The 72,089-nt window shown below is 41.0% G+C and overlaps 2 protein-coding genes across 2 annotated transcripts in view; both read right to left on the bottom strand.

The window, feature by feature from the left end:
- Positions 1–9,251: 9,251 nt before the first annotated feature.
- Positions 9,252–47,732, bottom strand: CPZ (carboxypeptidase Z). Its single transcript, XM_065837737.2, has 11 exons — positions 47,389–47,732; positions 35,380–35,403; positions 32,773–33,147; positions 31,770–31,982; positions 29,458–29,654; positions 28,555–28,716; positions 22,574–22,732; positions 18,134–18,269; positions 16,943–17,082; positions 13,649–13,748; positions 9,252–11,892 (listed from the first exon to the last, which is right to left on the bottom strand). Exons 1-11 carry the CDS (start codon positions 47,474–47,476, stop codon positions 11,537–11,539), a joined length of 1,950 nt encoding a protein of 649 aa, XP_065693809.1. The 5' UTR covers positions 47,477–47,732; the 3' UTR covers positions 9,252–11,536.
- Positions 47,733–64,873: 17,141 nt separating this feature from the next.
- GPR78 (G protein-coupled receptor 78) overlaps positions 64,874–72,089 on the bottom strand; it is an 8,075-nt gene continuing 859 nt past the window's right edge. Inside the window, exons 1-3 of the mRNA XM_065837678.2 lie at positions 71,597–72,089; positions 70,987–71,100; positions 64,874–67,065 (exon numbers count right to left, since the gene is read on the bottom strand). The exon at positions 71,597–72,089 is cut by the window's right edge and continues 859 nt beyond it. Coding sequence (XP_065693750.1) covers positions 66,828–67,065; positions 70,987–71,100; positions 71,597–72,089 — 845 coding nt within the window. The 3' untranslated portion in view covers positions 64,874–66,827. The remainder of the gene's footprint in view (positions 67,066–70,986; positions 71,101–71,596) is intronic.

A 72,089-nucleotide genomic window follows, 5' to 3' on the forward strand; every position in this document is an offset into this window, starting at 1 on the left:
GGAGGTAGTCAAGGAAAATCCAATTTGTGAGTCCCGGCAGAGACTGAAATAGGAGCTGTACCCCTGAGCATGCCAAGACTGATGTTTTTGAGCAAGCTGACAAGCAGACATTGAAGTGAGCATTATTAACATCAGAAGCAAAGTAACCTGCATATTATACTTTTGGTACACAAATTGGAGTAGCTAAGCAAGGGTTCTGAGATTTTTAAATTTGGACTTGTCCAATTCCTACGCCTAAACTGAATTGGTCTTCTGGTCAGAAATGGTTTTTCACATGTCCTCTACACAAATAGGACAAATGTTTTCTTAGTGATACCAAATGACTGCAATGATTTATTCGCTAGATAAAAGTTATTCTGCATTCAGTTTTATAAGTAAGTTTCTCATTTTTCCAGTTCTTTCTGAACAGTAGTGAAAAAATAGAAATTTTGTCAAAAACATACCTCTGATTTCCCAGTTTCTTACTGAAGGGCAGAAGTGTTGCCTTGACCATGACATTAGCCACACAACATCGTCATTTTAGCTTCCATGTCTCTCTGCTTTCTGGTAACACTAACCCTTGCTGCTTTAAACTGCTCAGATCTCATCTTTGATTTAATTAGTAATTCTGTTACTGAAGGCCTGCATCTTGTGAACTGCCTAAGTTTGGTATTTTAGATTAACAAAACCAGCAAAAATAACTGAATCACTCTTAGAGTACTAATTTTTAGCAGAAGAATAACGTCTTCATATTTTGGCCACATTGATGTTTCTCTATTTAGCTGATAAGAAATGAATGAAGAAAAATACTTTAGGTGTTGTGACCCACTGGCCTTTATTATTTGACTTGAAACAAGGTGTATTTATCAAGTCTTCAAAAATCAGAACCAATTTAAATAAAGGCAATATGACTTTTTGATTCCTAATTGTTCAAATATCTTTTTGATAGTGATACAAAATAATAAGTAGCATATTATGTAGTTCATAAGTCATTATTGTTTGTATATACATTATATAAAAATATGCCTCTCTGTACATGTGAGTGCACATGTATGCATGCATGTATGAATGAGTGTATGCATATAATTTGAGAGGTCTTCCAAATGAGCATTCTAATTTTTTGAGTTCTGGATTGTGTCATTTTTGATTTAATAGTTGTAAAACCCCTTTTCCAGTCTAGGATTGTCCATGTGGGTAAGGAGCAAAACATGTTGCGGGTTAATTAAGGGTGGTGGCATTTCTTAAAGCCTAAAGAGGATTTATAACATGGGCAACAGGACATGGTGCCATTCCAGAGCTAAACCCTGGCAAGAGGCTGCTTTATTTATTCAGTTGGGCACAGACACAACCATCTTGTTTTATTCTCTTCTCCCCAAAATGTTTGTAACATGCCAGCCCAAATCGAGCATTTTTGCCTGGGGAATGTGGCTGAGGCTGTGTTCAGAAGCACTTTACAGTGCTGGAACTGTGAACCAAATGCAGCCACATCACACAACCTTTTTCTGCCTAACTCTGCTTAAAGTTGCTAACATCCAGAAGAAAACTCCTTTAAAGGCAGAGACTTTCTGGCCGTGACTGGTCCCACCTGTCTGGGGAGGATTAACTGCCAGGCTCAGGGACCACCACATGGAGGTGACCACTGGCCTGATCCAGATCACTGTTTCCTGTGTTCCTCTCTACTGATCTGACTGTCTTAGTGGTGGGTATGTCTGCCAGTTAGCCCACCAAGAGCCTTCCTGTGTCATATCACCACAGAAGTGTATTTTTTCTTCCTTCCCCCAAGGAAATCGCTCTGCTAGCCTTTGGGCTGACTCCTTAATTTCCTCATTCCTGCTAGTTTGGACTAGTTCCCCTTGTGTGACAGCTGTGCCAGCCGAAGTCCTTACCACCCTCTACCTTGTTCACATCACCCTGCCGCCCAAAAGATCACCATGCGCCTGGTCTACTCATCACCTGCCCCAGCTTCTTATGGGCAAAAATAGCCAGTCTGGATAACAAGTCTGTGCCAACTTGGTTCTTGTAAGAAAGGCTGATCAGAAGGGATGATAAAACCAGCCCTATCCATGTCTGATAATCCTTACAATTAGATAAGTTTACTTCATACTAACTCCTGTGCAGTCCAGTTTCTCAATTTCTCCTTGAAGTTCATAGTATATTTATGATTAGACTATCACTTTCTCTGGACAGGAGCTAAAGCATTCTCCAAGGCTGAGTAGCAGTCATGCCATCCAGTCCTCCAATAGACAAGATATTGTTTTTAAAAGCCATCTTCTCCCTGGCTTACATTCATGTATGAAAATGTGTTGCCTGTATTCCTTTCTTTGTATATATATGCAATCTATCTCCCAGAGATGTACTCCTTCTGTGGGGTAAAGGCAGTTTCATTTTTTAGTAGTTTTATGGACTATTTTCTAACTACATTTGTGACTGACAATAAGGTCAACTGAGACATCCAAGGAATGACCTAATGATGTTCATTTGGATACTAGGTTATATCGCTGAAATATATACCTAGCTGAAATATTATTGCAGACATAAAATGCTACTTAACGTCAGCATAGGAGCTATGCTGTCTTATTTTTGTTTTAGTTAGTGGTACATTGCTTTCTACAATATATTGCTGCATATTGTCTGTGATTTTTATCTATGAAACTTTATTTTCTGATGACAAATGTTATCTTTATTCCTGTTAAAGATGAGTAAAGCAGTGAATTCTGAAGTCATTTCTTATTAATCTAACTTACATGAGTTTCTCCAGCCTGCTCATCATTAATCATCTATTATTGCTATCATCTGCATTATTTGCTACATGTGTACCTTTAACAGAAATTCTCATTTTAAAATGGATCACTGCTATTGCACTGAAACTAACACCACTGTGCAGCTGAGGAGTGCGGGCTATAGTAAGCCATGGATGTACCTGCACAAAGAATAAGCACAGGGCTGTTTCAGCCAGCCTGCCAGTCACTGGCAGTCAAGCAAAGGTTAATGGAAATACATGCTAGAAGAACTACCATTGGTTTCCATGTGGCTGAAGAAGCCAAGAAGCCATAAAACCCAATTCTCACACTATCATCACCTCCATGCATAGTCTTAAACAATCCCTTAGCTTCTCCAACAGCTGGTTTGCTGAAAGGACCTCCAGCAACTTGTTAGGAGACACGTCAGGTCTGCTTACGCAGATTCGCAAGCAAGCTTTATGCTCATCATTACAACGTCTTTTTACTTAAGGCCTTGATGCTTAAGGGAATTCAAAACCCATGTTAAATACTTGCTCACAACACACAGGACATGTAACCCAGTAAAAAATTCAGTGGGACATGCAGACACTACGCAGTAGGCTAACCCTGGCTGGCTGCCAAATGCCCACCATGCCGCTCTCTCACTCCCCCTCTTCAGCAGAGCAGGGAAAGAAAAAAGGAGTTTGTGGGTTGAGATAAGGACACCAATTACTGTCACAGGCAAAATAGACTTGACTTGGGGAAGATTAATTTCATTTATTGCTGATTAAAAATATGGTAGGATAGTCAGAAAGCAAAAAAAAAAACTAAACCCACCTTCCCTCCACCCTCCTTGTTCCCAGGCTCAGCTTCACTCCTGACTTTTCTACTTTCTTCCCCTGAGCAGCAGAGGAGGATGGGGAATGGAGGTTGTGGTCTGTCCATAGCTCTTCATCTCTGGTGCTCCTTCTCCTCACACTCTTCCCTTGCTCCAGCATGGAGTCCCTGCCATAGGATACAGTTCTTCAGGAACTGCTCCAGTATAGGTCATTCCCATGGGTACAGTCCATCAGGAACAGACTGCTCCAGTGAGGCTCCCCCATGTGGCTACTGGTCCTACCAGGAGCTGCTCCTCCACAGGCTCTCCACAGGATTACAGCTTTCTTCAGGACATATCTACCTGCTCTGTCATGGGGTCCTCCCTGGGCTGCAGGCAGATATCTCCTCCACCATGGATCTCCATGGGCTGCAGAGGGATAGCAATTCTCACCATGGTCTGCAGGGGAATCTCTGCTCCAGCACCTGGAATACCTTCTACCCCTCCCTCTTCACTGACCTTGGTGTCTCCAGAGTTGTTTTTCTCACATATTCTCACTCATCTCTCTCACAACTGCTATACCTTGCAAGTAATCTGGAATAGCATTAAAATTAGGGAAGAGAGTTGCAGGTGAGAAGCAGTGCTACACTCCTTACCCTCCCACAGAGCTGAACTAACCTTCTTCTAAGATGAGTGTGGCAGTTGCACATCCTCCCTTCCCTTTCCTTCGATGTGGAAGGTGCATGCACATCCCCCTCGTCCCCAACACATTCCCCCCCTCCTTCAGTGGGACAATTAATACCTACTTTTGTTTGCTGTTAGCCGGGAGAGGGGAGAGGCACTGAGAAGCTGGGAAGTTTCTGGCGCCCATAGCCAGAGCCAGGGGAGTGCAGAGAAGCCCAGAAGTTTCGGGGCACCCATAGTCAGAGTTGGGGGGTGCAGAGAAGCTGAGGAGTTTCTGGAATGCCCACAGCCAGATCTGACAAGACTATAATAACAGGGTTCCCACCAAGAATCCCCTTTGTGTGGTCCTCTCAGATCTGTGAGTCTGCTGCAGCCGATGAACCCTCCCCTTAGACTGGGACGCCATCTAAGGTAACCTCCCAGGACCAGGCCTGCCTCACCTCCGCATGTGCGCAAGTGATAACTTGCTAGATATTTTCCTTGCTGCATAAGTGAGTGTAGGTCCTTGCTGGAGAGACGCAAGTGTATTTCCTCATCAGATAAGCGAGTGTATTAAATAATTCCTTGCTAAGATAAGCGAGTGTATTTTCCTGGAGTCAGGGACGGCTCTAGCGTTGTTTTTTGTGAGTATGCACACTGTTGATCATCATTACTCTTATTTGCTGTACCCCAATAATTTTCTCAACTGATATCCAAACCTGTATTTTATGTTACCAGAGTGCTAACTGATTGTATAAACCCTGTTTCTAATTGGTTGTTTTCCTGGGCTTTCCTGGACAGAATAAAAGTCTGTTTTGGACCTCATTGTTCACCTAAACCTAATTTTGGGGTGTCTCCAAGATAATGAGGTAAAGGAGACCCCTGAACCTGGGGCAGTCACTGCTCTGTGTGAATAATGTGGCAGAGACCCTGTTTTTTCTCTTTTCAACAGCAGAAGGAGTAACAGGTAAAACTATAATAATTTTGGATGTTCACATGATGTTATGTTAAAGGATTGTGACGGTTGCCCTGCTACAGAGCAGGCAGTGCTGTATGTGCGAAGCAGCAGCACTTGAATAGCTACTGGTTGTAGATTAGGCAGAGATTTCTGGGCCTCTACTTATTGAACTTCTGAGCCAAAATTTACAAATATGTTCTTGAAGTTTCTTGTAAATTTACTCCTTAAACTGTTCAAGGTTTAATTTCTAATTATCGCAACATTGCTGTTAGTTTTATTCATGTAACTGTAGGATAAATGGTGGTACCCAGCACATGTTGCATAGCATGTATTACTTTGCATAGTCTGAGTCTGCTCAATGAGTTTTTAATGAGAAATTAACAGATTTTGCATGATGGCAGGAAAAAAACCCACTTTCCTTAAATCAGTGAAACAAATAAAATGTTATGATTTAAGACTTTTATCCAATTTTTCAAAATAAAAATTACTAATGAGGTAGAAAATAAGAACAAATCTGTTTTCCACACACTGAATCACAATTCCTAAAAGAGAAGGAACAGAAATCAGAACGATCTTCCTCAAAAAGTAACTTTGAATGAAGTTTCAATCCTACAGGAAACTGATATTCAGAATTGTGCTTCTGTGTGACTCATGAAAAGCTAAATATCCTGCCTTAATCAGAAAGGGGTTTTCCACTGCCTCTTTCTTGTCCATTTCATTGAATTATTATTTTTAAGCTAAAAAAAATCCTAAAAGTCCTAAATCAGACCCAGTGTAAAACAATGCTAGCACTAATTGCCTGAAAATAAAGAATGTGTATCCTGTGGCAGAAAGAGAAAACTGAAAAGGTTGCATGTGCATTACATTACTGAGTGCACAAAAATATTTAAATTCCATTTTGAAAGAAGAAAATTTAAAATAATATCAGCATTCACTACCACTATTCTTTTAACTTGATTGTTAGGTGATACAACCCCTAAGAAAAATCTTTAACTTCTAAGTCCCTTCTGCCATCATTGAAAATAATCCCTGATAGCAAAGATCAGTTACAGATGTATCCTGATGATTTTGTTGTTGTTTTCCAGCCTCCTTTTAATGTTAGGACCTATATTTTGAAATTATGCATGTATTTCAAAGATATATATGTAAATTTATAAAAATATTTTTAGAATGCTGCATCCTTTTCCGCAATCCAGTTCCACACAGACATGGAAGTGGCAAGCACCTGCCAAAAATTTCTATATTTATAAATTATTTTTGCCTGTTCAGTGATATGACCACATATTGCCAACTGGCCTTACGTGCTATTAACATCTCCAAATGGGATGGAAAGGTGGTGTTATGATTCCAAGCTCTGCCAATAAAGGAAGTCTGGGTCAGTCCTTCTATTACAACGAGATGCCTTCTGACAGTGGGCTGCAGAAGCACTCAGTCTCTTCCCTTATACCACCATGGCCACACTGACACTAGTGCTGCTGTACCAGTGTGACACTGATGGCAAGAGGGAGCCAGGAGGAGGTGCCAAACTGGGGAAAAATAAACCCCATTCATCACACACTCTTTTAAGCAGACCTGGAGCCAGAAACCACATGACCACCAAAAAACCCCTACAGAGAAGTCCTCCTGGTGTCCCCCTGCATGTGATGGGTGGCTGGAAGCAGCACACCTCCTCACAAAGGTCTGGCTGCCCCATCAAGGAAGCCCATGTGAAGCCTTTTGGCAGCACAATGTGAGACTACATGACATCAGAAAAGATGAATGTCAAATGGGATATCTCCTCCAACATTCTCTGAAGACAAAGACAGCAGGGGAAATACACTACCACCTCCCCATCCACTCCTTTTACATTGTGGTAGCTTCAAAAGACAGACCTCGGACAGCAAAGGAAGACAGCGTCAGAGTACCTCTGACAGGAGCTTTGTAAAAAGGTGGATCAGCTTCGGCTCACATTTCCATTCAAGCCACCTGAACGGCTCTGTTCCCGGTTGTTCCTTGTCTCCTGAAGGCTGAATCGTCAGTGCTTCGCTGCTGTGAGGGGGAAGCCCACCCTTCACAGAGATCTCCCAATCTGTCTGCAGGCATCACCACAGAGACGCACAGGCTCGTCTCTCTTTGATGGCTGCTTTCGTAACCGCTCAAGACATCTCTGGCTTGTTTTTGAATTGCAGTGCAATACTAGAGCGACGGACGCAAAGAAATGGCACTGGCTTGGCAAACTCTGCTCGACAGCTGGTTTGCAGGACTTCAAAATAAACTGCAATATTGTTTTGGAGTGCTTCTTTTAGCTGCTAAACTGAGGCATGAAAAGGAGAACTGTATAAACATTGTGAAAAACAATAGCAGGAAGAGCTTCCATTAGTCAGTGATTTTGACACTTAAATTCTTGTTTTCAGGCAGTTAGTTTAAGACACCTTTCTCTTCTTTTCTACCTTTTAGAAAGAAAGATGGTCTTTCCTAGATGTGGGTGGCCCAAGACTGAAACAACCATTTTCTTACGGGAGATGAAGATGTCAACAGATGCAAACTTTTCTGCCTTTGTTTAATTCTTTTATTTTTGATCTAAAAGGTTTTTATGAATGGAACAAACAGACCCAAGTCTTCTTTGGCATAATTCATGCATACAGCTTGTGATCTATCTCTTGATATCTTTTGTATGTGTTCGTGACCTTTTTCTGCTTTATAAATGAGAAATTGCATGTATGACCTAAACAGACCTTTATCTTTGCTCTTTATACTTGTAATGTTGTTTGTTAGATTTGCATGTTTTAGCTTGTTGGGAAGATTCATTGCTGGCAGGGCAATGAGGTCTGGACAGTTGACAGGTCAGAACGTTTATTGATGTGATTGTTTTGTGCAGAAAAAGTTTGGCTCCATGGTAGAGAAGATCCTCTCTGAAATGAATGTGGAGACTAGGAAATTAATTATTAAGGAGGATCTTACAAAAACATACATCAATACTGTTCAATATGTGGTTGGAAGGTAATTGAAAAAAATTATGTAGACTCTGACTTTAAAGGAGAGGGAGTCTCATGAACACACTCTATAATTCCTGACAGCACCGTCTGTCTGCTGAACCTGTCGTGCTCCAAAGTAGCTCTGGTAAAAGGCCAAGCCCAGTCTGTAAGGCATGGTTTAAGCGTGATGGAGACTGCCAGGGAACTTGGTTGGTTTTTACTTCTTTCCTATGTTACTTGTACTTCAGCCGTAGGAGGGCATGTTTCACTGAAGCATTTCAATCCTTCTTCTTGTTCAGAAAGTATTCAATACGCTTCTAACTTTATGTTCCATTAAATTCCACATGTGTCTTCCACAGAGGTGCGTGCATGAGCTGAACACTGTATTCCTTTTCATGTATTAATTGCAGAGCTGCCTACAGCTGCTTAAATTTCACCACCACTTAACAATCTCTTTAGTGGTATTATAGTTGTTTGGTGGGTTGTTTTGGGTTTGTTTGTTTGTTTTTTAAAACAAAACTCTCTGATATTTAGCACACATTTGTTGATTGAAATAATATTGCAAAAGATTTATGTAATCCAATCCAGGATGCAAATTCAAGCCAATACATTCTCTCCCATTTAAATGTAGAACTGAATCTATATTTATCTCAAATTAAGATGGAAAGGTGATTGCCTTGTTATTTGACTGGTTTTGACCATTTTTTTCCCTTTTATATCTGAGAGCCACCAAGGAAATTATTCTGGCAGTCTTTTCCACTTCCAAGGAATTGAAAACTGTAGATTTTCTCTTATAAAGGAATGAAGTAGTTCCAGAAGACTAAGGTGTGTTTTACCAAGAGCCTCATAGTCTCTTCAATGTGCTTTAGTATATCCCATCCATACAGGTTGTTCTGTGTGAACTAGCAGAAATCTCAACTTTATTTCTTTTGGCCACCTCTTTCTGTGGACGATGTAGAGAGACACAAGAAGGCTACTTTTGCTTTATCATACTGATTTCACATCAGTAGTATAGAAGTATAGAATACTAGTTTTTCAAACTCTTGAAAACAAAACAGATCTTTACAATCTCCCCAGAAAACCATCCTTCTCAAGTCTTGACTGTCATCTGCTGTTTCAGCTCTTGACTCCAGAAAAGAAGAGGATTTTCTGCACAGTCATTCTGGTTTACATTTCAGTGGGCTTAGGTTTATTGTGATTACTTGAAAAAATTTTAAATAGCCCTATGAGAATCTAGGAAATAATTACAGAAAACATCTTTTTAAGTGTGCAAGACATTATGTGCATAAAAAGCAGCTAATAGCGAGCAATTTGGCATATTGTTCTGATTTTGCTAGCTTTACCACTGTTTTCACAGCTTTGAAAAAAATGACCAGAGAAGACAGTAGTAATACCTATTACTGGAAATAAAGCCTGGAGGTGTATCTCTTGCTTGCTTGCTTATCTTTGGCATATTTAATAGTCAGACTTTCTTGAACTTGGCAAACCTGGGCAAGGAACAATTATCCATGTGTATGCAGTACGTTCACTCCCATATAATTACTTTTTGTAAATGCTATGAAATTGTTTTCTTTCATTTTTACATACTTTCCAGACCTGCAGACATTCAAGCATATGAATAACAGACTCCTAACTTCAATCAGATTACAACTGGGAATAAGGTACTTAGGCATGTGCAGCATCTGGTCGCAGAATTAAGATCATTCATCTCTTGGGCTTTCTTGGGTAATTGTAGTCTGAGGTATGTGCGCATAGACTATAGGATTTATACAGTGTAGGCTTCTTTACTTAAGATGAGCAAAACAGTTTTTAGAAATCAAAGGGCAATCCAGACAGCCAATCCGGCAACTGCTGCAATAAGTACAACTCCAAACAATCACCCTATTCACACACTCCAGCAGTTAGATGAGGAAATACTGTGAGTATATAGAGATCATTAACCAGTTCAAGTCAAAGGGAAGTGTGGTCTTATATGTCACATCAAAATTAAGGATATTTTTTTGAATCATCCTAAGAAAACACTACATCTGATGTCTGAGAGAGGACAATATCTTGCAAGACTTCAATTCACCTGGCTTTACTCTACTATCTTGAAAAGAAGTTTGTGATTTCTTTGGTGTCTGCAAGTTTCATTAACAAATACATTGACTCAAAACCATGCATGACGTTAACAACCTTAGCGTAATATGTTGCATTTTAACCTAAATTCCTTACAAACTATCTCACGTATTTTGACGTGTCTCAAGCATGGGGTCAGGCTCTTCTCGGTGACAACCAATGATAGGACAAGGGGCAATGGGTACAAACTGGAACGCAGGAGGTTCCACTTAAATTTGAGAAGAAACTTCTTCTCAGTGATGGTGACAGAACACTGGACCAGGCTGCCCAGGGAGGTTGTGGAGTCTCCTTCTCTGGAGACATTCAAACCCACCTGGACACCTTCCTGTGTAACCTCATCTGGGTGTTCCTGCTCCGGCAGGGGGATTGGACTGGATGAGCTTTTGAGGTCCCTTCCAATTCCTAACATTCTGTGATTCTATGATTCCATGTGTCATAGGATGTATTTCCAGCAGTAAAAGTATTTTTCAGTATTTTGCTGAAATAGACTAAAAAATCTATTTAACAGATTTAAAACTGTTTGAATTATATTAACAATTAAACAGCACAAAGACTGGATATTCAGATACCTTGGAACAGAATTTGCTTTCCAAACATTTTTCTTGATTTGATGGGCCTACTCACGGTGCAAGAGATTTCAAAGGAGGAAGGCTGTAAAGATTTAACACTTTTAATATATATGTCTTCAAAGGATAATTTCTGAAAAAGTGCTTGGGAAAACATGTTATTATTAATACTGACCTTCCTATGAGCAGCCCGTCCTATTGAACATGTTACTTACTCAGACGCAGATTTATTTTCAAATTCCTAGTGTTTTTCTACCTGAAATCAATGCTGATATCACATAATGAATTTTAAGGAAATGATTGTGAGCTGTATTAGAAGAGCTAATGAACTGAACTTAATAAGTCAAAATAACATAAAAATAAGAAAGAAAAGATGTTCCTGAAAGTGTTTTTAGTATATAGTCATTAATGTGTTAAGACATATATAAAAATGCATTAAAGGATGAAGAATATTTTTCTGCAGATACTTTGAACTTAATGAATGTGACAATTAACTACATGGGCAGAAGTACAGAGCATTACAAAGAAAAAAACTGCATAAAACCTGGCCTTTGAATGGGTGTGCACCATTGGTTTTAATATATAAAAACCACTTGAACATACTCAGTGGTGTGTGAAGAGAAAACAAAAGAAGTAAGAGCGCTTTGTTTATCATTTTGTATTCAAATGAAACAAATTTAAATATTACCAAGAGCAGTGGGGGTGTTTGGAGTTGGATGGAAGGGCAGCAGAGCAAGGTAAGCAGAGCACTGTGACGCCCTTCAGCGCTGCTTGAGCAGCCATAGAGGTTTGTGTAGGCCTAGAGAGCTGAAGTAGGACCACCACCAGGGCTTCTCCCTGCCCGGCGGTGACCCACCTCGAGCCTCAGCCTGCCTGTGTTGGGCGTGAGGGTCAAAAAGTTCCAGTGGGTCGTACGGGTCATACACGTCTTCCATTGAGCGGCGGAGGAGTTTGTTGGGCCAAGCCTCAGCAGGTCGCAACACAAAGTCGACTCGCCCAGCCTGTTTCATCTTGGCAGGAATGGTGACCCTCTTTATCACCCTGCTGTATCCCGCTGCTTGAGCACTGATTATATATGTCCCAGGAGGCAGGAGTCGCCAGTAGTCTCCGTCAGCAGCTTAGGAAAGGTAAAAGCACAATGAAACTGAGCTTAGTTTTCACTCTTACGTCCTTTATAGTTACATACTCGCATGTGCAGACAGCACGAGCATTTAGGGAGCAGGTTTTGAAAATATCTCAGATTTTTATTCAGATTTTGAAAAAAGTTCAGATGCAAAGTCTTGAATGATCAAAAAAAGAAGACTCCACCTGTGAAAATCTGACCTTTAGGAGCTAATGAAATAAAATATCACATACAAAATGTCAATAACTGCTGTGTCTGTATCACAGGGAAGGGAAGCTTTCCTTCGTGCTTCTTTCCCCATCGTACAAGGAGTAACTCCAAAGAAACCAAATTAATTTAAAACTATGTGAAACTTAAGAAAGTGAAAGCAGAATCCAGGCTGCAATATATATATATAAATAGCAGGCCTAAGGAGCTAAGAAATCCCTTTTATTATATTACATTCAATTACTTTGTAGACATTATAACACATAAGACTATGGAGTCAGAGCTGCAGCTGGTATAAATTGCCATTAGTGTAAAATGGGTGTAAATTTCCTCCAGCTGAAGGTTAGAGCCTGCAGGCAAAAGCAGGGAGTTTTAAAACAGAATATTTATTCTTCATTTTACATTTATTTTATTTTGAATGGTAAGTTTCTTAGCTTAGTTAAGGTTGCATTAATGTTACTTTCTCATGGAATTTCTCATTCTCTTTCAACACTGAAATTACAAGACCTTTTAATCATATGACATTCTTAACCCAACCTAACTAAAGAACAAATACTCCTTTTTCCTTCAATGTAAACACATTTTTAATTTAATTCTTAGTTCTTTAAAGGTCCACTGCCAATGGAAAGCCATTGTCTGGGAAAAAGTTTGAAAAAGACCCTAATTCATGCCAGAGTCTCCCACCAGCCTCAAGAATCTGCATCATCTCCACTATTGTATCCCCTCTAATGTTAGTTTTTTTCAAAGCTGGAAAGCATCCACTACATTATAAACCATTCTGGCTTTCTGAATTGATTCAACAACTATCATTAGACCAAAATGTTACCATTCATGTCTTCTATTTTGCACTCCTATGGCCTACTGTGTTCACACTGAAATCAATAATAAAATGAGAGCATTGATTTCAGTGAGAGCCTAAAAGCTCAGAACTTTATGATTGTGAAAATTAACAGTTGCATATGCCTCAATACATGTTTACCAGCTGGCGACAGATATAAAGTGAACATAATTCAGTGTTCTGCTTTTTTGCATTTGATATAACTGTTGTCCAAAAATTGCATATATTTATGCTTTTCCACATGAATAAAAAAGGTTGTGGGCCCTTCAATCACTGCACATATTCCACTTGTTAAATTCAGTGTGGAATCTATTCTAATGTCTACACCTCATGTTCACAATATTTCAACTCACTTATTCTATCAGGACCTTCACATGCTGAGTTACAGCCCCTGAGCAGGGTTATTGCCATATTGCCCCAAACACGAAACTTAAAAGTGGATTTCTGAATCTCACTGAAGACACATTGGCTTTGATGGACAGCAGACAGTTCCAGGTGGAAGTTTTAATGGCAAGGACTATGTTATCCCACAGACACAACAGACTCAACAGCCAATTTGACACATCTTCTCTATTGTCATTCTAGAAACAGACTCACAGCTGAGCCTTCAGTTCTCAATTAAGGTGCCATCTCTATCAAATATGACCAGACTTTTGCAAGTACTTTCACCCTGCCCCAGATAAAAGCTCAAAGTAAAAATATTACCTGTGGTGACATCATGCTGGATGCCCCTGACTGAAATACGAGCATTTTTTATTGGGTTGCCAAACTTATCAGACACAATTCCTTTTATCCCCCGATGAACCTGGCAAAGCAAAACAAAGTAAGATAGCAGGTATTTACTACAGTATCAGCTCCTCATCTTCTACAAGGAAACACCTGTAAAGAGTAAACAACTTTCAAGGAGTTCAACCCATTATAGACTCTCTCAGGCACTAATGCTCCTTCAGATCACATCCTTTATTTTGGGAGCTCCAAGAGGGCTGAGGGAGACCAAAAAGGAACTTTTTTGAGGTAGGTATGTGGCCCTGCATTGAGCAACACTCCTCCACATACATCACTGGCACCTCATGATCTGACCACAGTATTTAAAGACTGTTTTTGAATGTCTGCCCTAGATCCAGAACCACAAAGAAATGAAAAGTTAAGGCTTTAAAAAACAATCTGATGCTCTATACACAATGAAAAGGCATCACTGGTGCTATAAGTGAACTCAGCATGAAGCAGCACTAAAAGATGTGCGAAATGAATCAGACTCAAGCAGAATTGTTAGCTTTCAGACAGTACCACTTATCAAACAACACACTGCTACCCTGGCAGTAGAATCAATTAATGTGGGTTGTATAAGAAAACCAGGTCTTCAGTATTGAAATATATAGTTTTCATTTGCTTTCACCACATGTAAAAGGATCTCAAACTGCTTAGAGATAAAAAACTAAAACTCAACAATTGTCCTGTGATAGACACACTGCTACCAATGTAAAGTGCAAGCATAAGAATAAAATAAGATGGATATTTCTATATTAATACTGCTTAATGTACAATCTTTAACACAATGTGTTAGTAGTTTTCAAATACATATATGCATATTAATCAATATATAATATTTAATAATTTCTTAAAATTTGTTAATATTCTTATTTAATATCAGTGAATAGGAATAGGTGAGGAAATTCTTTAGCTACTTGGGACTCATCATCAGTCTGTTGCTTACACTTCACTGTGATTCAGAATGTCATGATAGGAGTGTGTACAATATCCTTTTTTCCTTCTCTGCAAGCACAGATTATGGCTGCTTGAGCTGATGAGAAATGTGCTTGGTGACAAACTAAAGAGCAATGTGAATTCTGTCATACAATGAGGTGTACAAACAGCTTACTATATTTGAAGTTCAAAAAAACCAAAACAAAACAGGAAAAAATTCAAGTATTGAAACATTAAACCTCTTAAGGTTCTTTTTGAGCAACCTCCTGAAATGAAAATATTTTGTATTGTAAATTCTATATGAACTTTTTAAATGAAAAGTAATGCCATTTTGATTTTTCCCCTGAGCTTCTATGATCAGCCTGAGCTGTTCTTTACTTCATTTCCTCCCACCCTTCTTTCTCTTCCTCTCATTTTTCCCTCTCCATTATCCTTGTTCACAAGACAATAGAAATAAAGAACAAAGCATCAAAACAATGGAAAATTATATTTGCCTTTCTGTTGGAATATAGAGATGTTTAAAAATAAACATTACAATATTCAACTTTACAGTAATTCTTAATATGAAGCTGCAAAAGAAAAAAAAGGTTTAGTCTAGTGACAGCAGTTTTTTATTTGAGGTGGAGCTGTGTTGTCGCTGCTCTTGTTAAATAGTTGTTTCATACTAAGCAGAGCTATTCACTGGAGGATTTAGGAACAATTCAGTATAAGGTCTTGAAAACTGTCCCTTAAGAACTATTATGATGAAGCACTGCAATTTGCTTTTCAGCATGAACTTGAGGATTTATCATATGGATAGTGGGTAAATCTGGTCAGAAGAGCCATCTCAGACCCAAATTTAATTTACAGTGTAGACATACTCAAAGTAGTATGACCTCATCCAACTTCGATAATAATTTTGCAATTAGAACACGGTGGGATAAAAATAACAAAATTGAAATTTCTTCAACAACGTTGACTTGTTTTGCTTTAGTAAATACACTCTTTTTTGTTTTGCCTCAACTCTATGTCACATAAGATTGGGTGAGTGTTTTGATACCACTTGTGATGTGGAGAAGAGACCAATGCTTATGAAAATGAATTCTACTGCGTGTTAAGCCAAGTAGATTTGTACACACACTAAACAGCCTGGTATATTTCAGAATAAGAAAAGTTTGAATTGGTTTTGGCAGACTTAATACTTATCGGGAGTAATTCAGTCATCCTTATCTACAAAGTTGTTTTTCTTACTGTCCTGCATTTACTCAAAAAGCTTTTCCAGCATAGACTTCTACAGTATCTCACACTATAAAAATCTTTACATCTTGAAGACTTCAACTGCAATATATATGGATTTAACCCAGCTCCATTTGGATTCACTAAAACTCATTTTCATCAGACAGCTGTAAAATGAAATGAGTTTGGTGGTCTGCACTGTAGACTTTATTGAATGATAATACTTACCACAAGTAGCAAGAGGTTGTTTAGAAAGGCCATAAAAACACTCCTAACAATTTTAAATTACTGGGTACTCTATCAAAGTAAGGCATGACAAAAAGCTAATCTTCTAATGGCTGAAAGATGAGCAACTTCTGTTTCTGTGTTCACTTACTTATTGTCAGTGAGGTATTTGTTTTTGCTGAGCTTAAACTTATTATTAAAAATGACTTTTAAATGACATGTTTAAATGCTCACGGGCATACGGTTGTTACTTTAGAAGATCAGACTTCTGGTCTTTTTAAATTACTTTAATAAAGAAATCAAACTGAAAAGTGTGGAAACGGATTTTCTAGCAAGATACTTAGAACCTCCCCATTTCAGCTGAATCTAAATTATCTGTTGCTGTGCAGTAGGGCTGGGGTCACAAACATGGAATATGGAAAGGAAAAAGTTCCAAGAAGCTCTCTGGAAAGCAGATCTTGGTTTAACCTTCAAGAGAACGGGCAATCTTAAAGGTCTTTTCCAACCTAAATGATTCTCTGTTTCTGTAATTCATATTTTTCTGAATATATGGATGTTCTCTAGCATAAAATTTTGTATAGCTGATTTATCATGTTGCACAAAGCATTTACAGACAATTCCCTTATCCACTGTTTTTAAGACCTTTACAGTCCTCAGTCTCCATCCTTACTGCAATACAGGAAAATATTATCTGTCTGTCCTGCTGGACAAGTTGAGGCACCGAGGCCTCTGGTGTAGTGTGGTGATTGATTCGGTGCTATCTCAAAAACCGGAGAAAGAGTAAAGAAACAAGTATTGACAAAGAATGAAGAAGAAAAACTGTAAACACAAAGGTCTGTAAAAGTGGAGCTGTACCATTTCCATGTAATTCAGAAGGGCATCTCTGTTTTCATGCCAGATTGTAAACAGTTCTTCCTCCAAAGGAAACTTTTCACATCCTACCTCCACAGTAACTTCAAAGCAATTTGTGTGAAGGTAATTGAAGTCTGCCATGCCTATAGGTTTAAAAAGAAAAAGGAGACATCATGAACAAGCCATGTAACCCTTAACTGGAGCTTTGTTGTTACAGTCAGCTGAATACAAACCCTGTGGGTATAGATTAATATATTGTAAAGAGAGTGCATGGCCAATTTATAAAAAGTGTTCAACAAATTCAGAATTCTAAAACTCGTTTCAACTGTGAATTAACTAATGATAATGGCACTTCTTTCAGGTGAAAAAGCTTTATTTTAAATTATTATTCACCTGACCAAGAAGTAGTGATAGAGAGAGAAGGATTGTTTAATCATGGTAATTGGATAATCGGCTGTATCAGAGGTGATTCCCATGGGTCACCAGCAAAGAGATGACCTTTTGCCATTAGTATGTTCAAAACTATTTCTGTACAAAAGACATTGGATATAATTTTCAGAAGAATGTAAGCCAAAGATATTTAAACCTAATTCTCACTTATCTCCCAAAGCTCTCTAAATGCCTTGTTTCAACATAATTATTTGAGATTCAGCTGAATCCTATCTGAAAACACAACTGAAGAACTGCTGAAAATTTTGTGGACACTGATATTTCATCCATGCCAGTATTTCAGAAATCTGGAAGAAAACTAAATACTATTATTGGGGAAATCAAATTAGCAACCTCAGCACAGATGAATGGGATGTTTTTTGTAGTTTTTCCTGGAAAAAAAAAAAAAAAAGAATTTATTTAAACTACGCTTGCATAGTCTGCAGGATGGATTCAAATTCATACTTCTGAGGAAGGAGAGCACAGCATCAAGCATTTGTTTCTACACTTCCTATTTTGAAACTAGAATGACATTACATACAATAACAAATCTGACCTTTTTATAACTTGTTAACTGCTGAGGTCATATCAGAGCTGAATGCACCCCATTGGCATCTGAATATAAATGTTACCAACATATGTTTTGCTACTTAAATCCCTTACAAGTTACTGAAATGAATAAAATTATTTCTTTCAAACCCTTGTGTCTCATAAAGGTCATATAGAGGTTTTACCTCACTTGATATGACGGTAAAGTGGTTTTACCTCCAGTGAAGCTGTACCACTCAGCACCATTTATAATACCTCCGCGTTTTACAAAATTTCCACCGCAACGATGTTCGGATCGGTCTGAGATGACTGGATGTGCATCTGCGTAGGCTTTAGCCAGCATTTTAAACATCTGTAACAGAAAGGTTTGAAATACATTTGCTTTTACAAACTGTAGACATGGTCATTGCTGCTAGTAACTATGACTGTTATGAGCCCAGACAATGAGCCACCCAGAGCCCTTGAGGCCAATGGAGTGGGTGGAGCTCCATGCAAGGATATTCTGCTAGGAAGTTTTCACTTGTCCTCTTCTCCAAGGTCCTTCTTTGCAATCCAATATATTTAACCAGAGATAACACTAAATACCAGTGATTTTTGTGATACTTGGCTTCAACCTATCACCTCGGGCAGGAGTAGAGGCCTTGTTTGGTTGTACTTCAAGTCCCAGATTTTAAATCTGAAATTAGCTCTACTCATTATGTTTTAGCTCTCTCTGTTTTCACCCTTTCAAAAATACCCACAGCAGCTTCAGCCCAGTCAGATCTTCACATTGGCTGCTGCAGTTTAAAATAGACAGTGTCAATTTGCTTTGCACTTATCACTCACACAGGACAACCTGCCAGTTTGATCTCAATGACAGTTGCTTCTTTGTGGGGCAGAAACCATTCCTAAAAAGCAGAGGATAGGATGTGGTGATTGAGGATGTCACCGCTGATTTCCTAAGAGTGTTGATACTGATGAAGAGCAGAGAAGTCACCACCCAGAAAGGAGAAGTGACAGGTACATGTAGTGAAGACAGAAGAAACAGCAGTGATCTGCAGAAGTCATTTATTTGAGTCTGGTTCCTGACATTTTTCTCCAATGTTTATTCCAAATTTGTACAGAAATCCCCCTCTCATTTTTGTTTATCTGAACTTCATCTACAAAAGCTATAATTTCAGATTTCAACATTGAAATGACAGCAACTACCGGATACTACTAGAAGCATCATGAGTTCCATGCTGTATTGCTTAATACAACATGTGCAAGAAGTTGGATGGCTAAAATCCTATTTTTAGAAGTGATCAAGGATAAAGACCAAAATGACCAAGCACACAATTTTCATCTAATATTTACAGACGTTTCTAATAATCACAAAGGTGAGCCAGTTATAGGATCAGGTAGGTGACCAAGAAAAGGTGGAATGAGAGTGATATGTAAAGACATTTTACCAAAATATTTCTGATGATCAAACACTAAAAATCCTGACTTGTTACAAAATTTTTTTGCATCTCCCTTGAGTTTCTGTATGCCTAAGTATTGCTCAGTCCAGTTAATTACATCTCCTTCAAACTTCTGCTAAAAAGAAATGTATGTTAATTAAATACGTTAAGAAGAGATTTTACTGCCAATAGTTTGGGCTAAGCCAAATATATTTAATTTCTATAGGAATTTGGGTTCTATTACTGAACCTTCTGTAGAAGATAGATATATGTTAGAAGTTTGCAAGGTGCCTGTGTCACTTAGGCTATGTTCCCCACCTTTCCTAAAGGAATCTACAGATGTTTTGTTTCTAAATATGAAGCCTTTCTTCTCGTTTCATGCCAAGAGGCATAAGGCTTTTGCCTGACCACATGTGCAAGTGAACGAAGATGTGTAGCAGTGAGAAGACAAAGTGAGAAATCCAAAATCACATTAACTTCATTAAAAAACAAACAAACAAACAAACAAACAAACCTTTAAAAAAATGCTTGGATAGCTCTAATAGTTATATATTTCTTATCGCTTAGCAGTTAAGGTATGACTGGTCATGGACGTCAAAAATTGTAGACATTTCGGTATCATAAAGTGGAACAAAAAAGGAAGAAATGCAGAGGAATCCATGTTACTTTTGAAGCATGATGCTTTATTTTGTGAGACGGGATCAGTGCTGTTACCTTGGCCAGTGCTTTTAACCCACTGACTGTCACCAACTGGGTTTTTTTGGGCGAGGGAAGGGAGCATTTCCTTTCTACAAAGGGAGTAAATTTGATTTGGTGAATGTCTTTCTGCTCTGGAGAACAGAGGCATCGATGTAGCCTCTCATGTAACATGAAGCACCAAAGGCATGCTAAAAAAATCCATCTCCACAAAAGCCAGAAAATGGGAAAGTTCTGGATTAGGTGAGCTGAACCAGGTGGAAGAATATGAGCATAAGGACAAGGTCCAGCTGTGAGACTCCTCAGGTACGAGCCCAAGCTGCAGTGCAGACAGAAGAGGCTTGAAATATCCAGTGTCTTGGGTCCTTGCAATACTATACATACACCATGAGGGACACAGGGAGGTGGCAGCACCCAGATGCATTTTCAAACAGGGTAATCTGGTTTGAATGTTCTTTATTAAATGCAGAATTTGAGCTTTTAAAATTCTGGCCATTGTCTACACTGCAGCATTTCACCCTGGCCTGCAGCCAAGGCTGTAAACTTGCCTCTTTTCCCCTTGCACTGCAAATTCGACAGGTCAGTGGTCAAAACAAGGGTTATGGCTAATGTATGGCAGCTAAAACAAGTTGCTATATTTTGAGATGCATGTTCGCCAGCAGTAGCAGCTGCAGATGACATTGCTTAAATGCAGGTCAGTTCACAGGTACAGGTTTTATAACTTTCTGGGCAAAATTTAAAATGATCCTGGTAGTGTTGCTGAGGTTCCTGTGTCAACTCATTTGAAAAATCTAGTTTAATTGAGGACATCCCAAGCTCTACTCTGTATGTTTTAAACTTCCAACTCTGTAGTTATCTTCCCAGGCTTTACAATCACTGACTCTGCAGCAGCCTCAGGTGTGAGGTGCTGCATCTTGCACTGTTGCAAAGCACTGATGCAATTAGGGCTTGCCCAGCTAGGCACTACATTGAGATGGAGTACTTTGCACATGTGATCACATTCTTTCACTCAAAATTCACATGTGGTCTCTAACTGGAGATGATGGAGGGACCACTGTCCTTCCATCCCACTGGTGAACTGCTTGATAAGACACACATGACTATATTCCTCTGCTATCTACATGTAAATTAGGATACTCATTGCCCAGGAGATGCGATATAAATGCACAGGTTTATGATTTCCCCACGTGCTCACGAAGAGCTTCTGTAGCTTTCATTGCCACCTGCCAGGCATTTCTCACACGTGCTTTTTACAGTGCAGTGCCTAGTCTATTTTACTGCTAAATCATTGTCACACATGCAGAGTCAGTAAGTATGGTACAGCTCAGAAAAATGTGGATTGGTATAAAAATGTGTAACAGTCATAGATATTTAAAAATTTAATAGGTGCTGTTGAGAACTGTCACTTTAGAAGAAGTCAGCCTAGAGATATGCTCAAAGAGAATAAAGTTAAAGATCAACTTCCAATTACCTTCAAATGCAGTTCATTATATAAAGAAACACTTTCTCTTAAGAGACCAGGGACATTTTTAACACACACTAGAAGGCTGAAAAACTAGATGTTCTCCTAGTGGGCATGTCGGCAATGAATACTAGATTGAGGAAACCAAAGGGAAATAGGAAAGATGGCAAAAAATTTCACAGAAGATTTACAGTGAGTCCCAAATGGGCAGCTTTCCAGGGACAGAGGAAAAAAACATTCCCATTCATCTGACCTGGAATAAATGTTACAAGGCTGCCACCATATGGCAGACAGCTTTTTTGTTTGTTTGTTTGTTTTTTGGTTGGTTGGTTGGGTTTTTTCTTCCTTTCCTTACCAATTTCAACAGAAAATAACACTGTTGGTCAGGCTTGTTCCTTTTCTTCTGGAAAGCAGTGGTAAAAAAAACATAGCCTTCACCCTTTAAATAGTAAAAGCCTGGCTTTTCCTAGCCTGTGCTTTGTCAAATCATGTTTGGCCTCACAAAAATGGGTAAATCTTTACAGATCCAACTGATAGTGTGTAAATGATCCTATATTTTAATGCATACATACACACAGTATCACACAGTATGTTTGGGATTGGAAGGGACCTCAAAAGATCATCTAGTCCAATCCCCCTGCTGGAGCAGGAACGCCTAGGTGAGGTCACACAGGAATGTGTCCAAGTGGGTTTTGAATGTCTCCAGAGTAGGAGACTCCACAACCTCCCTGTGCAGCCTGTTCCAGTGTCTGTCACCCTCACTGAGAAGAAGTTTTTTCTCAAATTTAAGTGGAACGTCTTGTGTTTCAGCTTGATCCCATTACCCCTTGTCCTATCATTGTTTGCCACCAAGAAGAGCCTTATATGAGTGTATAAATCATATATTACATATGTACATATACATGCATTATATATAAAAACACGATTGATTGAATATTTAATGCATGCATTCATACATATACAGACATGTATACTATCTAACTAAACAGAAGTTTGACACTTGTTAAAAGAGAAAGATTCGGTAGTTCCAGACATGGAAACCATACTGATATGCTCATCCTGCAAAACCAATATTACCTTCTCATCAGGTGTGGGTGAGAACATTTTTTCTTCCATAGGATGCCTTGAGTAGTCATAAGGGTAGGTCACAACTAGCTCACCCCCATGGAGGCTGGCAGAGAGCACAAACGGGATAGACCTCAACCACTTCATGACTGCTTTTGTCTCAGGGGCCACCTGAAATCCAGGACAAAAAAAAAACTGTGAGTATCCATGGAGCTCCAAAGCGATTTGGTCCTGGGCAGGATGATACCCAGCAGAGAAGGGAATGTGTCAGACAGGACAACCATGAGACTCTTTGGCTCTTCCATCTCAAAGTGTCAGTTTGGTCCAGGGAACAGATGAGACGCACTGTTCACTGTGGAAAGAAACAGGGAAAAACTTTTTCTTACGGTGACATTTTCAGTGGTTCAAAGTGATGACGGCAACATTTTAGACTTGAAAAATTTTGGCTTTGTGCCACTACTTGCAAACCAAGGTCCTTACCTAATTTCGTTTTTGACTCAGCAGGATTGACTTTGGATGGACAAACTGAAATACAGGGATCAATTTGTAATTGTCAGCACTTATTTGAAATAACATTGTCTCGTTTGCTATCCTTTGGTCCAGGTGCATCTGCAAATAGATGAAAACTAGTGCATAGGAAGCCCAGCAATGACTACAGTTTACCTGAAGTGAACTGCTCCAGATAAATAGCAAAATTTGTCTTTCTGACAGTCCATGCCCAGAAACAGCAGCCAAGGGAGTGAGCACCGGACGGGCTCCCAGAGATGCTCAGGCACCCATCTGCCCCTGGCATACAGGAGGCTCCTTCATTCCCTTTCCTGAGTGGGGATTTCAGGGACCTGCTCCGCTGATAGTCAATTCTTAGGGGTAACAGTGTCATCTGGTGGCCGGTCCCTGCAAGCCCAGACACAGGCCCGTGCCCCGGGAGGAATGAGGCTCCTTTCCCTGCAGCTTGTGGAGTTACCAGAGGAAAAGTGGGTGAAGGCAGAGGCTGCTAATCCGGACTGTGCTTTGTAGGTTTTTAAAAAAATGACCAAGATCTGTTATGACAGACATCTATGCATCGATGTAGGGCTGCTAACATTGTATATCACACTTTGCTTTGATTCCATTAGCAGTTAGAAAATCATCCAGCCAGGATTCCAGAGTGGCTAATGACTAGTAACAGTGAATCAAATCAGCAAAGTGCAGGGAAAAAACCCAAAACCAAAACCAAATGAACAAACAAACCACAAAACAAACAATCAAACAACAAAGCAACCAATCAAAAGCCCTAAACACCTATACATTAGAGTTGCAATAATAGTAATTGCTTTTTTCTTTTGTATCAGTCCCTATCCTGCTATTGGTAAATCATGGCTCTGGGGATGCAGTGGGTAGAACAAACTTAGTGTTGAGCAGGGAAAAACACTGTAAAGCAAACGTGCACTATGGATGTATTACAGCTCCAACAAATAGGTAGAAAGCAAAAGGTCTCAGGAAAAACCATGTCTAAATACAGTTTAACCCGGAGTTATTTAAGAAGATATCACTCTGTCCATTCCTGAACTAAACAGGAGGCTACCTTCCTTCAGATGCCGTAATTATCAACTGAGTACTCCTAGTTTCCTTAAAACACCATTCTGCAGTCATTGGGCTGAACTAGTGCCTCCAGCCACAGCTGCTGTGCTATTTGAAAATCCTGTGCCTTGTACTTGTGAAGAAATGGAAACCTAAGGGTTCTCACTGCTGTAAAGTGGATCACTGAATCCATAGTTTGTGGTTAGTATATGGATCCAAGTCCGATCATGCCGTTTGTCCTCAAGGAGAAACAAGCCATGTCCATTTTATCTGTCAGCCTAGTGGTAGCCTGAATCTCTGTGTCACAGACTTTTCAATCTTGGTACTGTAAAGAGGCAACTTAAATGTGAGATGAGACATAGCAGGTAAAGTCTGACCAACTCAGGAACGCACAGAATGCACTTTGCACACTAGAAACGCAGACAGGGTTTTTTGTATAATGTGAAGATTAGAAACAGAGTTTCCAGGAAGGTCATGGCCTAAAAAACATGTTTTTGAAAGACAAATAAAGGGCACTCCGAAAGGAAAAGACAAATTCTCTGCACCTTTTGCAGTCCCACACACTCACTCACACAAGGCAAATGTAGGAGAAGAAAACAGCCAACCAGGCTTCATGACAAGGAACCTGGACAGTGTCCAAAGTATGCTACCTGCAACAGTTAAAGTATTTGCTTTTCTGGTCTTTGTACAGTGCATCTGGGATCATCTGATAACAATTAATCCCAAAGGAATTTGGGACTGAACAAGCCACTCTCGGCTGTGCCCTGAAAGCATTTTGTTCATCCTTTGAGCTCATCTCTTCTGAAGAGCAGAAGGCCTCAGGTGACTTGTGAGGAGCTGCAAGTGGCATTGCCTGTCCCATGGATCCCTGTTTGGGGTTCATGGGGTGGCTGAGGAGCTGGCAACAAGCCTGCATCCCCCAAGCCCCACAGCACCAGCCCTCCCCAGGAGGACGCTGCCCCCAGCTCCCAGCAGCTCCCTGCCTTGCCCTGCCCTGCCAGCAGCTGCCCCAGCTCCCGCTGCCCAGCCAGAGAGGGCACGTCTGATGCCAGAATCAGCCCTGCTTTCCAACAGCAGTATTGGGCCTCAATAAGAAGACTTTAAAGTTGCTGTTGCATTTCAGTGAGCAAGGGCGAAATTCACAGTTTTACTCAGAGAGTTCCTAAATTCAGTCCCTCCCCCTGATTAGCCAACTTGCTCACTAGGTACCTGCACAACCCACGAGACACTGCTGTGTCAGAGAGACAACGTCTTATTGAAGCGAATGTTGTGGAAAATCAGGAGTTTCAATGTCACTATTTTTATCTTAATAACATTTCAGTGACATCATGTATGGTGATTAAGGCTTTGAAATGTGCACATCCTGGTTAAGCTCCACCGGATGATATCAGATGCTATCTATGTCACTCTGGCCTTTGACTACTCATAGACTTTTCCTTTAATGTGGGTTCTGTAGGTTTTGATTTTTTTTTTCACCAGGGCTCTTGCTTTTTAGTCAGACAAGATCATTTTCAAAGTATCCATCTCACAAGAACAATTCGGTGCAAAATTAGAAAAGAGCTAAATTATTCCTGCATAAGTATATTGAATGGCCACTACCCTTTTGAGACCTGAATCTAATTTCTGTCAATTATACTGCAATTAGTCACTGTCTCCATGGCTTTCAAAGATCTTTTTTTTTTTCTTTTTAGAAGCAATCAGACTCATTTTGCTGAAGACTATGCCAGCCTCCACTGGCACAGACCTCCAAATTCTGTTTTAATCATGCCAATTTAACTGACTTCATTTCAGATGAAGCCTAAAATCTCTCAATCTGAGCCCTCAGACCACTTATTACAATTCTTCATAATAGCGGGGAACAAAACGCGCTGTACAGCAAGGGTTACGGGGATGCAGGAGGTCTCCTGAGTTTATGGGATTGTCTGGGAGCTTGCTTTCCATTTTCTCATCTTTATACAATGCCCTGCAATACTCAGATAATTACTTTAATAAGGCAGGTAATAAACACTATTAAATAAATGAAAACTTAGAGGCTGGTGTTGAAATATCCAATCTAATGCTTTTGCATGCACAAAGCCAACTACTGTGAAAGCCATGGTTCATCTGTCTGACAAAATTGAAGCTCATTATGGGAGACCCAATTTTTCTGTCCTGTGATACCACCGGTGGAGGAGGGGGACTCGAGTCTGTGAGACTTCTTATTGCTAGGTTTCTGAACCATGTGAAATTGCAGTTGTCAAGGAAATTTTATGGTGACATCCAGGTCATGGACAAATTGCTTCCCTCATTTGTTCTGCAAAGCACATATATTTGGAGATGCTTTGGGTGTTGTTTAGGTCAGGACCCACTTTGGGGTCAAGAGAGCATCTAGAGGTTCTCTGAGGTTTGGTGCTGTGAGGAATAAATCATTGGACCATCATCTTATTTTAGTTTCTTCTTCAGTAACAATAAAAGGTTTGGAGGACAAGAAGTGTGTTTATATCCCAGAGTCTGCATCCAGTGAGGCAGAGCTCAGACAGAGGGTGGTTGTGTGTCATGTCTTCCTGGTCCCTTGCCTGCGGCGACAGACACCCCGGTGTGACTGGCATCCTGTATATGGGACACAGCTTGCCATGGCAATGGGATAACTGTGGGAGAAATGCTGGGTTGTCTCCATCCAGCCCTCTATAAAATGCTTTGATGCTCCACAGCATCTAAGAAAGCTGAATATATGGTTGTAAAAATGACTTCTGCAAGTAGCTGCCTAACACTGATCATCCCAAAGATCACCAAAAGGACCAGGGCAGAAGCAGGACTTGGAGGAGGGAGCAAGCAAGTTAGAGCCAGAAAATCCAGAGAGTTATGGGGACTCTGTGCTGCACAGTGTGGGACAAGCTCACAGCTTGCACCAGCTACTGACACAAAGAGCAGCCAAAGCCATGTTTGTCCTTCCTCAGTTGTACTTGGGCCTTCAATCATGTACCTCTGGACTCAGAGAGAGTGCATATACAGCTGGAGGTAGATCTTCATCCCTTCCTTCATACCTCGAAGTCTGCTACACAGCCATAATGTCCAGACTGAAAGAGCAAAAGTAGCTTTCCTGGATACCTCCAATGGAAAACTAAAGGCATTTTCAATGACTTTTTTTCCAAAAGGAAAACCAATAACTTCCCCTTTCAGAATTCCTGAGCATCTTTCTTGTCTGAGGCTCAGCACTCTACTCACATTTACCAGCTCACTGTTATCTCTCATTATTCAGTCAAAAGTTGGAAACTGTGAAGTTTGTGACCTTATACTTATTTAGAAATCTAATGACATGAGCTGGGATCTGTATGATTACATTCATAAAATAGAATAAAGTTCTTCCACTTAGTTATGTCAAAAATAAGTGGTCTACTACAACGTGCATTACAGAGATTTTCACAGCTGTTCATCTTCAATATGCACATTATCCTGAGAAAGTGAGATGCTTTTATTCAGTTTCACTACTGTGAAATGGAGTACCAAGACACTGGGCTAGCATCAGAGATGCCCTTGGGATTTAGACCTGGCCTCATATGAGATCACCTGCAGCAGAGAAGAAAACCAAAATATGGTCTCTCAAATCTTCTGCTGGAACGATCCTGTTCCCCACCTATCTGAGGCTGTGTATGAGCAAAAAAAAAAAAAAAAATTGAATTACAGTAAAATGAGTTTAAAAGCAGAAGAAAAGCCAAGCTTCCAATATCAGAACTAGTGAGTTAGCTTCTTGTGTTTCTTGTTTTGAAATGGACTAGGTTCCTATCTGAATTGCTAGTGTTGTGGGCTGCTGGACTGCCAGTGGCACAGGTAGGATGGAGCTTTGCATTCCTGGACACCATGTAGCACAAAGGTTAGTGATGATGAGTGTGAGGCCCCGCAGAGCTGCCTCCATGCTGCTCCCCAGGACTGGAGGCAGCAGCCACTCTCCCTTCCAGCAGCACTGCAGCCTGACAGGCAGTTTCCGTTGCTCCATCTGGCTACTGTGATTTATAAACATCCTTTCCATGGAAAGCTGATGCCACGCAACTTCACATGAAGCCTTTGTATGTTTTCCAAGGCAGAAACCACTATTGCATCAAACCTGTGCAGAGCTTAGTGCAATGATGGTCAAGTTCATAGTCTTTTATCATACTACTGCAGTTTAAATCACTAATGATGAATCGTTACACACTTGTGACCCCTCCTAAAAGTAATTATTCTTAATATAAAATAGAAAAATCTAAATTATTCACAAATTTTCCCAGTGATTTGTGACATCTGCCTCTTTGGCCAGAGCTACACCAGGATTTTTCATGCCAATTCTGAGTCCATCCAGTTTATTCCTACTTAAAAAACCTGATTACTAGACAATAAATTCAGACTAAGCAAACTCAGGTTCTTAATTTCTGAGTTTCTCTGCAGCATACATGATTTATAAAATCTGTAATTCATACCTTACCCCACCAGTAGGATTGTGGAATGGGGATGTGGTCAAGGCGGGCCCCACGAATCTCAGCTCTTCTGTAAGCTTCAGACGTCAGATCAGGGAAATTTCTGTTCAGGTCCAAGTTCTGAGCTGTCTGTCTTCCAATGACCCATCCATTGTAACCAGCTCCCTAATTTGTAACATAGAAGCTAACCTCAGAATAACTTCATCTCAAAATATCACTTTGTGGAAATTATTTAAAATGCCATTTTAATCAAGTGGAAGTTTTAAAAGAAATAAGGTGAAAATGTCTATACTATTAAAAAAAACCACACTTCTTAATCATTTTTTATCCCCATGATCACTAACGCACTAGCTAGTGTGCAGGAAGCGTTTCACTCACCAGTGATGTGACTCACGAGAAGAACACAGCAGTTTCGTACTCAGCACAGAGCACCATGCAGAGTGGGTTAGAGAAGGAGAAAAAGAAAACAGAGCTGATGCTCCAAGAAAAGAAGGCAAAAACCTCAGACTCATACAACAGACAGAGCTCACCACACAAGCAACGCAGAAAGACAAAGATCCTATTTTTGTGCTAATGGTGCTAGCAATAAAAGTGAGGTGAAAAGTGAGTCAGTGGCCATTTTGTTCTGGAACTGATAGCGGCGAGTGCTAAATGTGTGAAAAAGTAACAGTCATTCCCACGTCATCGCATGCAAGCATCCAAAATGACAGGCATGGCTCTGATTTCCTCTTAGCTCTGTTCACATCATCTTTGGAAAGCAACCTACCACCAAACCGACCTGGGATTCTGGCTGCTGATTAACACTCCCTCCCATACGTGACGCTCCCCTCCCAGTTTGTCCTTTCCCATGGGGAATTTTAGAAACATGAAGCACTGAACATTTCCTTATAAAAATAAGTCTTTTACCTCTTCTGCAGCCAATTCATACCCATCAGGGTTGAGAGAAGGTAGGAGATGAATTCTGGTGTTATTAATCAAGGCCTGGACGCGAGTGTTCCCGAGAAGATACTCCGAACACAGATACTGTGCAAGGTATATTAGCAGCTCTTTCCCCACAACTTCATTTCCATGCATATTGCCAATGTACTTAAATTCTGGCTTGACTGTGGAATATGAAACAATAAGATGTTTTAATTTGATTGTACTTGGATGGTTTCTGAAAGCAGAGTAACCCAAATATCTTACTGATGAGTCAGAAAGTTTTATTTACACTAATTTAATGCATACATTCCTGTAAATAGCACAGCAGCTCCAGGTGAATTTCCCTCCATTACAAATCAGTTCAGAGACATCTGAAATAATGAAAAATAAAGTAAGTCCGTACTTTCAGGATCCCAGACTGTAAGAGGCAGTCATCACTGAGCTTTTGCTGAACTCGTCATTCATTGTGAACAAAGAATGCTGCAAGCAAAAATATCAAGCCATGGCTGGGAAGGAACAAAATACTCTCCTGGCACTCTCACTTACCTTGGGTGGCTTTAATGCCATATAATGTCACAGATCCTAGAAACGACCTGCAGATGTGTAATATATTAGCCTTCTATTTGGAACAGAAATTAGGTCATGCATAAAAAGTGGCTTTTAGGCTCAATAGCCTTGGAATAAGACTTTAGAAACATATAACTTCACAATTCCCCACAGTTGTTCTCTGAATTTCCATCCTTCCTTAGAGACTAATGGAAAGTAGAAAATAGATGCATTTTTGAGACACCCTTTCCTGTCTATCCCTTCATCTTCTTCTTTCATCCTGGCCAGCCTTGAGCACTAGGCACTGGAGGAGGGCTGGCACAGAGCTATTATGCCAGCTTGCTCAGGCTGGCAAAATATCCAACTCTAGAGCTATTTCCACCCTCCTTTATGCTATCTTGCACAGCATGAAGCAACATATTTAGAAGGAAATGCTAAGTAATGTGTTAAACTACCATCTTTTATCACGCCATATCACAGTTTTAATTAAAAAGCCTGATTCATAGGCTTTGTGTTTTCCTGTAAATGGAGTATCAGCTTAAAAAGACACCTGCAACTTCTTTTCTTTACGGAAGAGAGAAAGGATGATATGCCAGGAAATAGTAATGTAGATCTTTGATCTGTCAAAGACGTCTACTGGGATCTTGCTCAAGATTAAAGGCACCTCAAAATACCCCTACACCATGCAAGGCAATGTGGCTGAGAGCAAACAAAGCTGACACCAGTCTTTGCTGTCTTCACTGCCTCCCCTGCAGCATATCACACTGAGGACACAGTAGCTTGACCTGAGATCATAATCTCAATAAAGTATGGTCAGATTTAGCTCAGTTCTACTACACTGCTGAGGCTTCTTTGGTGCTGGAGCTAGTCTGATAAGAAACAACATGGGAGTCTTGGTATGCAGCAATGACCATAGCAGTTCATCAGATTTACTCAGGTACTATTTTTGAGCTGGGAGCTGGTAACTGGAAAATAATACCTAATACTCCCCAGGAAAATGATCTGCAATTTGAAGAATTGAGAACATTTAAAAATCTGGCTCTTGTTGTCTCAGTGATGAATCTACAAAACAGAGAACAGCACAATTCGCCTTTGCAGAAAAGCTGTGAGGCCTCATATCCTAAGGATGTTCAGGCACAATGATAGCATAAATTCCTGGTATCATTCAGGTAAGTGACAGATATTGCACTGACCTGAATCTCTGCTGAGAAGGATTGTTTTCTGTGCTGCATTGCCCTTTTCTGATGTCAATGTCCTTCTGTATCTGAGGCCTTCTCACAAGATGTACGTGTTTTAGGATGTGAAGGACTATGTTTAGACTAGACACAAGTATTACTTGTAGGAAATGTGTAATATTTGACAACAGAACGATCATAAAAAAGACAGAAGAAGTGGTAGATGATGGGGAGGGCAGGTCAGTAAGAGAAAATTATCCGAACATCTTTGTGTGCTGGGCACAAATTCACCTTATCATTGCAACCAAGTACATGGACATAGATCTAAGGACAAGGAATGTCAGTCATGGTCATAAACTGAAGTCATAAAGTTAGGAAATTGCAACCAGATTGTAACTGCTACAGTGAATCATCAGTTGCCTCTGTAATCCAGGAACACAAAGGAGGAGAAATGTTTTTGAATCAGTGCTTTTTACAGTTTATGTGATATAAGGACCTGTTAAAAGGACCTGTTTCCACTCAGATGGATAATTTGGAGTTCCCTCAAGCAACCTGATCAACACTGATGTAACTCACGCAGTTCATGGTGTCCAGGCTTGGTTGAAAACTCAATCACAAAAAGATCCTTCCCTTCAAAACTTCGACCTATGCTGTAAGTTGTTGCAATATGGGAGCATTTAGAAGCAGTCTTCTTCAATGTGCTCACCATTTGGGAATATGAATGGTGTTTGAACTGAATAAAAGTTGCTGGCAAGTCTGAAGGCAAATCTTCTTCAACATCTACCTCTCCTGCAAAGAAAAATCGTTACAGTGTTTAAAACCATGGTGCTCAGAGGATTGCATGAATGCTTGTACTTTTCCACAAAATAACTTCTTCAGTAGCAGAATTATAGAAAGTACAGCTACAATCAAAACTTTGAATCTATGTAGTACATCCTATGCTGTTTATTGTGGCATGTTTTGTTTGCAAACCCGTATTAATGCAATGCACACTGCTAAATATTTTGTGCAACCTCCAGTTTTAATTTCCCCTTTGGCACTTTTAGTACATTTTAGTCACAAAATGTACAGTTTTCCCTTTGTATCTGGTGGATAAGATTAATTCTTTTTATTAAATTCAGCTGTCTTTAGCTATCTGGATCTTCTTCATCTAAACAAAAATCTGTGACAATCACTAATGAGATTATTTTAATAAGCTGTTAAGCTTGTCAAGCAGTCATGAATTTATGAGTGCATTAAAGTTTCAGTTTTAAAATAAAATGTTTCAAATATACAGACAGCTATCACACAGGGCAGGGCTTATCTAAATGCACGTTGGCAGTCCAAACATCTAACTGTGAGCTGCCTGTCTCGATGCTCTTTGTATATGAGGGAGAGAAACAGATGCTTCTTCAGCACAGTTTAATTAAGTGTTTAAAATAGGTGGAACAGAATGAATCACATCTTACAGGTGTCTATAAAGATGACAAGCTGAGATGACAAGTGGGAAGGTTTTGTGCCATAGACATGTCACGCTGAGTGAGATGAGACCATTCCCACCTAGACAAGTAAGATTCATCATCAGAGCTTTCTCCCTTACCTCGCAGCTTTGCCAGTGGGTCAAAACATCCTTCTTCTTCTCCCGCGAAAAAGCGGTCACAGTCCAAAAAGTAGGGCCAAGCCATGTCTATTGCATCAAAAGCAGGGAGGCAATTTTTTTTCAGGTTTTCACAGACATGCCTGCAGGGCTTTATAACTTTATCCTTTTCACACTGTGGGGCCAGCACTGAGCAGCCCAGGAGCCTCAGGTCCGGGTTGCATTCTCCCTGGAGCAAGTTGTGCAGCACACTGATGAGAATGTACTCGGAGCTGTACTCAATCACTTCTCGAGTCTTCTGATCCAAGAAATTAGGATACATCGTTTGAGTATAGGCAACATCAGTACAAGAACTTAAGGTGATGTCCACACATTTTGCTATGGAAAGGAGAGGAACATGTGAAAAATAACTTGCTCCATTGACATTCTAAATAGTTCAAAGACAACACAACAAATAACACTCTCAATGAACTTTTTGTTGTTGTTGTTCACAGATAGACTAGAGGCAGTTTAAAATACCCTCAAATGAATTTGATGTCTAAACCACCTATAGAAAGATGATGGAAAATATGCTTGGTCTGGAGATTGATTGTGAAAAATATTTTGCAGAATAGATTTATAACTTTATAACTACTTTGGTTTAGCAGCAATTTGAGATTTATTGAGGTAGATCAAAAGTTTAATATATGATTTCTAATAATTCATAATCAACATCCGATGAATAAAGTGATTTAAAGCAATTCAATATTTTTTTATAATCAATACAGTAACTTCATTAAAGATTTTATGTTGGCAGCATCACACTATACTTACGAAAGAGAGAAATAATGTACACATAAACCCATACCTAAATATGGGAATAAAATACACACACATACAGGGTTACAAATCACACACACTTTAATCACACATTAACGCTCATAATCCATGGATATGTGAATATATGTGTAATATATGTGTGGGTACAACTATTGTTAAAATTTCCTCTTGAGTTTAGCAAGTTACTCACTTTTAGTGTGACATTCTCAATGAGCACTTTTGAATCTCAGTAAATCTATCTTTGCTGGCACACTGTGCTGAGTTAGGCCTTTGGATCCTCATGGAATCATCAGCAGGTAATTACTGAGTTTTCATGAAGTCAGCTCTTTCAGATGTACCCGTCGGAAGGAGGTTCTGGTCACGGCCCGCTGTGATCCAGAAGAGCGCAAAGGTCTCACTTTAGGGTCACTATTTATAGGGTTGCGAGATCATTGATTTTAATCAGTAAATTTGCACTACGACCATACTGAGGATGAGGTAATTTCTGGTGCTTTCCACCATTTATCTATGTGCACAACATTTCAGATAATATAGTTCTGTACCATACTGCTCAGGCTACGATCCAGATATCAGGGAGCTACAGGTGTATTAGTGACTGATGGTTGCTACCCTTTTCAGGCTGAAGGAGGGTCTTTTCCCATTTGGCAGGAGTTTCGAGAGCACAGGGATTGCCTCAGTGCTTCATTTCATTGCACTTGTACAATGGGAGTTTTTTCCCCCTGACATGCCCTGTTTGCCTGGGTATTCAGGTGCTCAAGTGGCCTGCGAGGAGGGAGGGGTTGCAACCACCACAAGATGTCATTCAGAATTCAGATGGTACCTGGCAATTTGATGGGGCATCAGGAGTTATCTGACTGATAGGCACAGCTCCTAAAATGAGATTTATTTTAGTAATTCAATACCTGAACAGCAATAAAAGAGCAAATCCCTGGCCAGAAAACACTGGAGTACCTGGTGCACAAGGGAATTCATATAACAAATAACTTGGAAACCACAAAAATTAATAAAGCCTGGTTTCCAAAAGAAAGGCTGTCTCATAGACAATTACATTTTACTTGATTTAAATTAGGAATACAGTTTGAGCTTATTAAATACTAAAAAATCCATAAGAGAAAAATCCCCTGTTGAGGTGTGAATTTGCTGGTATCTAATGTGGGAGAGACTCAGACTCCCGACTAAAGTGTAGTTGTGATACCTGTCTCTCCCCTTTTGGTATGGACTCACTGATGAGGTGTGAGATCACATGGTTGTTTTTTTTGTTCAGTGGGGAAGGTTTCAGTAACATATCTCTCTGCCTTGCTTGGCCGCACAAAATCTGCAAGAGTTTATTATCTCTGAAACTGCAGCCCCTCTGTGCAATTTGATTGAAATTGCTCACAGGGTTCAAAAGTTATTCTGGGACTTGACTCTCAGGCAAGTAGGACCATAAATGTGCTTACACATATATTCACATAAACCTAATACATTTTAAGGAATCAGTTTAAGAGGTCTTAGGAAAGATAAATGTTGGCAATACCTTCAGACACACAGAAGTGAAAAGGAAGTAACTGACAGATGTCTTGTCATAAAATTACTGGCTGTTACAGTTCGAGCCTCCTTCTCTTGCTAATGTCTCTGGCTGGTAACAAACACCATTATCACAGCAGCAAAATTCTACCTTGTGTGAAAGAGATCATCTCTCTAGCAACAAGACCTACTGGAGCACCAACATTACAAACTTGTCAGGAAATAATTAAGAAATACTTAAGGTTTCCAGATTCTCCAAGGAGAGCAAGCAAAGTCACATCATACCTTTCTGAACAGTTTGGCATTGACCTGCAAATAAAGAGGAAAAAAATAGCATTATGAGGCAAGTATCCATGGTACCTTGTGTTAGGAGTTATCTAAACTGGTAGCCCCACAGAGGCTGCTGCAGTTCTGCATCCTGGGATCCAGCCATACCAGGGATAAGCACATTTTCCCAAAAGATACAGATTGCATTTACAGACAAAGAGAAAACACAGTACAGACAAACATAGCCAGCACCAAAAGCATAATTCTGTTCCACTGTCTGGCTAATCAGGATGAAAGACCACTGATGAAAAAGAAGTACAGGTGAACCCCTCTAGCAGCTCTGCTTAGACATACTGGATTCCCCAGTAGCTAGGCTCAGTTTACCCAGTAGCTGGCCTCTGGATCCGCTGATTTCCCAGTTGCCTCGTGCTGACACACACACTGGTCCGTCTGGTGGCTGGGCCAGACCTAGTGTCTCATGGGTAGCCAAACTCCAGACAATAGTGGTCTTCCCAATAGCTGGCTTAGTCCTCCTTGTCCCTCCAGTAGCCAACTCTGAGATCCTCTGGTCTCTTGAGTATCCAGCCCAGAATCACAGCCGCTCAAATATCCAGCTCCCAAATATTTTGCCTGTCCACTGCTAGTCCAGCTTGGTGTTTGCTCGCAAATACACAGCCTGACATACACATGCACTCTGGTCCTTCCAGCTGCTGCACCCCAGACACATGAGCCCCTCTGCCCTACGGTCTCACACCAGTCCCTGCCGTTTGGAGCCTCATATACCCCTCACCCAGGCAAAGGGTTGGAAATGGAGTTTAATAAGAAGACAGGAGAGACTGCACGAACCAGGTGCAGGGGACAAGCACAATGACCAGCCGTTCTTTGATGCACTTTAAAAAGAGAGGGCTCAGCAATATATCTGAAGTATAATTGTGTAAGAAATCAGGTTTATGTTTGAAAAAGACATTGAAGTACCCAGCCCTGAAAACTTGATAATATTTCTAGGCATTCCCAAAAACTGTTTAGGTGTTTAGGAAATTTTAGGTGTTTAGGAAATTTCACTAATGCAAATGTAGGTCTTTGGTAACCTGGCTTAGTCTAAAAGTCCGTATGAGTCCTCTGTACATACCAAGATGCCTTATGGATCTTACGCTAACAAATCTCTTGGTCCCACGTAATGCTATGCATACCTTCCTTTTAAGGAATTAAGCCTTTGGTGGATATGAGGGGATGTATTTCTTCCCCATCCTACTTCATCTTATCTCTAGCAACTGCATTTTATAATCCTTCTAATAACATCTTAAAAGTAATTATTTCCCTCCCCAACTACTCCCACAGGAAAGCTTTTCCAAAAGCTAACTCCTCTAATAGCTAGAAATTGCCTTTTAATTTCCTGCCTAAAAGTATTCTGGCCAGTTTATGTGTTGTTGTGCCAGCATTGTCCTTTAGCTTAAACAGCTCTCCGTGCTCCCCGATGCACGCCTTTATCGCTTATTTGCAGAAAGCAATCAGATCCCCTCAGCCTCCTATTTGCTAGGTCAAATAAACCAAGCTCTTTGATTTTGATGGAACATGGTTGGATGACCCAGGAGAGGCCTCTTTTGCTCCTACAGCCAATGATTCCAAATTGCCCTTCTCCAATACTGGCAACTAAAGAGAAATAATGCTACCAAGGTATTGGAGTTTTCTCACCAGTGCCTCATAGAGCTCAGCTGTTATGTGCAAGCTTTTTAAACACCAACAGGTATGTTTTACTTATGATGTGCTGGGGATCCAGCTATGTTGCTGTTTTTTTCTAATTCTCACTGGTGGGGACAGGCATCTAGCTTCTTGCTCAGTGAATTGAGGTTTTTTCCTCTTAAGACCAAATTAATTATGTTTGTGGGTTTTTTTGTTTTTCCTACTAAGGAAGTTTAAACTGCTACTCCCAGCATATTTGTTTAAATGTAATCGTCCTCATATGCGTTGCTAATGAGTTGATCGTTCTTTAGCCAAAATAAAATCATTATAATGAGGACAAAACTAACCTTGGAATTTTATCTTGGAGGGAGATATTTAATTGGAAATTAGTCTGGTTCTATATTATGAATTTTCGTTGATTCACATTACCTCATAAAATAAATGAGAGGTCTGAACTTGCAGAAACAGCCCATGTCCAACACCAACAAGTTTTGGTAAGCAGCAAGCTGGAAGAAATTATATCTATATACATTCCTCTCCTGGCTTGGTACATTATGCTGATAGCAATAAACAATACCTGGTTCATCAACGGTGCCTTCTGTTACAGGATTTCAGTGTTTCCCTCAGTGAGTTAGTTATTAAGGTCAAGGCATTTCTAAAAAAGCTTTGTCTCAGCCAGATACTGTATGTAATTTTACATGTGGGGATAATCAAAGAACAGCATTTTGTACACTGCTAGCTGAGAAAGAGAAAGGAGTGATCACTTGTAAGAGCTCCAGCAATTAATCCCACTGATAAAATTGGATGCCACTTCCTCCCTGAATCTGGATTGTCTTATATCCCAACTAAATCACACCCACAACAACTTCATGGGTTCATCTGGGGACCATGAATGGTCTTTCCACAACTGCTCATGTTTACTCAAAGGCAAGAGGCATTTCCCCTTTGCTGGCTCTGTGACCAAGCTACAAATGTCCTTTTTGTTTGTCTCTCTAACATGCACTGATCAACTAACAAAACTGAAGCACATACGACCTTCCAGACTGCTATTACTGTGTAGTAGTGCTATAGCCATCAGTCAGCTTGATACGTGGCACAAACCTATTCTCAATAGCGTCTCAGTATTCTGCTTATTCAGCTGGAGCAAAAAGGTATTCTAGCAACAAGCTGGAACAAGCAGAGGAAACCAAAGGGGAAATGCAGCAGGCGGCGTCTGGGCACGGTGCGGATGCTTCCCCCTGCTTTGGCTCTCCAAGCAGCAGCAACAGCCTTGCCACATTTAGCAGATGCCTCTTTCTGCCCAGCTGGCCAGAGGGAAAGGTGCTGGGAAGCAACGGATACCTGATGGAAGAGACACGTGAAACTTTGCTAAGTCATATGCGGTAGCTGGGTTCACAAAAGGACTGGATCGTTTTGTGAGCAGGAGTAGATGTTAGCATAGGAGAGCTAAAAAGAGGTCTGGTTTCAGATTGCTAGCTGGTTTCTATACTTCGTTATTTTTACCATACTTCTATGGAGAGGCAATGTATTTATTGATCTATTAATACGGCTGTTACCCAATAACAAAGGCATTGGGTGATGATGATAAATTTATCTTTTAGATGAGGAACCCAAATCCATATAAACCTTTCCCATGGCAACCGAAGTTGTTAATCTCAGTATGTGTTAAGCAGGGGTGATTCTTCAGCAAAGGGTAATACTTTTCCACTACTTTTGGCTCAGGATTTCCCTCACAAACTCAGAGCTACCAAGACTCACTCATTGACTAGCAGCAAAACTGACTCCTTCCTCCTAGGTCCTAAACCTAGAACTAAGCCCGAACTTGGACCTAACCCTCACATTTTTGTAGCATATGTTACTGTTTTCTTATGTGTTTCTCTCTGCCAGAGACATATCTGCAGCTGCTTCTACCATCTCAGGGTCCAGCTCTGCCCAAACTGTAACACCTCACCCCACCACCACAGCCCCGTGAAAGCTGTCATATAATCCATACATCACCCACAGCTCTGTCTTGTAAACAACCAGATGTGAAGTATCTTGAACTTTCAGATTATCAGGAGTTAATGTACATAAAAGCAAAAGAGAAAAGGTCCGGCTTATACCAGACCTTGCTTTATAGTGTGTCTTAAATGTGGATGTGTGCTGATGTTGTCTTTGGACTTTTCCTATGTTTCCTAATGCCAATGCTTGCGTATGTTTTGGAGAGTGCAGCTCTGCAAGGGCCAAAGATAACTCTGCAGTGTATGTACTTATATAAATACGTGTGGATGCACGTAATTGGGCCAGAGCCTGCCTGGAGAGCAGGCAGCAGGAAAATCTCCAAGACCAGTTCCTGAGATGCAGCTGCACATTCTGCACCGCTGGGTCTGGGTCTCTGCACAAAGAAATGACCAGCAAAGCCCCATCCCCACCTGTTACAGTTCATTTTGTCAAAGCTCTGGAAATGCCAGAAGAGTTCAGTCACTCCCTTTCTCTTTTTCATGAGAAGAATGACAGACAATGATATACAGAGAGATTCTCAGCTCTCTAAATTAACTTGGTAGGCTTGAGCTGCTGTTTGTCATGTGCCTGAAAGAGCTCAAACCTCTCCCATTTGTTAAGCAGAGGCTTCCCTGGGCTCAGAGGAAGACAGTGCCATCTCTTCTCATAGTCCTATCTGTGGACATGTTGGTACAGAGAGACCTTTTTCTTCCTGATCCAGAACAGCCTTTTTAATTTTTTATGTTTATTTTTGTACTTTAGCTATTCCACCAGAGCTACAAAAGTCCTTTCAGCAGCACAGTTTCTATTTAAGATTATAGATAAAATAACTTATTGAAGAGGAGAAAAGCCATTTCAAGCTTTCTGAGCCCTCTCTATAGTATACACTTCTGGTTTTAATTTGCCAAGCAAGCTTGAAAATCTACAATGCAGCACATACATATTTTACTGCCAAGCTTACATTTTTTCCCCTTGATGATTCAGCACTGTAAGCAGCAAACTGCTGTGATTAACCCTAACCCAGACAATAGAGCCCAACAGCTACTTTCAGTGCCATGGCTTGGCCGCTTGCCTTTTCAAAAGCAAAGCCAACAGGAGAGTTGTGCACTTGAGGATATGCAATAAGCCCAAGGGTCCGTCTTAAATTTAAAATATCTAAATCACTCAGTGAGGCTTACACAATTGCATTGTTATGACTGACAGATCAGACAAAATTAGATAATTTATCTTGTGCAGACCAGCACACCCCCTACTAGCTTTCTGGGCTTCTCACAATAGTATTTTAAACTGGAAGACATATGTATTCATTTTACTTTGTTTATAGTCAAAACCTCTGCTTTTCCAAACAAAGCTTCTCAGTTTCTGATCACATTAGTGTTACTCTCCTTGCGGTTCTACACAGTCAGTCTTTGCAATGGTAATCTGCTGTGTAACACTAAAAAGACAAAACTTAATATCAGCAGTAGTATGCAAACACTGCTGAGCTGTACCATTTTGCAAAATATGGCAGCAGCACCTGCAAATGGCAAAGCACAGACTGCCTCTGGAGCAAGCTCCTGGCAACAGCATAAGGACAAGAGCAGGACAAGAGCCATTACAGTATTGTATACTGGATCAGAACAGCAGGGAGGAAAGTGCAGAAGTGAAGGACTAAGGGCACTAGTGGCAGAGGAATGAGGCAGCTGAGTAGCTTGGCTAAGGGGGAAAATGGTCAAGAAGCAAGCCAAGGAGAGAAGGCAGCTATAATACATCCCTAAGGCATACATGCAGAGGCAGAAGTGGAGAAGATCCCCAGCCACAGAGCAGGAATTCCCAGAAAACAGGAGGAGAGAGGAGCACTTGCAAAAAGCAGCCCATGTGGTTAACTCCTTCTCTGGGACACATCAAAGCTTTTGTAAGTAGAGGACTGAGTTCTTGTTACTACTTTTCCACTCCAGCAATTGTAGTAACTGCCTCAGGGGAGTGACATGTTTGCAAACCGGCAGGAGTCCAACGTGCAGGCAGTGAGACAAGCCCTGCTTTAGTCCTATTCTTTCACATGCAGAAGCCTGAAAGCACCTGAAAGAGATTACTGCCTAATCTGCCTTCACTTTGCAGAGCAACATCACAGCGGGAAGACACAAGCCGGTGTTTGTTGTTAATCAGCGTTTTTCTAACCCGCCCGCTGCCTGGCACTTGGTTAAACACCCATTTTTATTGAACTACTGACAGTATTCCCACAGCAATGACACTGCAGTCACTTCCAGGACTGTTTCTCTCACAGGTCTGGTTTGGGGCCTGCAAGAAGATGCCGAAGGTTTCTCATGGATGATAGGAGTTCATGGAACCTGCAGATCACAGGTCAAAATCTGTGCAGATGCACATTGGGATGTGCCACTCGGCAACGGCTCAAAGCCAGACTCAGTGGTGGCCAGTTCTCCATTGCTTCTAACTGTCCAGATGCAATTCAAATAATGCTGCAGTTGCAAGAGCCTAAAAGAACTGAGGAAGGATATTGCAATCTGCCTATTTGTCCTCACCCCAGACTTGGTACTTCTAGCGACAGGATCCCTGGTTCCACCCCATCTGTGTCTCTGTCCAGTATGTGCTTCTCCAGGGAGTCCTCCCAGCTGAAAATCCTGAATAGAAGCACGATCATAAAACAAAAACTGCTAAGTGCCCTTTTTTGGCCTCATCTGAGATGTTTTGCGATTTGTGAAGGGAGGAACTTCCAGCTGGGAAAACAAAAGCAACAATGACGACGACAGCAAAATGACCCTGGAGTTGCCACATTGACTGAAGACTTGTTGGGCTGCACAAGTGGCTGGGCTGCTGCTGACATGCGTTCACTGTGCACCAAGATGATCTGGAGATATATTGAGACCATCTCTCAATGTCTGGCCAACAAAGGAAGGATAAATCAGCCCAGACCTGGGAAATGCTGGCATTAAAACAACAGATGGGGTGAGAAGGTGGAATAGGACAGGAGATCTCTACAACTATTGTCTAAAGCATTGGTGTTAAACTCATTTTTACCAGGGACCACATCAGCCTCATGGTTGGCTTCAAAGGGCCGAATGGAATTTCAGGACTGTATAAATGTAGTCCTGAAATTCCATTCGGCCCTTTGAAGGCAAACCACGAAGTTGATGTGGCCCCTGCTGAAAATGAGTTTGACATCCCTGGTCTGAAGGATCAAATTTGTCTCAGGGTGACTGGAGAAGGGTGAAGCCACTTATTAGGCTGGTAATGTGGAGTTGTGATGGCTCCATAGCTTCACTTTGTGACCATATACTCTCTATAGCTCAGTTCCCACTGTCTGAGGTTGCGGTACTCCCAAAGTGCTTTGGCCAACAGCTCAACAGCTCACCACAGAGTCTTAAGCTTACCTTTGAGCTTGTTCAACCCTGTTGAATGCAACTGGACAGAGGATCATATCTGAAAAATTAAGGGTTTTGTCTTTGGTGCTACAACCATTCCAAAACATTTACCAGAACTTCATTTCATCCTTTTTAAGCACAGTCTGTCCAGCCCCTTACCATAACTCTGTCTTTTCATTAGTTTAAAAGTATGAGAAGTATTGTAATTAACAAAAAATCTGGTTCTTCTGTAGTAGTTCAGTTTTAGCCAATGTGATATTTTTATGTTACAAAAAAACTGACAGTTCATTCAACAGCCTTGACTAAAATCTTCATAGCACTAGAATTCTAAATCTGTATCTTAATCTCACATTGTCTCCTAGATAGGAGTGTCCTGTTATAACCCTGCAAAAATGAAATAGTGCCAATTAAATCAATGGAGTTACAATATGATAAACAAAGGGATTGAAATTTCAGTTTTATTTTTGCAATGGTCAAAGCAACTCTAGGTCCTTAAACCCTATTGACCCATGACAGCTGCATTCAACTGGGAGGGTGACTGTTCAAACAAGATTTGGCAGTCATAAAAGCCCAGTAAATAAACGAGGATGTACCCCACCAGTCTCAAACACCACGTTCACAACCTGACTTCTACATAATACTTCCATGCTCAGCCCCTCCTCAGACAATGGCACCTGGGACTTTTACCCAACATTTGGTGCAAGCTTGAGGAGAGGATGGCTCTCACATGGCCTGGGCAGCCCAAAGGGGACCACAGTAGCTATCAGACAGCCAGGGCCCCCAAACAATCACTAATTGACTGTGGAAGGAAAAGGTAATGTCTAGAAATGTTAAAGGGGATCAACCATTAGTTTTACTAAATCTTGTTAAAAGCCTAGCTGTGCCTTAGGACAGTAAGGTTTTTGTTCAGTTTTTGACTTCTATGTATTTACACACCCATGCTTTAAAAATGTCTGAACAAGTATTCTGAAGAAAACTTTGCCTTCAGATTAAAATCATACATAAACTACTTCAGCAGTAAAAGGATATACCGATGTATTATATTTTCAATATAAACTTACTTTCCCCCTGTAAGTGGCTGTTTCTGATCTCATTTCTAATGTTAAATGTAGTTGAAAGTCGCTAATGCTAAAATAATAATTGTGTAGAAATACTTGAGTTGGTGGGAATCCAGAGAAACTCATATGACTCGGTGATGAAAACCAGGTTTATGAGTGCTGGAATTTCTCATCTTGCGAGTGTGCATGATGTAGACGCTAGTTCTGCATTTTTTTGTCTTGACAAGACTTGGACACATCCGTCTCAGATGCAGCAGGCGAGATTCCTACAGCTTGGGCTTTCCCACATGTGGCAGCACAATGCTGTTGCCACGCTTGCTGTCAGCACCTGCCTGTGCCAACCACGGCAGGACAGGGGACCCAACCAGTACCACTGACCCTGACACAGGGGAGCAGTCCCCAGCCCACTACCAGGTCACCCAGTGCAGTCACACACACGAGAGCAGCAGTAGCTGGAGAAGCTCTTGCCTTGGGTGTGTGCACAGGTGTGGGTTTCACCCTGAAACGAGCATTAGAAATGTGCACAGCAAGTGAACAAATGGTCCCTTGAAGGTGGGGCCAGCATGAAGCTTGTGGAAGGCAATAGCTTTTCATTTTGTCACTTAGCAGCAAACCATGGCATACTATGGAGATGGGAACACCAGAGAAGGAGAGCGGGGAGGTGTAGCATCTACATGTGAAGCCCATTCTTCAATCAGTCTTTCTTTCCAGAACAAAATGAACTTTACTCGATGACATGGCTTGGAGAAGAGCTAGTGCCACAAAAGCTGTAATGAGCCCTTGAGGAAAATACAGTAACCCAGTCTGCTGGATTTTCCCTCCTCAGCTCTCTTTCTTATTCCTCTCTGCTCCCTCCCATCTCCAGTGGTCAAACTTTGAGACCTTCAGGAAGGGGAAATCTCTGGCCAAGGCAAGTCAGGAAGATGAGAAGTGCCAAGGTGGGTGAGAGATGAGGCAACAAGGTGATAAGTGCGCAAGCCAGAGCAGCCCTGGGAGCAGTGCTCCAGCTGCTCACCCACCTCTGCTGCTCCGGTCCTCAGAAGTGACACCTGATGGGCAACACCACGTACCCGAAACAGCTCTCAAATGCTCGGACAGGAAGAGGGGGGAGCAAAAGGCTCAGGCATCCTTTTTGCCTCTCAACCCGACCCAGCTCCGTTGTCTCCCCAGAAGCCGTCTGTACAAGCTGAGGAGCCCACACGGTGGCACCACAGACGGCAGCGCGACCCAGAGCCGCTGGCGGAGGCTGCAGCACCCGGTGCCCGCAGCCGCCGGTCCCTGGACTAGCGCCCGGGTGTTGCCTCCCCGCTCACCTTATAAGCCCTGGGGGTCCATACATGCACCTGAGCACTGGCGTATCTCTGCCCCAAAAGTCCCCAAAAAAGCACCCTCTGAACAGGAGCGATCAGACAGGGTTTTACCGCTGTTATTTTGCAGCCTTAGCCTGACCCCTGATAGCATCCCAACGGCAGAGCTGGCCCCAGTTGCAAGGGAAGTCACGAGCTTTTACTGTTTCAAGGCACGTGCTTCTACTTTGTTTTTATTTTTGTTGTCAGTGATGGTAAAGTGCTCCATTTAACTAATTACCACTGCTGATGTCAGCAGTAGAAACACACACAACTCTGATGAAACAGGAGTCTGTGCTATTAACTGTCTCCACCAAAAGCTGGCCACCTTTCAGGGGAAACAGGCTGAGTGATATTTTTCTCACTTAATCTAGAGGCTAAGAAGCCAGTAAAGCCCATCAGGCTCTGAAAGTGCCACCTTGCAACAGGACAATGTGACACCTTATCGCTGCGGGAGACAGTGGCTTACTGGCTCCCCAAGGATACAGGGTACAGCTAGGGAGAAGGGATCTGCCCTCTTTCACTGCCATGGTTCCCAGCTGCTGCTCAAAAAGCTCCCTACCTGGTGTGTGATGCCTGTACCATATTGTGAGGCTGGATGACAGTAACCATTTAGTTATTTTTCTAAACAGAAGAGCACAAGGCATTTTGTAAGAAACTTGGTATTGTTAGCTGTGTCTCATTTTGGTTTCTTGTTTAAAAAGAAAAATGAGTCAGAGCAGAGCAAATATCACCGAGAAGGCCAGGCAGCCTGCAGAAGCCAGCTCAAGCCTTGCTGTGAGTCAGACAGTGACACTGGTTCCTGCTGCCCTTCTCTCCTGCACGAGCAGCTCCAAGCTGGTCTCCTTCTGCAGAGCACCACAGATCTGGCCACTGAGATCCACCAAGATCTGCACAAGGGATCCCAAAACAGGGGAGAAACTCCCACTGCTACAGTTGAAGACATAACCTACTGTTCTGCATGTTGAGATAATTTGTGAACATGTGCAGCATCACCGTCCACTTTCTTTTCATATGATCTGATAATACCTTATCTCTCCTCTAGAAAAGGAAGGGCCTTGAAAAATCTGGCAGGTGTCTTACCGTTCAAGGTGTTACCCTATTCCCTGGTCCAACATCTCTCCAGTATGAATTGTGCCCCTTACATCACACACCATACAGTGACGTTGGCAGCTCACTTTCCCCACCACTAGCCATCAATCTAGGGCCATATTCAGTGGTCCAGTGCCACCACATGCAAGGTGTATTTCCATCATCTGCCTTTCCTCAAACCATCCCCTAAAGACAGCACAGTTGCTGACACTCACAAAATCTTCTGCCACAGCAGTTACCCCCAATGATCCCTATGTTTGTGGTTGCTAGGATTAATACCTCAAGGCAAAACTTTGATCAGCTGGAACTGGAGCAGAATCATACCTCGCAGAGAAAGGACATGCTGCAAAACACACAGCCTCTTCCTGTAATTGACTGTAAATAGTCTACAACGCTTCTCTTTGTGCAGCTCTATCCAAAAATAAATCCCTTTCTGGCTGCGGTAGACCTCACTTTGATGTTCGTGGGAAAAGCACTCTCAAATTATAAGCAGTACATGGCTCATGGACTGCCTTGTGTAGCAGTTCAGTGCCAGTGACTGTCTACAGTTTATATTTAAGCACTGAAATATAGCTGAACTTCCTTGCGTAACATTAAGGTCAGTTTCAGGTTAAATTATCCCTTCTTGTATTCCCATAAAATAATTATTTTTCTGAATCATTTTGAGTTTGAACCCTCTGAAAAGAGTTTTCCTGGAATAGACCTTGTCACTACACTGGAATTCACTTATCCACTGTCCCTACATAAATGAAAGCTGAATTAAGCCGACTTGATTAAAAACACCACATGTTTTTAAAATATACTGTTAATGTTTTTTATTAATCGGCTGGTTACTGAACCAAAAGTTTTCAATCCATTTAGCAGCATGTTCCTATCTGACCTTTATTCTGATGGCTAGATCAGCTTTTCCAGCCAATCAGCTCATACAAATTCCATATTGCTTATAGCAAGCTAAAACACACCCTACAGCTGTCAGATCCTAATAAATCTTCTCATATTTTGGATTTGAAATAAGTGACCTAAAGCTAAATGTAGGGAGAAGATTATTTTTTCTTAAGCAGAAAATCACACAGAAGGTTGAAAGTTCATCTTCTTGCAATCTGACTACCACGTTCCTAGAAGGCAAGGCCAGAGGTGGGGTGAATCCTTTGTATTCCCCATGACAGCAAGGAGGTTTCCACCGACTGGGAACTCTGTAAATTGATAGAAAGTCACATCTACACGCAGGCTGAAAAGACAGTGATGGGGGAATATTACACTCCCTTACATCAGAGACTTGTTTTTCTATCTCAGAGCCACACCACCGCCTGCCTTCCCATCCACGCTTCCCAAATACAACCCCAGTTTCATCACTGTCAGTCTGCAGTTTCTAGAGAACTGATCCCCTCATTCCTAGGGGAGAGTGACAGAGCTCCTGCCTCCCCCATCCTGAAGCTGGACCATTTTCTCTACCCATCTCCAAGAGAAGGAAGGAGAGAGGAAGGGGGGGGCTTTTGGGGTGGTTAGCCTTACCTAGGGTCTCCTGGCCGGTTTCACAGCGGGGCGCAGGCTTGGTGGCCCTAAGCAGCCCTCCGAGGAGGAGCAGGAGCCTCAGGACCATACTGGAGCCCCTTGTGTGAGCAGCACAGGGATGTGGCACTCGCTGCCTGATGGAGCGGCTCCTCGCTCAGAGGCTCGGCGCGGCTCTGGTTCTCCAAGCTGCAGAGGAAATCAGTGCACTGCAAGGGCATGCCCACGTCTCACAGTATATGCAGTCCAGGCGTCAGATTTCAGCTAGCATTTGAGCTTGGAAAGCAAAAGGACTTTGAGAGGGAGGAGGAATCAGCTCCCCCTCCCCTCTGCCTCCTGACCGTCTCTCTCACAGCCTGCCTTACAATTTCATAAACAGTTTGACTGAAGGGGGGTCCCTGCAGGGATGCGTCTGCCTGCTCCTCAGCCAAGAGTCCGATGCCTTTGGTCTTTATGCAGCAGTTTTCCTAAGGGGCATGGGAGCTTTGTTAAAGCAAGTTTTGCTTAAACTGAGAACAACTGCCTGGAGAGAGACGAGGAAAAAGAGAGAAAAGCAAACCATTGAAAGCAACTTTCCCCCCAAAGAATGGTATTTCATAATCCACTTAACTGCAAGTTTGAAACACAACACGACAGCAAAGGGACTCTAAGCTGCATCCCCTCCAGCAGAGAGAGAGTGGGAATCCACAAAATAGCCACCATGATCCCCATCTACAATCTCCTCTTGGGCATTTTACTGAAGATGAGATCCAGTTTACAAAAAGGAACTTGGAGGGATACCAGTCTTTTCTGTCTATTCCTAAAAAAAAAACACAACAAACTTTGCAAAAATGTAGATAAGATTCCAGAACAACAATACATGTTTTATGTAGATGGTAAATCTATATTAGTTTATCTTCAATTGATTTTTTTTAGGTTTTTGGTTGGTTGGTTGGTTTTTTTTCAGAGAAATATTCATTGTCTGTTTTTATCCCTATGCAACAGGTATGGTGGAGTATCTTGCCTTAGATAAGATGTGATTTCTTACCTACATAACAAAAAATATCCTGTGTCACAGGAAAAGGATTTTTTCTTCAAAAATCTAGACCAAACCAGATTGAAGCATCCTATATTTCCAGGGAGTGCATGTTCCTTTGAGGACAGATATGTGGTTACGTACAAGAGCAGAGAATCCGTTCTTGCAGTCAGACCACACTGGCTCCTGCTGATCACTATCAGAGATCAGTAGGGAGTTATGGTGCTATATGATAATGTAATCAAATAAACCCCCCTGTAGGGAAACACACAAAAGAGGCTGATGGGGCAAAAGAAAGCTCTATGTGTCTTGAATAGCAATTGGAAGAGGTTACACTGCTAGATGGGTTGGGAAGATCCACGGTAAAGAATGTTCTCTGCTGCCAGGCTCTGCAAGAGAGTGGGGCTTTTCTTGCCTCCACAATTTCCTACTAGGCCTGGAAACTGCAGAGTCTGACCTGGGAATAAACAGCACTAAAGACAAAACTTCTAAGAAGAATGGTATTTAGCTGCCCTTTTTTCTGCCCTGATCACACAGCAGGATGTCTGGACCCTCTATCTCTCTCTCAATAATAAAAAAGGAAAAAAAAACGAAGATAGTACCAACACAGCTCTGCTGTTTGGCAGCCTGTGGTTGACTGTTCTGAATATCAGTCAGGCACATCAGTACTCGCTGTGCTCAGGTACAGCCTAGGGTGAGTCTGAGCCCAAGCCTGACTCTGTACTGGGCTATGTATTTTGTGCTAAAAGGGAGTAATGAGGATGCCCAGATCTAACCTAAGGGATGAGGCCAAATTCCTTACAGCAAAAAAAGGCTGTGGAGATTATACCTACAAACAGAAGCTGACTCCTAGTCCTTGGAAATGCTGATGTCTGTCTTGTGATTTTCTGCATTCCTTATGTGCATGAAGTGATATCTCTCCTACATATCCCAATGCTTTTTTGAGGCGAGCTCTGCTGCAGAACTAATTCATCAGTATCTGTAATCCCATCAGGTTTCCAATTTTCTGTCTTTTTCATGTTGGCACTCTTTTATTTCTGCCTGTGATTTCTCACTTTATTTCACACTGTTCAACCTAGGTACTATATCCTCATGTCTTGTCCCCTTCACCATGCTTCAGGCCACCAGCCCCAGTTTAGATGCCACATACTTTAGGACCACATATTTTAAAATCTCAGCAAATATAAGTCTAGTTTACCAGGATCCCCCAAAACATTTTGCAAAACACTGACACTTGCTTTTGCCAGTGCTATTAGCCCTACTGTGATACTTCACATTCATAACGTGCTCCATACTTTATCTCAAATACTAATGAGATGAAGTCCCATCACACTGGGAATACTGAGGTGGTGTCATTTGGAAATGTCCATTCATTAATTCCCTGAATTAAATAATTGTGGTACATATTATATCATTTGTTGTTCTCAAGATTATTGTATCCATATACATTATTTGTAGCTTGTCTGGGCATTGATTTCCTCACATATCCCTTGTTCAATCAGCCTTTGGGCCATTATATTGTATTCATCAGAGTCAAATGGAGACAGTATTTTCCCTGCCTTGCACAAGGCAATATGACCTAGTGATTAACTTGGAAGAGCTATGAAACAAAACAAACATTGTGTCTCATCATCACAGCAATTTACTCAGTCTAATTAGCCTTGTCAAGAGTCAGGGACTCCTTGGCCTCAGTGCAAGCTTTCCAGTACCGGAGTTACCACCTTTACATACAGCTGAAATGTGGCATCCTCACTCCTGCAGGTCACCTTGGGTTTCTTTACAACATTGTCTAGATCTGTAGAGTGGCTTTAAGGGGCCATCATCTCAGATGACAAAAGCAGAGCTCTACCCACTCTTTGAGCTTCCGAAGCTATATCCTGTCCCACACCACAATCGTGCTTGCCAGCCTGCCTAGGAGTCCTTTAAGGTTCTTGTCTTTCCATTTTGTTTTTTCTTGACTTCCTTAAAGGATGAAAAGGAAGCACTGGGCAGGAGGAGAGGCAGAGGCTTTTGGTATTGCTGTCAAAGATAACCCATACCTGAGGTTTGCACATGTAGGTTTGTTCAAAACATGAGAATGGGAGAACTGGCCTGGCTTAGGGTTAGCTCATCCCCTGCAACACCTGGGTGTGTTGTATGGTATGAATCCCATACACACCAACATACTGCCAAGTGAGCTCTGCATGGATGCACACAATGAAGAAGCACTTTGTTCAGTAAGTTCTCAGGTCAAGGACTATACAGTATAATAGAATAAACAAATAACAAGGAAAGTGGTAAATTAAAGCACAGACACTCAGGAATTAGCAAACAGGTGATGAAGGAGACATAAACAGGGATCAGAACGTGTTGATCACTGACTAATGGATCAATTAAACAACAACCTGGTCATAGCATTGAAGGGAGTCAGCCTGAACTTTGCCACTGATAAGAAACATGAAATGTGATTATAATGAATATTATGGGATATTAGAAGTGACTTCATGGACCATGCAAATCTTACTATGGTATGCTTAAGTGAAGGCACAAGAAGAAGGACCAGAGTGGATCAGGGAGGCACAAGAGTAGGAAAATCAGCGAGGAGTGGGATAAAGGGGAGAGCTGCTTGCAAACAGGCTGCCGGGCAGTATGCTTGTGACTGAGTCCTGTGCCCAGTCCCTGCAATCTAGTCTATTTTCATACAAAATCCTTTCTTAATTCCCCTTCCCTTTCCCCCCCACCTCATGTAATCTCCCTCTCTGAGAGAGACTGGGCTCTCTGTACTTACATTTATGTGAGGGCTGTTGGTGCTGGTAAATGCACGTGACATCACACACGTGTGTACACGTGCATTTGTGCACGACACTCTGGGACACATACTCAGCCTCACTGCTGCCGAACGTGCTGTTGGGAACAGCAGCAGCTGCACCCACAAATCTGTGATGGAGACGCCCCTGAGCATCAGAGTGAACAATAGAAATCTTTACATCCCTGGTGGTCTAGATCTGGCACCCACAAACATCATATCCTTAACAAGCTCCACTGCAACAACTCATTAAAATCCTCAATATCTGATATCCAAAGGGCCCCAAACCTTTAGTAGGATGTCTATTTGGTACCAAGATAAAAATGTACAGTGTAAGTAGGGTAGATGGGGACCTAAGAATGACATTAAGGTAATTAGCAACAAAGGCAAGTTTATCAATTTGTCACCACTATTTATACATGTTTCCATAGTTGCATGCTGTAACGCATGGAGAACAGAAGATCTGAAAGGATTATTTCATTGACTTTTACCTTAGATCACCTGTTCTTTTCCTCCTTTCCAAGGGACTGGAACCTAAGCTTTATAGTGTGTCCTTCTGTGGAGCTTTGTCCATTCTCCTGTGCATAATTGCCTCCTCTGGGCAACCCTATAAACCTGCACCTTTCTGAAGTGTAGTTCAGCTACTGCACCTCCCACCCATACAATATTTCCATCCATCCATCCATCTATCATTTCTAGCTTGCTTAGTTATTTTTCAGCCCATTATTAGTACTCTGTGTATGTCACTTGCTCTCATTGTAGTTTTGTTGTGTGCTAACAATGGCTATATCAAATAGGACTACTGGTAGGTATTGCACAGGTGTGCAATCAAAACCTACAAGCACTAAAAAGCAGCCAGGGAAGGGATGGTTGGGAATACAAGGACTTTCCCAGCTATGCCTTTTAATTTCTGGGTTTTATTAAACCTTGTAGGCTTTCCAGGGAACTGACATCAAGTTGTGGCTTAGGCTTAAATATGATACATTCACTCCAATTCTAAAAGAATCTCAAAAATGAACAAACAAATCCCGGAGTGATGAGCAGATGTAGCAGCATCAGCTGGGTTTAATCGTTTGTACTTGAATCACTACAACAAGGTTAAGTTAAATAATTTTACTAGCTCTTATCACAGATTACCTCTTTACTGGTCAGACCTTTCTGTTAGCGTACTGTCCACAACACAGCAGCAATCCAGAAATCCTCAGACAGGACTAAATACCAAAACTGGTTTATGTCTTTGGCAGGTACTCAAAGTGGGATTAAATACAGTACATTTAACTTGCATTCTCATGGTCGTTACTACTGGCAGAGAAATTTAGTAGAGGAATACATTGGACTCAGACCAGGTTTTATTGCCTGGTTCTTTTTATTTTGATGCGTGCTAATAGGAGGTTGAACAACAAACAGAAGCAGTGCTGTCTAGATAACTGTTTTCTGAAGGACAAACAGACTGAGAGCAGATCAAAATGCTACTTCATGGCTTCATATTCTCTGCCCCATCAGGTGCTAGTGAAGCTGGCAGAGTTGTGTATGGCAGCACATCCCATCTGCTCCAGTACGAAGTCAGCTGACATAGTTTTAAGACTTTACAGTAGTTCAAATTAATCCAGGATATATTCTCATTTGCACAGCAGAAACCAATCCGCATCCTCCTCTTTTTGCTCTCCGTCTTTCAGTTTCTGCAGAACAGAGCAGAGAAGAGGATCTGCTCTCAGGACAGACAGGGAGTGAATTAGCAACTTCCAGAAAAGCAATAGCAACTAGTCTTGTTTGTTTGTATTTAACAAACAAACAAAACCACACAAAAACCAAGAAGGAAAAGCAACAAAAACAAAAGGCAAAGATAAACCCCAAACAAACAATGTATAGCTCTTCTATCTATCTCTGCAAGACCTTATGCCCCTCTGCCCTGATTCTGTTTCATGCAAGAGATCTGGGAAAGGTCCAGGAGGGCTTCTCTTTCAGCTTCTAGGTGCTAAGTAACAGAGGAAAACACATTTGTCCTCTAAACAAATATTTCTAATTCAAATTAATATGCATGTGGATCAGATAAATGGTTATTTCACTGTAAAGATACACAGACTATTCAGAGCTCTACATTTGTTAAGAGGAGCAGATATTTTGGGATGTTTCTCTGTGTCTTCTGGGACCATCTACATTAAGCTTGGGGAGCTTTAAACTTTCTCACAGAGGATTTTTTCAGCAGTGGCTTTTATCTCAGCTTTCAATTTGTTCCCCTTATGACCCACAAGATTAAACCAGCTTTAGAAACTATAACACATAAACACTGAGAACCAGAAATCAGATTGAGAGACTGAGTAGGGAATAGAGAAAAAAGACCACACAACTAAGAGTTTTCCTGTTTTCCTACACGGTAGCCTAACAGTTTAACCTAGAATGGATCATGGACTGAAACTTTCTACATGTCTCAAACACTTCATAAATCCCCTCTAGCCTCTGCAGTCATTTTTTATCATTATTGGCCAGGTCTGTATTTATACTGGTGCACTGGGGGGCAGGAGGAATGTTCTGGTAGATGTTCCCAGAGTGAACCTGTCTAGCCATACTCCAAAAATTAAATTTCCTGCAATGGCTCCAAAATGGGACTATAATTATTTTCTTCTTATTTTTGTCATTTTGGCATGTTTTGCCAATTTCTTTCCCCCAGTTTTTTTCCTCCCATGCTGGAAACAAAAGCAAGTAATGAATGGGTGGTTGTTTGGGGTTTTTTTCCCTTCTATTAATCGTGGCGTCATGGATATCTTATCCCTAGTTAGATATATTCAATAAATATAAAGAAACAAAATTGCAGCTCTCAAAAAAGTTTAAACAATCTATATTCAATACAAGTACTTCCAATGATAATTAAATTCTGTTTTCATCTTCCGACTTGTCAGAGATTAACTAAGCCAATGACCAACAAAATTAGTTCCTTATACCACTTCCAGGTGATCCACTGAACTGATCCTATCATAAGACAGAGGAACGCAACTAAAGAAGGAGAAGGCCTTACGATCCTAGGAAGATTCAATCGAATAAATGCCTTTCTTTTAGTACACCCTTCATGTATGTGATCTTTGTGCTCTCTTGGGTTAATCAGTAAGAAATTAAGCCACTCAGAAAGTTTCTTTTGATGACAGAAGAAAATGATGTCTAGTTAAAATTCAGCCATGATCAAAGGCACAAGTGATAGAAAAAACTGGAAGGGAACCTGGCACCAGATGGTAGAAGGAGGCCACAAAGAGACAACAGTAATAAATATGATCCTATAATATATCCAGGAGAACATGTGCAAAATAACATGCACCGATCACCAAATATTGCAACAAGCACAGAATATTATTTAAATTTAACCATTAGAAAGATAGAAGTGACATGAGGGCCTTGTTATCCTCTCAAAGGCTCCCTCCTGTTACTCCCACATGTAAAGTAGCAAGGCAGAATTAATGCTAAGGGGTTACTCATAATGCATTTTGTGGTCTTAGTTCAAGATGAGGCCCAAAGGTGACATTGCCTGACTCCCATAAAGTAAGAAAAATAACACAAATAAGTTGGTGAATCATAGACCTGAATATATAACAGCTACAAAGAAAAATAAGTGTGCTCAAAAAAGATCTGTGCTGAGAACTAAAGGTCTTTCTTTTCTTCTGATCACAGATGGAGTATTAAAAATTAATGCAAGCTCTACCAGAAAAGAACTTGACAGTCCTATTTTGAGACTCATTTCTCTTAATCTCTTTTCCCTGTCTCACAGAACATTAATGCCAAAACATTCAAAAGAAGTCCTCTAGGGCTTGCTTTGCACATTTGCAGAGGTGCTGGGAAACATTTTGAAAATGTGACTTTGAGTGCTTTAGTTTGTAGATAACCTTTATGGGAAACACTTAGTGGACCTTGGTTCCCTGAAAGCAGATCCTTGGCACTTTCCAAAAAAATCAGGCCCCCACAGATGGCACTCTCCAGAAAACTGGGTGTCAAACTCCAACAGCAAGGAACAGTAGCCATTTCAGATCATATTGGCGTGAGAACTCTGAGGATTTCAAATTCACTTTCAGAAATAAATTCCCAAGTCAAATCAAGACCCAAGTGTCACTAAAACCAGGAGGAATAGGATGTTGAACTAGTCAAAAATTGATCTTTTTAAAGGTATTGAGGTACTTTAAAATCACACATCAGTATGCTGAAAGCCTAAGTCCAACTAAAAGTCTGGGCCGCGATCGTTTTTAAATGTCTTAAGATTTGTTTTCCATACAAGGTTCACAGCCTTTAGGGTGGCACAGCCACATGGCACTGCGATCATGCCCCCTGAATAGTCTTCTAACAGATATAGAACGTTTGTTCAGTTTTTATTTTCTTCCTTCATTCAAATAATTTATGAACCATTGGTGGAAACTACTAAATAAAAAACAATTGTAAGTTTAATTTTTTCCAGACAACCTTATCTCTAGCCTGCGGTATTCAGGTGAGCTTCACTTGCCATGCTCAGATTGTCCATTATGGACAATTCAGCATATCTTCAAAGACCAGAGGTGCAGGATAGGGACAGCAAAGGTGGTGGGACCAGGTTGGAGACCATCCTTGGGATTATGCAGCATCCTATGCAGCCAGAATATTCAGCAGCATGATATCCAGTCTCACAGAGGCATCACCAACACAGAGGCTACAGAGAGCAAGTTGACTTCAAGACTGTTCTCCCAGCTTTATCAAAGTCTACCTGGGCATGTAGACTACATGACCATGCCAGACCCATATGCAGCATGTCATCTCTCCAAGTTACTTATAAGAAAGTAATTAGTTCCTGGATATGGATGTCTATTGCAAGTGTAGTCTGCAACAGTAGCTGTGATGGGTCACAGGCTCAGGGCTGTTTCGTGTGACTTGCAGGGTTCAGCTAAAGTCCTGCACAGCACTGATATGTCCCACTCTTCTGTAATCTTATTGTGTATCCAATGACATTAAAAGTAAAAGCTTTAAAAAATTGAAAGGAATTTGGAGAGAGGTAACAAATACAATGGGGGCTTAAGCCTTGACTCATTGTGAGAAATAATTTGAGCTACCGAATATGGATTTTTCTAGGCCAAATAATGAGTAATTAGATAATCAGAAGTCATCTACAAGTATTTCAAGTACGTGAGAGGCTTCTAAAAACATAAATTGTATAGGACAGGTCAAGTCACAGTTATGAAAGGTCAAGAGAGCAAGATCAGGGCAATCAGAGAGTGTAAAAGAAGGACTATAGGTCTTAAATCCTAGCCACAGGCTAAATGCTGAGAACAATACCAGCCATGGGCTGAACTCTGGGAACAGCTCCATCAATTAGGCAAATCATTCTCCCTACTTTTCAAAAAAGCCAATGTTTTGGATTAAAACCTCTGCCAGTGTAAATTCTTCTAGTGTTACTGATATCATTATGTTGCTCTGGTTAAAGATCTGATCCAGAACTGCTGAGTTTGGTACAGATGTGAGAAATGCTATATCATCCATGTATCAAACTAGACTAAGTTTCTTCTCCACTGCTTTAGCCTACAGGGCTTCAGGACAAAGCCGTTAGCAGCTCAAAAGCTGTTGTATGTGGTCCTAGCCATATCATTGGCTCCACAACCTACTCCAAAAATTAGCTCTCTATGACAACTGGGAATTTGTATTTTTCTAATTTCCCTCAACCGTTGGTTTCACTGAGTCGTCCTCTACTCTTCTACTATGAATAGGGTACAAAGAACCAGTGGCTCATCAAAAATATTAACTTTACTTGTCAAAATTTAGATTAGTCAGGGCCTTCCTTTAAACCACTGCTAAACAGGACATCTTTGGATCACAGATATCCAGACTTCTTCCTGCTGGAGCTGAATTTTTTCATTTTCCTACAGATTAATATGCTAGGTGCATCTCTCAATAGCTCCTTATTTCTCCTTGAAGTAAACTATATTGTACCAGGAGGCAAGTCCAACCTCCAGCTTTCCCCTATGAGGAAGATGTCAGTATGTCAAGAAACCTCACTAGCTCAGAGCCAGCCATTTACATACTCCACCTCATGCTGGACTTGTTTAGTTTCAAGTTGCCAAGCAACAACTACCCTCAAGACTCATCACATCAATGCAGCAGCAGTATGGGAAATTACAAGGCAAAAGGTCCTGGCATCCATTTATCTGAGGTTTTTTTGCAGGTTCATGTCATGTACAATTGAAATTCAAAAGGTGACTGACACTCCAACGGCTGAACCTAAGAGCATCAGCATTGGAAGTAAAGGTTATGAGATACCAGGACAATAACAGACATTTAGTCATTGCAGAGTACGCCCAGAGAAAACCACCATACATCCACATTGGGTAGGTTGCATTTTCATCCAATCTTCCCTTCCTGAAGTTCATTGGGATAGTAGGTGGGAAGTTTTCCTGAAGCTTCAAAAAAATTTTTTTTTTTTTATGAGGAATTAGTGCTGAACACCCTGATTCAGCCATAGATGTCTATCTGGCAATTTTATCTGAACGTGAAAGTGTGACAGTAGTCATATTGCTACTTTCTCTGTGCCGCTGACTGCAGAAATTGGTAGGCTGTAATTCCAAGGGATAAAATAGATTCAGTAAGTGTCCTGGTTTGATTCCTTTGCCTGCTTTCTTTGTCAAGCAGAAAAAGTGAAAAGCACAGTTTTCTTTCTAGTTTAATTAATTTGCATGTCACAATCCTACTCGGCTGCACAAAATTAAAAACTAAAAAGGTTGTCAGGGCAAAAGTAAGTAAAAAAAAAAAAAAATTAAAAAAACCCAAAACAAAACACAAAACGAAACCAAACAAAAAAATCACAACACACACCACCCACAGAAAACCAAAACTGCAGTGGAAAAAAATAAAAAAGGAAAGGTGTGAATGCCACTACAATAGCCTGAGGGAATACATAAACTGAAAGAAGGGGTCCAAATACCCTGAGGTTCAGGTGATGTGAGAAACCAGAGGGCAGGTAAAGACTTTAAAAGATGATGAAGGTAGGGAAAGCATGGGGATTGACTGAGTTTTCAGCAATTGTGAAGGGAGCACAGGCTAGCAGATACAAAGAGCAAATGCTGCTGTTCCTGTGTCTGTTCAGCTCTAAGCCTAGAGATGAAAATAACTAAGTATATGGGAAATTATGAATAATAGGAATAAACAGAATTTTTAAGAAGGAAGGAACAAACCCTGGATTTGAATTGATTTCAGATCCACCGTCACTACTTTGGTTTTAGAGAAAAGGTGTTTACAAGTGTTAAATTTAGTTGGCTGGAGTGACTGTAGGTGCTCAGCAAGACGCAGGTATCCACCAGAGAGGACAGCAGGGGTGTACACAGGAAGACATAAAAAAGCTGAGGGAAAAAAACACGGCTCAGAGACTTGAACTCTACTGATGAAAACCCTCAGGTAAAACCTTGGCGTACCTCTACCTGAACTCACTGAAGCCAGGTTCTTACCCTTAACTGTATTTTCCCCTTCAGTTATGCTTCTGCCCACTAGCAAAATGAGTGGAACTTAACACATAGGCAGGATATAAGCAGCCCTCAGAAGAGAAGCAGGAGCATCATCTCCCCCATTGTAACTAGCATCCTACTCACTAAACTTCAGCATCTCGTATGCAGCATCCATGCTGTCTTATACACAGCATCTCAAACTCTCTTTTACAAAGAGAAAGAGCAGGACCACTTTCTATCCAGCCTCCAGACTGGCCAAAGTGACATTCTTCAAGGAGAGTAGAGATCTCAGCCTGACATCTCTCACACCCAGAGAAGACCATTGAAGCTCCACCTACAAGCGCATAAAAGGAAGCTGTGGTTTAAACACATGCAGCTGTGTTTTCTGAGAAAGAAGTGTTTGTCACTTCTTTTTACATGGTGCTGGTGTGGCAAGCTCCTCAGGATGAGAAGAGGAACATCTTGTTCTTGTATCCCTGGAAGTGTTCAAGGCCAGGCTGGACAGGGTTTTCAGCAACCCGGTCTAGTGGAAGGTGTGTTTGCCTGTGGCAGGGGGTTGGAACTAGATGTTCTTTAAGGTCCCTTCCAACACAGACCATTCTGTGATTCTGTCCTAACTAGTCTTCTCCCAGAAATTGAACTCCACTGTCAACTCTGAGGCACTCTCAGCCATCATGAGAAAAACATTTTTCAAAGGCCTAAGAAATTTGGCACAATAGATCAACATACAGGTTCAGGGTGAAAGTGTTTGTCTTCCATTCCTAGGTGACTTCTAAGCTGTGTCATTTGATTCTTTCTTGGCTGTGTGGTCTTTCATCTGTCTCTCAGATCTTCCAAGAAAAGCAGTTGTAGTACTTCCCTGGCTTCCAGCAAGGTAACAAGAATGAAAAGATAATGAACTATTCAGACTACTGTGTGGGGAGCCCAAACAATCCTTCAAATGCCTAAAGAAGGCTTCATCAGCAATGATAAGAGTCTGATTAGCTGAAAAGCCAGATTTCAAGCTGAAAGCCAGTCTCAGCAATGCACCTGTAAGGAGCGATCAGCAGTCATTTGTAAACCAAAGGTCATGTATCACCAATCGACATTTCATTTTATCATGAATAAGGACAAATATGAAACAAAAGACAAAACCTGTTTAAATATTCTCATGAAGATGCTCACACAAACCTCATATCCAGTCCGCAGCCATGGAGCAATGGCACTGAGCAATTTATCGGGTTTCAATAAAGAATTCTGAAAATGTGCCTCAGGGCTGACAGCTGCAAGCAAAGAGAACAGAATGGTTGGATATGTAATGACAGGAATCATAAAAGTGAAAAGAAGGTGGTAATGAGTCTGCCACTTAAGGTCAGGCTTCACTGAAATACAATTAGAGTGCTAAGCCTTGAGTTGAAAAAAAAATCAAATTGACAAAGTGAGTTAAGAAAAGCTACTCTAGGGTTAGGCATTAGAAGCAGGGATCTTCTTGGGAATTGTTTCAAGATTTCAATCCATTTTGATTAAGTTTCGAACTTGGAAACTTAAATACATGCTGGACAGTTCGCTTCAAATTTACTGGATGCAAATCTCTATATGCCATGTACAAACAGCAGGACACAGCAAAATGGATGAAACATTTACAAGAGATAACTTAGGTTATATCCCAAAGGGGATGTTCCTGGGTTTTGTTTGGACAGTCTTTACTGTCCACGGTGGGCTGGTCAGCACCTTGCACAGGCAATATGTGAGAGTGTAGTGAACTCTGTCATGGTTTATAATCTTTCTGAAGGTGTATGGTTAAAAAAAGTGGTGTGAGAGGACTGGAATGATTTGTAGTTCTCAACACTCAAAACCACTTTTAACTGTATGGACCCTATGACATTTAACATACATGCTTTGCAATATGTTTCATTTGCATAGAGAATGCATGAGAATCCTGGTTGGGAGCAACTCATGGTTCATACATTGCTCACCTACAGAAAAAGAGAAGAAGCACCTAGTTTGCATTGTGCACCCTCATGTCCTGACAAGAAAAACCCATTATTACAGGAAGAAGAACGAGTTATATGCATAAATCTGTCGTTTGGCCCATGTCACTTTCATAAGCCGCAGAGAAAAGCAGCTCCAGCTCAGAGAAGGAGTTGGTTGCATACACTGTGCCAGGTGACATTTTGCTCTTCTAAGCTTCTGGCACTGAAAGATGTTAATATATTTACAACCTTTCTTAAGGTCATCTCTGCTGTGTCTCCAGCTGAGCCATTAAATATTAATTGGACCTGCTTTCCAAAAATAAAAAGCAGAACCTCTAATTTACTTGTGTAATTAACACTTCCCACAAACCAGGTGTCCTCCTGAACCAGACTGAACAAGACATTTACTCTTCACAATCTTGAAATATTCCACGTTTTTTTGAGACAGACACACAGTTGCTTGTTCATTCTGCCTGCACAAGTGCACATAATTATTTTGGGAAAAAAAGCCTTAAATACCACAGCAAATATGCCCTCCAGGTGATGTAGTCAAACCTTCCTGCATATACAGGGTAGCTCTCTTCAGTTAAGCACTTTGCCTAGATAAGTTTGAACATCTTGTCACAGGTCATTTTATTCAACAAGGCTCAATGCTGCTACATTTCTTAAAGAGCTCAGATTTTAACCCATAGTTATAAAGAACATGATCACTCTCTAGTCATGTAAAAACACTTAGCATTAAAGAACTTTGGTTCCCACATGTTTAACCATATAATAAGCTTAGCATTGCAATTAGCTCTGAAATCTGAGCTCAATACCACCATTACTCATGTTAAGACAAGGTAAATATGTAATAAGCAGTCACAGAGTGGCACAGATTATTTGCAAAAGTTTATTAGGTGCTGATTTACCCAAATGAATAATATGTCTGCTCTTCAGTGAGGCTAAGGAATTTGTGGAGTGAAAACTCACAGAACCCAAGGTCCTTATTTCTCAGCTGCCACCTAAGCTCAGAAACACATAAGTTTTCAGTATTGCACAACCCGAGAAATCTAGGGTTTTCTTTCGCACTTGGAGTGAAGCACATCTGTCTTGTCAGGAATTAGCAGGCTTGGATCCAGCATGTACCTAAACCTTTTGAGAATCTGTAGTCTAAGCACTACTTCAGCTTTATTGCCTCAGAAAGTCTGTCAGTTTCAGAGCTTATCTGCAATGTAGGTGCTAGAAAAACAAAAAAAAAAAAGAAAAGTTTCTATTTAGTTTCTATTTCCTTTGAAGAGGTGACTCTGTTTGTGTTACATAAACATCAGAGCACTCACCTCAGAAATGGGGCACACAGAATCTTTTCCTTCCTCTGAAAAGGCAGATTTGAACCAACTCAATCCTGAATCTTCCCAGAAAATATCCAAGTTATCAGGCTTGTACATAGCTTGGTGGCAATGTATCAAGGAAAGAAAAATAAATAAGTGGAATATCTCCTCAGCTGCATGGAATCATTAAGGGTTTGTTGTGCTTCAGAGTTTATACTCTGACTGCCATTAGGATGACCGTGTCAACCAGAGAAGGTGCAGTTCTCAACTTCAGTCTCTGCAGACAAAATACAAGTTTGGAGAAGGGGAGATAACTTTTGTATTGATTCACATCGCAACTAGGAACTGGAAAATCACAGCCCAGGAGCTTTTTGGGCCCTTCTGCTAGAAAAATGATGTTTCCCTTGCACACTCTTTTAATAGCTCACCATTGTTTTCCCTAAGCAGCCACAGGTGGGTTCTACTGGAGACATCACTGTGTCAGGCAGTTCCTGTTGACTTCGTGGCATTTCCAACTCCACAAACACGCCTGCAAGATATTGACCAGTCTCTTATCTCCTAGCAAAACTCACTCCAGACCACTGTGTAGGAAATCCAGATAAAGTTTCCTGAAGCATGGCAATGGCAAGATGCTGTTTTGGATAGCACACTTCAACTTTGTTTGAAATCTTCTGATTAAAACTAAACCCTACTCTCAGTGAAATGGATAAACTTAACAGCAGAGTCAATTATACTGTTAAGCAGTATTCTTTTATTGACAGCGCTGAGGAGGTCTGGGGATCATCCTCCACAAGTACTCCAAAGACTGGATGCTCTTGCGTTGCTTATATCCACATAAATATTACATATCCGTTACAGATTTTGAAAATTTTTACATACAATACATATAACTAAGAAATAATTGATGATTTTAGTTATAATTGTTTAGTTTCTTACTTACAATACATCTATTAATTATTAGTTAAACTAAGCACTCTGCTTGTAAACAATGTATCACTTAATCTTCTGTCTCCCTCTTGTCATGCAGAATGATCTAAAACTTGAAAAATATCCCCTCGTTTTGCAGGTGGTCAGAAAGCATGTATCTCATGTCAATTGGTTAATGATGGGTATCTCTTTTATAACTTAATCACATTAATTTGGCAGCTTCTCTTCATCAGGACTGCGTATCCAATGTTTGTTTTATCTAAAATGTCGGTATGGGGGAATCCACAGTCTTACCACCTCTGGTGAATGCTCCCATCATGCGAGCTATATGTTCTCACCCCCGTATAGCCCAAAATCCTTTGATCTGTTTTGCAGCATCCCCAAAAATGGGGGAAAAGTGTCATTTCCCCCTACCTTCTCCTATCCCTGAATAATCCAAAGCATGGTTGTGACAGATGCATACCCCCCTTCCCCCTGCCTTTTTCTTCAATGTGGAAGGTGCATGCACATCCTCCCTCCCCTGCAATGGGGCAGTTAATAGCTCCTTTTATTTAACCCTCTGTTGGTTAGCTAGAAGAGGGGAAGAGACGCTGAGGAGTCGGGAAGTTTCGGAGCACCCATAGCCAGAATGGGGGTGCAGAGAAGCTTCTGGAATGCCCACAGCCAGATCTCACAAGACTATAAACACGGGGTTCCCGCTGAGGATTCCCTTTGTGTGTGTCCACTCAGAGCAGCGGGCCAAAAATGCAGCCTAGAGACCCTCCCCTTAGACAGGAGCGCCTTCTAAGGTAACCTCCTGGAACTGGGGCTGCCTCATCTCCACATGTGGATGAATGATAATTTAATAATTCCTCGCTGGACTGGCGAGTGTATTTTCCTTAATAATTCCTTGCTGAACGGGCAAGTGTATTTTCCCTTAATATAATTCCTTACTTTAATATAAGTAAGTGTGCTTTCCTCACTAGACAAGTGAGTGTATTCTCCTGGAGTCAGGGATGGTTCTGGCATTGTTTTTCATGAGCCACATGTATGCACACTGTGGATCTCCATTATTCTTATTTGCTGTGCCCCAATAATTTCCTCAACTGATATCTGAACCTGTATTTTATGTTACCGGAGTGCTAACTGATTGTATAAACCCTGTTTCTAATTGGTTGTTTTCCCGGACTTTTCCAGACAGAATAAAAATCTGGTTTGGACCTGGTTGTCCACCTAAAACTAATTTCAGGGTCCCTCCATGACTATAGTGAATGAAGTATCAAGCTAACAGGAGTTTTACCTAGGTCAGGAAGCTGGGGTAATGAAACCGACCCCTCTTGCTGAACGCTTCCTACTTGGTTAGAAAAGCAGAGCAAGCCCTTCTCTGGTGGAGAGTGGAGAAGAGATGGAGAGAAGAAGGGAGAAAGAAAAATTAACCTGCAGAACTGGCTGTGCATACTGAGCAAAGGAAGATGTCTTCTGATAATGCTAAACAAGGCACATAAATTTCATTGCAAATCAAGATTGAGAGGACTAGAGTTCTCTTGGACTTTTCCTTAGTTTGTGGCGACCTTGTGTCTGGAACATATTGTAGACCTTACCTTACTAATTCTCTATGGAAAATAAATCTAAAAGGTTTTTTTCCATCTAGACCTAAACACCTCCAGAAATGTTCAATGCTTTGTGAGGCTGAGTGGTATTGTGAAGTGTGTGCATGGCAACACCCTCAACTGGCATGAATTATCTTCATTAATTAACTTAATAGCAGATGTAGCAGTTTAGCTATTTCCTGGTTTATACTTTTAAAATGTGGTCTATAGTTTAATAGCATTAGAAGTTCATTGCTGTAATAGCTCCAAAGTTTATTATTTTTTCTCTCCTCTACTCTTTCCCTGATACTAAGACAGAAAAAGATCAAAGACTTATTCATATTAGTATGTCTTGAAGGTGATAATTTATACACTGAACTGTATGTAACATAGATTTCTTAAATTGAGTCCCATTTTGTTTAGGTAACCAAAGGTAAGCAAACAACTGTAGGTATCATTAAACTCATGTTTATTCATAGTTAAATGCTTCAGACTATCAAAACTTTTTGGCACAAAACTGACCAAAAAATAACCAAAAATTTAGCATCCACGGTCCTTACGTTGCAGCTGAAATGAAAGATTGAAGCATCAGGTGGCAGAGGGGGAGGTGTGCGAAGGCAGAAAGGAATATAGTAAAACTGAAAAGATTCCATAGACAACATGTTGTTTGTTTGTTTGGTTTTTTTTCTGAAATAATGTATTTACACAAAATTGGAGAGAGTACAAATACTTTACTAAGAAGACAAAACCATTATAGTACATTCAATTTAAACACAGGCAGAACTATAGATGCAAAAAAAAACACAGGCATAAGGTACTTGCATGACAGGAAAAAAAAAAAGCATCAGAAAGGCCTCAGAGATTAAAAGTAGGAGATAAGAGAACATTGTAATTGTTATGCAGCATCACCTTCCCTTCACTTCAGTGGGACTGCAATTAGACACTCTCCTTCCTCATTGTGGATGGTGGGAACATCCCTCTCCATGTGCTGAATGCTCCACTGATTTTACAAAGCAGTTAAGCAGGTACTTCATTTTCAGCATGGGAACAGAGCTGTTAACTTCAAAGGAAATTATATTTGGGCCTAATCACATGCTTATACGGTTAGTTTGACCAGGAATAGCCTTCTCAATGCTAAATCGGGTCAAGTCCATTGTTACATAAAATATAAGTGTTCTTTACTGTCTTCTTTCTTTTTTTTTCTTAAAATATACTTTAGAGTTGCTTTAATTTTCCCCTTATGTACTCAATTAGAAAATAGCAGCTTATTGAATGCCATAGAATGTCATGTCTCATATGATCAAAAGAATATTGTTCAAAAATAATTCCCACATTTTCCAAAGCCTGTTTAGACTTAAAAATAAATAAGAGAAAAATACATGTAATAATAAAGAAGCTTTGTGTTTCTGGGCATTTGGCAGCAGGTCTGCTATAATATTTCTCAGACATCTCCTGATATCTATTAAAATCACCAGATTAATTGATCATTATGAAATAAAAGATTGTACAATATTATTACAATCCACCAAATATAGCCGATGCATGAAATATTTTACACATTAATTGTCCCTTAAAAAGAATTAATATATTTTAGCTTGTTCTTTGAAAACAGCTTCTGAAGTAATAGATCTTAAGCACAGCGGTATCTGTCACTTCTACTGTCTAACTTTTTTTTTCTCAATAAAAGCTTGTTTGAACAGGACTACTAGCTCAGTGATGGAACTACAGTGCGATTTAACTTAATTCCATATATGTCTTTGTTACTGTTGCTCTAATTATTGTAATCACATACCACTGAAGTGCTAAATAGTAGTAACTCAGATATGTGGACTTTGGTTATGCTTGATAGAATACTGGCATATCAAATATATATACCACTTCCTAATGGCTATGTTACAATCATGATGCCTAGCAATAAATAATAATAATAATAACAATCTCAGATTCAAAGTGCTGACCCATATCACTCACTTGAGGCACCAATACAATAAATCAGTCAATTAAAAGACTTATTTGAAATGTTTGAAACTAACAGAGCAGATCCACAGCTGCCAAGTTACATACACAGCACAGAGGGCTCTATACCTCTCCTTCCAACCTGGGGATTCCTGTGGTCCCAGAAGATGCTGGAATATCATGCCTGAGGTGGGACACTCCAAAATATACCAAGTCTTCGGACATGAGACAAATGAAAGCTCTCTAAGCTTCACTAAAGCCTCCAAAGGTTCTCTCAAAACCCTCAAGCCTACTCCGCTCACTCAGGGTCAAGGCTTTGCAATGTGTTGTACTTGGCTGCAGACCAGGGAAAAGTCCACAATGAACTGCATCACATTAATGCAGCTTTCACACCTTGAAGACGCTGTCACTACTGTGAGCACAAGAGGGAAAAGGCAGCTTTCCCACAGCAGTAAACACCTGTCTCATTTGAAGCGGAATGCTTTTCATATTGTTAGTTTGTTCTGTGCAAGCAGTAATCATTTTCAGTGTCGAGAGAGCTGTTGTACCCCGATGATGGATACAGGTCCCTCTTGAGTATCCTATTGACAATGTTGATCAGAACTTTTTTGTACTGTTGACGTAAAAGCGAGTAAACAAATGGATCTGATGCAGCCTTACTGTAGGTGAGGCACTTGCTTATAACTCCCCAGTAGTAATTTATGGTAACAAAAGGAAGGAGCTCTATCAACCTGTTAAACATTAAAGAGAGAAGGAAACACTTGAGTGTTATATTCACACTGACCCCAGTGCTCAACTCATGCTTCATGAAACATTAAAGTGACACTTATTTTCTTACAGTACACAGTCTCTGCAGGAGAAGGGCCCTGTACTTACTCCTTGGATTCAGCAAAGGCAAAGGGAACTTTCCTAGCAAGACCGCTGGGAGACAACAATCATTCCCAGTATGGAAAGAGAGAAAAGTGTGTTTTCGAAGTTAATGCTCCTGTACATCAGAGATAAGAAAGTGCTGGAGATTATTGCTAACTTTCTGAATTTAGAGAATTATGCTGGTAAGTGGTCAAAATCTTGGTGACAGGAGTGACTACCCTTCTCCCATGGTAAGCTTGAGATAGACACAAGCGACTGGGAACATCCAGGCTCACTCAACTCAGTGGACTGAGTGGTGCTGTTCAGTAACACTTGAGACATTCAGGCGTAACCCCCTTGACATCAGGCTACTGCTCCTGCAAGTTGTGGGTCTCCTCTAGGTCCTTTGTCATATCTGCCAACGTATGTAAAGGTTTTGGATACCATGCATCACTCAAAGGACACGAGAAACCTGTACTAGACCACTGAAACCAGTGCCTCAGATACAGAACAATCAAGTTGAATTACACCACTGCTCTGAATTATCACATATGCAAAAAGGGTTCATGTTAGACCATTGTAGTACGAAGAACAACATGGCAATATTTCAGAAAGATTTAAGTGGCAGTGGTAAATCCACATTATGCTTAAGAGCACAACCGCATCTGCTTACCTAGGAAAGTTTCTGCGTGTACTTGACTGACCAGATTTGGCCAAAGAAAACAAGGAGACAACATTTTAATCATCATTACATGACCAGCCAGCTGCCTCCAGACCAATGTCTCCTAGTCTGTGTTTCGTAGGTGATTAGTGGCCAGGGCACCTCAGTTGAGATGGGTGTATTAATTGTGGGAGAGAAACTGCAAACAAGTTAAACACTTTTTCCACAGAAGTGAGAGCAAACCTTCGGACTATTTCAGCGAATGTCTAGCATACAGTGCATCTGCAGTGAGAAAACTTTCCAGAAAAGTGGAAAGAACGTGGTGAGAAGTTTTTATTATCTGGATATCTTTTGTGAAGTCTTTTGCAAGACCAAGAATATACTGTTTTGCTATATTTATTCCAGAAGGAAAAAAAAAAAAAGTACCAAGAGAAAAAAATAACTTCCTCTACCCTAAAACATAATTGTTTGAAGATGTAAGATCAGAAGCTTTGTCAAGGCTTGAAGAACCTTTTGGCCTCTTTCCAAAGTGCAGAGCTCCCAGCTTGCAGGGCATTGACTTTTGAAGTTGTTCTGATCCCTCCACATAGAAAAGTTGACTTATCACTGCTAGGACTGAACATTGTAACAAGTAGTTGAACTTTGTTAGGCAAATTTCTCATTTATATGCATGAAACTGAAATAATTCCTGTGGCATGTGCATTTGAAAAACAGATCACTTCTGTTTGAAGCTGCTTGGAAAAAATTCCAGTGAATTCAAAACAGAGAGAATAGGAAGGCACAAAATGTGAGGAATAAATAAATGTATGATAAATGACTCTTGTTGCATGCTTGCTTAGGTTTGTTGCATCCTATATATCGTCCTGATACAAGAAACATACATTGGATATTTACATGTTTGATGTTTTTATAAAGACATTAAATAAGAAGAAGACAGTATCTTTCAGTCATGAAAACAGATATATTGCTATGTATTCCCTTTAATCTACTATGGGCCCAAACACAATTGCACTGTAGCCAACATAAGAAAAATTACCTAGATTTTAATAAGATGAAGGGCCTGTACAAATCAAGTCAGCCTTAGAAACATCCATCTGAACGCATCTCAGTATCATGTTCTTGTTTTCAGTGCTGCTACAGAAAAGATGAAATTAATCTGTCTGCTCTTAGTGAACAGACGAATATTTTGCTAATGATCATAATTTCATTCAAATTTCTGAAATGAGGAGCAAATACTGAGCTCACAACACAAACTGAGTCACCAGGCCAAAGAGCAAGAAAACAGGAGGGAGATCTCTGATTTTGCCTCCACAGAGATTCCTTCAGTGTCAACTGCTCTAATACCAGAATGGTGGAAGAATGGAGAACAGTGCATGTCAGCAAGTCCTCTAACTTCGGCTTCACCACCACCTTTTATCCAGTGCCACTGTCTTGCCCTTGGGGCAAAAAGCCTTTGATGTTGTCTTCCCCAAATACTTCCCATTTCTCTGTCACTGGTCCACCTCAAGTGTTAGTGACTGAGGCAGAAGCTGTAACTTGAAACTCACATTTATATAAACCCTCAGTCTTCTTTCTAGTGACACAAGATACCAGTTTGTCACATGTAGAAAATGCACCATCCCACATTTGCCAAATGTAAGGTCTGAAAAAGGAAGTCACTTTTATTTTAGAGTTTATGAGAATTATCTCTGCCCTGAAAAATGTGGCAACGCTGGAATTTGCTGAGCTTGCTAATGTTCAGATGGAAAGAAGATGGCAAAATCCACTTTGCTCAATATAATTTTATCCTGATTATGGCAGAAGTTAATAGAAAATGACTCAGAATGTACCGAACAGTATAATTAACCTTTAAACTCTGTGATGTAATGTTAATACTTGCAATAATCCTTTCAACTGAAAAAAAAAAAAAAAAAAAAAAAAAAAAAGAGTTATCCAGGCGATCTGTCAGGAATCCCTGACATGCATTCAGATAAAGGGAAACTGATAGAAATGTCATCCTAAAGGTTAAAAAATATTGTCATTTTTGTGCACTGGGCTCAATCTGTCCCTTGCCCATATAAAAAGAAGGGTAATGACTGTGATCATAAATGGCCTATATACGTGCGACTGTGAAAGATCAGTGCTCTAAAGCCAGACGATTTCTGTAAGCTGGTGTGGCTGCAGACCCTGGCAACTTGGCAGCAACCTTGAGGAAGTCCTGACCAGGGTGGTTTTGCAAAGATTAGTGCACCTTCCTTGACAAAAGTAGTTCTCTTTAAATGTGTCTTGAAAACACTGTGAAAAGGGACATAATTTTTAAAAAGAAGCTAGTGAAAAATTTAGCCCATTTCAATTAAGATATTAAAGGCTAAATCCTGAGATGCTTCAATTCAGTAGAGTTAAATTGATTTCCAGCTCACTGATTTATGCAAAAATTTAAAATAATAGCCATATGTTGTGTAAAGACTAAGAAAGTACGGAATGAGAATGATACATGACTGTTTAAAAAGGTGCAAATCACCAGGGTGGATGCCAATTATTCTGACCGATTGAAGAGTATGATGTTTCTTATACATTATTGGTTTTCCTGGGAGATGACTCTCACACCTCATCACAAGGCTGTTGTGCACCATTACAGACATTAAGTTTTCCAGACACAAAGTTTATCTGACAAATTATCACTCTGGATAAATTTAAATTATATCACCAAAGCTTCCAATAAGTTTGGCCCTATGGCTTTAAAAATGAAAAAATTACTGAGCTAATCACGAAAAGCTGTCTGCTTTCCTCTCTCTTGCTCTGGTCGTGCTAATATGGAAAGGTGGTGAGTCTTTTAAACTGCTTTTATCTCCCACCGGCATGCAATTAATTCCTGGTATCTGTCCTAAAAGCCTCTTGCTCTTGGCAGAGGCACCCCGACCTGGCTGCAATGAAGAAAAGAGAGACAGAGTTTGCCGGGGCTTCACCAGGGGCTGGGCGTGCGGGCAGGGTCGGCGTGTGTGCAAGTGTGAGTACATGTGTGCTTGTGTATTCTGCCCCTCAGAACCAGACCCGGGTCTTCGGCTCCGGCACCCCAAAATTAGCTGTAGCACCCTCTGAGCTCCTGTGCATCTGAGGGTATACGGGTCCCGGAAAGTCCCTCATCCCAATAGACAATACTAACCTGGTGATAATGTAAGGACCAAAACAGATCACGAACGACCCTATAAAAATACTGATTTTCTTAGTAGCCCGTTGCCTCCTCCGCTTCTGTTCATTAAGACAGCGCTGCTTCACACTGCAAAGGGAAAAGAGCAGTCGGTGGGTTAAGGCAAGAAGCGAGGAGGAAAGATGTGAACCCAGGGAAGAGGGGAAGGACTCACTCCCGGCCGGAGAGATCCTGCCCTGAGGGAGAGCAAGACGAGGTAGCCCCCGCGGAGGGAGCGCAGCCCCAGCCCGGGAGGGTGGCAGCCCCCTGGGGAGGGGAGGGCAGCCCCGGCTCCGGCGACCCTGGGGACGATCACACTCACCAAAGCAGCGGCTCCCTGTTAAAGGGAGCTCGGGCAAGTGGGAGCACCCGGCGAGCGGGACTAGCATTTAAACAAAGCAGGCTACAAACGCACAAGTCTTCTGGCAGTGTAAGCAGCGTCTGAAACTAGAGGCAGAAGGGTTCGCCATGTGGCCAGGGCAGTCAGAAGTGAAGGAAAGGGTGCTGGGGAGGCAGGACATGCTCTCCTCCCGGGGTACCTACCGCAACTGCCACGGGGCTGTGAATACCAACACGCACGCATTACCTGGGGTGTATATCCACCAGTAAAACCAGTGTCTGCATGGTGATAATGTCTATCCGCTTGCAGTGGAACCGGGCAACTTTCAGCACCTTTAAGTACGTGAAACACAAGATCACCAGCGACAGCATGAAACTAGTGGAGTGAAAGACGATGGTGAATACTGTAAACCTTCTCCGCTCCGTCTCTTCCTTCAGGTGCAAGGTGCAAGAGGCATAAACGTTGCTGTAATCTACCCACGAGTAAAACAAAGATACCAAGGGGAACGTGAGGGAGTGGAGCCACGAGTAGCCCATCAGTATCACTGCGTCCTTATACCGCATTTTGCTGGTGTAGCTTAAGGGAAACACCACGGCAATCCATTTGTCGATGCTGAGTGCTGCCATGCTCAGCATCGTGTTGGAAGTCAGGAAAGTTTCCAGGAAACCCACTGCCTTGCAGACGCAGCCCCCGAGGGGTTGCTGGCTCCTCAGGATCCCCAGCAGCGTAAAAGGCATGT

Source organism: Patagioenas fasciata, chromosome 4, assembly GCF_037038585.1.
Source record: "Patagioenas fasciata isolate bPatFas1 chromosome 4, bPatFas1.hap1, whole genome shotgun sequence".
NCBI lineage: Eukaryota > Metazoa > Chordata > Aves > Columbiformes > Columbidae > Patagioenas > Patagioenas fasciata.

Bases quoted from the DNA above. Each gene is read 5' to 3' on its own strand.
- CPZ (XM_065837737.2), bottom strand. From the start codon at position 47,476: ATGGTCCTGAGGCTCCTGCTCCTCCTCGGAGGGCTGCTTAGGGCCACC. The intron at 35,404-47,388 runs GTAAGGCTAACC...CTTTATTTGCAG, and splicing joins AACCGGCCAGGAGACCCTAG to GTCAATGCCAAACTGTTCAG. The intron at 31,983-32,772 runs GTAAGGGAGAAA...TTTTCTTTGCAG, and splicing joins CCCACTGGCAAAGCTGCGAG to GAGAGGTAGATGTTGAAGAA.